Source organism: Rhinoderma darwinii, chromosome 2, assembly GCF_050947455.1.
Source record: "Rhinoderma darwinii isolate aRhiDar2 chromosome 2, aRhiDar2.hap1, whole genome shotgun sequence".
NCBI lineage: Eukaryota > Metazoa > Chordata > Amphibia > Anura > Rhinodermatidae > Rhinoderma > Rhinoderma darwinii.
In genome coordinates this window covers 241,633,971-241,703,240 of record NC_134688.1, presented here as the reverse complement: position 1 = coordinate 241,703,240, position 69,270 = coordinate 241,633,971, and the positions used below count along the sequence as shown (strand labels likewise).

Genomic DNA, 69,270 nt, shown 5'->3' with positions numbered 1-69,270 from the left:
AACTACAGCTCGTCCCGCAACAAACCAGCCCTCATACTGCTACGTCTATGAAAAATAAAATTAGTTATGGCTCCAATAAGTCAGGAAATCAAAAATATGCAGTTGTGCCCGAGGGGAATATTTCTTCTGTTTGAAGAGGCGATTTATCAAGGACCTAAAATTAGGGAACCAGGAAAGGGAGGGCCCAAACATATCCGCTGGAAGCGACGGTGCCCGTATTATACCAGGACAACACTTCCCAGCAAAATTCCCCAAACTGCAAAGGCGCGGAGTGTGGATCAAAAGGGGGATAATAAAGGACGCCATATATCAGTGCGACACTGGCCTGTGCAGAAAGGATTGCTTCACAGCGTAACACACATCTATGGATCATTTTATAGTTTTTTTTTACCCCATTATTATACCACCTGACTATGCCCCTTATATACTCCGCCCGGCTTACATATGCCCTACATTATAAACGGAAACACCAGTAAGACTCCAAACAAAACTACTACCAAGCAAAATCCACGCTCCAAAAGCCAAATGGCATTTCCTCCCATCTGAACCCTACAGCGTCTCCAAACAGCAGTTTCCTTCCACATATATGGCACCGTCATACCCGGGAGAACCCTTTTAGCAATTTTTGGGGTGTGTGTCTCCAGTGGCATAAGCTGGGCGCGACATATTTGCCACTGAATGGCATATCTAGGGAAAAATATAAATTTTTAATTTGCACCATCCGCAGCGCATTCATTTATGGAAAAGACCTGTGGGGTGAAAATGCTCACTACACCCCTTAATAAATGCTTTGAGGGGTGAAGTTTCCAAATGGGGTCACTTCTCAGGGGTTTCTTTTATTATTTCACATCAGAGCCTCTGCAATTGTGAACCAATACTTTGTAAATCGCCAAATTAGGCCTCAATTTTACATGGTACGCTTTCACTCCTGAGCCTGGTCGACTGTCCAGGCAAGAGATTAGGGCCACATGTGGGGTCTAAAACCAGGAAACCCAGCATAATAATTAGGGAGCTGTCTTGTTATGGTGGCACAAGCTGGGCACCACATATTGGCATATCTACGGGAAAAAAATCACATTTTCACTCTGCAACATCGAGTGAACACCAATTTCTGCCAATCACCTGCAGGGTTAAAATGCTCACTACACCCCTAGGTAAATGCATTGAGGGGTGTAGTTTCCAAAATTGGGTCACTTCTGGGGGGTTTCCACTGTTTTGGGCCCACAGGCGCCCAGAAACCAATCCAGAAACATCTGCACTCCAAATGGCGGTCCTTCCCTTCTGAGCCCTGCCGTGTGCCAAAACAGCAGTTTATGACCACATATGGGGTATTGCCGTACTCGGGAGAAATTGCTTTACAAATGTTGGGTTCTTTTTTTTCCTTTATTTGTTGCGAAAATGAAAAAATTTGAGCTAAAGCTACGTCTTATTGAAGAAAAGGGATTGTTTTTATTTTCACTGCCCAATTCTAATAAATTCTATGAAACATCTGTGGGGTCAAAATGCTCACTACACCCCTAGATGAATTCCTCAAGAGGTGTAGTTTCCTAAATGGTGTCACTTTTTGGGCGTTTTCATTGTTTTTTCCCCTCTGGGGCTTTGCAAATGTGACATGGCCTCCGCAAACCATTCCTGCTTAAAGAGGCTCTGTCACCAGATTTTGCAGCCCCTATCTGCTATTGCAGCAGATAGGCGCTGCAATGTAGATTACAGTAACGTTTTTATTTTTAAAAAACGAGCATTTTTGGTCAAGTTATGACCATTTTTGTATTTATGCAAATGAGGCTTGCAAAAGTCCAAGTGGGTGTGTTTAAAAGTAAAAGTCCAAGTGGGCGTGTATTATGTGCGTACATCGGGGCGTTTTTACTACTTCTACTAGCTGGGCATTCTGATGAGAAGTATTATCCACTTCTCTTCACAACGCCCAGCTTCTGGCAGTGCAGACACAGCATGTTCTCCAGAGATCACACTGTGACGTCACTCACAGGTCCTGCATCGTGTTGGACGAGCGAGGACACATCGGCACCAGAGGCTACAGTTGATTCTGCAGCAGCATCAGCGTTTGCAGGTAAGTCGATGTAGCTACTTACCTGCAAACGCTGATGCTGCTGCAGAATCAACTGTAGCCTCTGGTGCCGATGTGGCCGACACGATGCAGGACCTGTGAGTGACGTCACAGATCTGCACTGCCAGAAGCTGGGCGTTCTGAAGAGAAGTGGATGATACTTCGCGTCAGAACGCCCAGCTAGTAAAAGTAGTAAACACGCCCCGATGTACGCACATAATACACGCTCAGTTGGACTTTTACTTTAAACACGCCCACTTGTACTTTTGCAAGCCTAATTTGCATAAATACAAAAATGGTCATAACTTGGCCAAAAATGCTCGTTTTTTTAAAAATAAAAACGTTACTGTAATCTACATTGCAGCGCCTATCTGCTGCAATAGCAGATAGGGGTTGCAAAATCTGGTGACAGAGCCTCTTTAATGTGATCTCCAAAAGCCAAATAGCGCTCTTTCCCTTCTCAGCCTCGCCGTGTCTCCAAACAGCCGTTTATTACCACATGTGGGGTATTGTTTTACTCGGGAGAAATTGCTTTACAAATTTTACAGTGCTTTTTCTCCTTCAGTCTTTGTGGAAATGAGAAAAAATTAGCTAAACCTACATTTTCTTTGAAAAAATTTGGATTGTCATTTTCAGGGCCTACTTCCAATAATTTGTGCAAAAAACCTGTGGGGTCAAAACACTCACTATACCCCTAGATAATTTCCTCAATGGGTGTGGTTTCCGAAATGGGGTCACTTGTGGGGGGTTTACACTGTTTTGTCCCCTCAGGGGCTTTGTAAATGTGACATGGCCTCCGCAAACCATTCCTGCTAAATTTGAGCTCCAAAAGCCAAATAGCGCTCTTTCCTTTCTAAGCCCTGCCGTGTGTCCAAACAACCGTTTATTACCACATGTGGGGTATTGTTTTACTCGGGAGAAATTGCTTTACAAATTTTATGGTGCTTTTTCTCCTTTAGTCCTTGTGGAAATGAGAAAAAAATCGCTAAACCTAAATTTTCTTTGAAAAAATTTCGATTTTAATTTTCACGGCCTACTTCCAATAATTTCTGTAAAAAACTGCTCACTGTACCCCTAGATAATTTCCTTGAGGTGTGTAGTTTCCCAGATGGGGTCACTTTTGGGGGATTTTGACTGTTTTGGCACCGCAAGAGCCCTTCAAACCTGACATGATGACTAAAATTTATTCTAACAAAAATAAGGCCCCAAAATCCACTAGGTGCTCCTTTGCTTCTGAGGCCGGGGCTTCTTTCCAGTAGCACGCTACAGCCACATGTGGGATATTTCCTAAAACTGCAGAAACTGGGCAACAAATATTGAGTTGCATTTATCTGGTAAAACCTTCTGTGTTATAAAAAAAATTGTATTAAAAATTTATTTCTGCAAAAATATATGAAATTTCTAAATTCCTGTGAAATGTGTAAAGGGTTAAGACATTTTCTAAATGCTGTTTTGAATACTTTGAGGGGTGAAGTTTTTAAAATGGGGTAACCTTTTGAGGGTTTCTAATATATAAGGCCCTCAAAGCCACTTCACAACTGAACTGGCCCCTGTAAAAATGGCCTTTTGAAATTTTCTTGAAAATGTGAGAAATTGCTGCTAAAGTTCCAAGCCTTGTGATGTCATAGAAAAATAAAAGGATGTTCAAACAACGATGCCAATCTAAAGTAGACATATGGGGGATGTTAGTTAGCAACAATTTTGTGTGGTATAACTGCCTGTCTTACAAGCAGATACATTTAAATTGAGAAAAATGCAAATTTTTGCCATATTTCGCTAAATTTTGGTGTTTTTCACAATTAAATAATGAACATATCGAGCAAATTTTGACAGTAACTTAAAGTCCAATGTGTCACGAGAAAACAATCTCAGAATCGCTTGGATAGGTAAAAGCATTCCGGAGTTATTACCACATAAAGTGAAACATGTCAGATTTGAAAAATGAGGCTCGGTCAGGAAGGTCAAAAGTGGCTAAAGAGGGAAGGGGTTAATCCACCACTGGCATTGAGCCAGCACAGGCAGACCACTACAATACAGCAGGTAGAGCAAAGAAACCAGCCCAGGCTGGCCGCTTCAAAACAGGCCTTGAAGCTTCACCTGCCAAGATGATGTGTTAAACCATTTTCAGTGATAATGCTGCGATGTTGATCTATGATACTAAAGTAATACAGTAAGAAGAATTCTTTAAATCTTTTCTATACTTCAAACAGCACTTTAGCAAATAAACAACAAATGTTTTCCTATTTAAAAAATTGCATATATTGCGTGTTTGTTGTGTAAAGCTAGTAATGACAAAAACTCGGATAGATTTGGGGGGGGGGGCGTCTTTTTATAGTTCGCCTCAGGCAGCAGAGAATCTAGGTTCACCCCTGGCTGCGGCCAATCACTAGCCTCAGCGGTCCTGTGCCATATACCCACTACGACCAGTGATTGGTTGCAGCGATCATGTGGGTATACAAGCACATTATCACTACAACCATGTCAATAAACAGCAGCGGGGAAGACTAGAGCCTCGGTGCTGCAACGCCAGGGATATCTGAGGTGAGTAATGGCTTTTTTTTTTATATATTTCCCTTCTACCCCTGCCACTTTTTATGAATAAGTCAGAAAAGCCCTTCAACTCCTGGCTTTGGCTTAAAAAAAGCTACAATTAATTACAATACTGTTTGGCGCAGTTTTCAAATTGCTTGTTAATGGCCGCAACACCATATGGCAATGAACAAACAATTTGAAAACCGTGGCGGACAACATGCCGACACGGTTTTCGGACGCCCCGCGGCAGCGTTAATGCCGCCCCGTGGGGCTTTATCCTGAATAGGAATGAAAGCAGTTGCAAACCTTCCCGTTTACCGTTTTTGGAGTGCTACTCAAAACTGCACACCTCTGGTCACATAAAAGTTGTAATACACAATTTGGGTAACGTCACTTTTAAAGGGAATGTGTTGCCAGAAAAACATGTTTGGTTTTTTTAAATTAAACATTTAGTGTGTAGGTGATTAAACATTGTTCAAATTTTTTTTATTTTTTTCACGAGTCAGGAAATATTATAAATTAGATTCTAATTTATAATATTTCCCATTGCTGGCCACTAGATGGAGCTATTCCCAAAATTGCAGCATTGCAAAATTGGGTAAAAAGCCCTCGCTCTAGTGAGCTCTCAGCATCCCCCCCCCTCCTTTATCCTGGCTAGTGCCGGGATAAACGAGGGGTTTGAACGTTCTAACCTCCTACACTGTGTGTCGCCATTTTTTGAGCTAACACACAGTGCAAACGCTGATGCTGCTGCAGAATCAACTGTAGCCTCTGGTGCCGATGTGTCCGACACGATGCAGGACCTGTGAGTGACGTCACAGATCTGCACTGTCAGAAGCTGGGGGTTCTGAAGAGAAGTGGATGATATTTCTCTTCAGAGCACCCAGCTAGTAAAAGTATTAAAAACGCCCCGATGTACGCACATAATACACGCCCACTTGGACTTTTACTTTTAAACACACCCACTTGGACTTTTGCAAGCCTCATTTGCATAACTACAAAAATGGTCATAACTTGGCCAAAAATGCTCGTTTTTTAAAAATAAAAACGTTACTGTAATCTACATTGCAGCGCCTATCTGCTGCAATAGCAGATAGGGGTTGCAAAATCTGGTGACAGAGCCTCTTTAATAAAGCACTAACATCTTTAACATATTTAAAAAAAAATTGTGATGACACTGTTCCTTTAATAAACTGAATTGTTAGGGTATGTGCACACACACTAATTACGTCCGTATTTGACGAACGTATTTCGGCCGCAAGTCCCGGACCGAACTCAGTGCAGGGAGCCAGGCTCCTAGCATCATACATATGTACGATGCTAGGAGCCCCTGCCTCTCCGTGGAACTACTGTCCCGTACTGAAGACATGATTACAGTACGGGACAGTTGTCCTGCAGAGAGGCAGGGACTCCTAGCATCGTATATAACTATGATGCTAGGAGCCCGGCTCCCTGCACTATGTTCGGTCCGGTACTTGCGGCCGAAATACGTCCGTAAATTACGGACGTAATTAGTGTGTGTGCACATACCCTTATAGGGATGATGTGACCTATTACATTCGATGTCTTGCAATGCAATCTTGCATGAGATCACACTGCAAAATTGTATGTGAGAAGTAAACCCGATTTTGTGCACTATCGCATTGCAGAAGATTGCAGGCATGGTATCACATGCAATTTTAGAATCAGTTTTCTGAAATTTAGAGGTAGAGCCTTTTTTTTTTTTTAAAGGTAAAAAAAAATTAATTGCATTGCAGTATTACGTAAAATCAAGATTCATTTTACTGCGCTAGATTTTAACAGAACCCTATAGTAATAAATAAAATGCTAAGGCTCTGTTCACATCTGTGTTGGGGTCCCGTTCTGACGTTCCGTCTTTCCGTCAGAATGGGACCCTGACCAGACACAAACTGACACTTTCCATCACCATTGATTTCAATGGTGACAGAGCCGGTGCACGTGGTTTCTGTTTGTCTCTGTTGTGCACTGGACCCAATATCAATGGTGATGGAAATGGAAACCTCTGGTTTCCGTCTGCGTCAGTTTATGTCTGTTCAGGTTTCCGTTCTGGCGGAAAGCTCCGACGGAAAATCAGAACGGGACCCCAACGCAGATTTGAACAGAGCCTTAGGCCACATGAACGTACTTTTGCGGCCGCAATTCCCCTGAAAATCCACGGGAGAATTGTGGCCCCATTCATTTCTATGGGCCCAAGCACACGACCGTTGTTTCCACGGTCCGAGCATGGCCCAGGAGCCTGGATCGCAGAAAGAACGAACATGTCTTATTACGGCCGTGTTCTGCGGTCCAGGCTCATAGAAAATAATGGACGCGGCCATGTACACGGCCCGCGATTTGCGTGCGATACTCCGCGGCCGGCGGGCCGACCGACCCGAAAATTACGGCCGTGCCCATGGCTACAGTCGTGTGCATGAGGCCTTAGTTGGATTGTTTGAGATTGCATACAAATTAGGGATGCACGGTGCATTGAAACTTCGATACTGTTTCGATACTCTGCATCCCTAAACGGTTCGATACCGCTATTTCCTATATTTCGATACTGAGCTGCGCAGCCACAGCCCGGCTCCTGAGTCCTGACATGTGCGCGCCATCAGGATGATGCGATGCGGCCGACGCTGCACTAAAGAGCGGCGGCACTGGAGCACTACAAAACACCCCCATGTTCTGTCCTCAGTGCCTGAACCGCCGCATCACCTCATGCTGACCGCGCGCGCACTTCCTGTCAGGAGCGGGGCAATGGCTGTATTACACAGCCGCAGCCCCGCTCTATAACGGCGGAGATCAGAGAAACCTCTCATCTCCGCCGTTATTCCCCTGAATGCTGCGATCACAGCTGACTGCAGCATTCAGGGGAAAATGAGAAGGGGGGATGCCCCTGGATCGCGTCACAGGGAATTCCTGTGACGCGATCGAGGGCCATACCATATATGGGCAGACAGCCCAGGGTCTATTGACGGACCCCAGGGCTGTCTTACCATATTTCATGTTGTTAGGACATACCCAAGTATGTCCTAACAACTGCCTGTGTGCTATCTGTCCACAGGCTAATGTACTGGCACATATCTGATATATGTCAGTACATTAAAGTTTAAAAATAAAGTAAAAACAAAGTATTGTTAAATTTAAAAAAAAATACACATTCACCTTTTTTACAATAAACATTAAAATAAGTCTCAATACATAAAATACACACATTCAGTAATGGCGCGCACAAGAATTTTTTTGCATCATTTATGATGTGTACGCTGTAAAAAAATAAACACGGCTTTCATTCACTTATTAATGTGAGGCGCGAGGTGCGATGAATTTACCCTCCATGTTCCTCACATTAATAGTAATTAACCCCATCATGTACCTCGCACATTAACCCAATATGACTGAGAAACATGATGGGATTAATTACTATTAATGTGAGGCGCGTTCAAAATTCATCACACGTCGCGCCTCACCTCAGAAAACGGAAGAATTATTTTTTTTATTACTGTTGGCAAAAGTATCGAAATCGCAATACTAAACGAAGTATCGGTATCGAAGTCCAAATTCTGGTATCGTGACATCCCTAATACAAATAGATGTACAGACCTGATATCATGCGACCCCCATAAGAATACATTATAGGTGATATATCACTGGGATCTAATGCAAAACAGTAGAGCCATAATCACCTGTGATTTAGGTTTCGTCCACATCTGCGCTAGGGCTCCGTTCCGATGGAGCTTTCCGTCGGAACGGAGCCCTGACAGGCACAAAAGGAAACCATAGGTTTCCGTTTCCATCACCATTAATTTCCATTGCACAACTGAGAAACGGAAACCATTGGCGCCGGATCTGTCACCATTGAAATCAACATTACAATTATTTAATATTATATAACGTTCATTCTATAAGAAAAAACAAAAACAGTTGCCTAAATTCTCCCGAGGCGTCTCAGGTCCTTCTGTAGGTTAACACAATAATTTTAACCCCTTCCCGCCGGATCACGTATATATACGTCATTAAAATCGGTGGCTTACCGCATTTTCACGTAAATATACGTCATGGAGATGAAGCTGGCTCAGGAGCTGAGCCAGCGACATCACCACCGGGTGACAGCTGTATGTTACAGCTGGCACCCTAAGGTATCGGCCAGGACCGGAGCTAGCCTCCGATCGGACCGATTAACCCCTCACATGCTGCGTTCAATAGAGATCGCAGCATGTGAGGAGTTTATAGCCACCGGCACCCCAGCAACGTGATCGCTGGGTTGCCGGTGGCTGCAAAGGCGATCGGAGGGCTAATGCTTACCTCCCGATCAGCCTGTAACGGAATCCTCTTATGCCCCGTCGTCGGCGGGGCCCAGGAGGCTTCCGGTAACATCGGCAAGATGGCGCCGGCTCAGCTTCCGGCTCAGAAGCTGAGCCGGCGTCATCAGCAGTGGGTGTCCGCTGTATGTTACAGCGGACACCCCGATCTATCGCCAGGAACCGGAGCTAGCTCCGATTCCTGGCATTAACCCCTTCGATGCAGCGATCCATTGTGATCGCTGCATCCTAGAGGTTTGTAGAAAATCGGCAGCCTTGCCATGCGATGGCAAGGCTGGCGACTGCTACCATGGCAACAGGAGCCCTAACAATGGACTCCTGTCTGCCATTACGTAAGCTGATTAGGCCCCGCCCAGAGGCGGAGCCTGATCGGCTTGCTGTCAGTGAACAACTGACAGTTCCAATACATTGCACTACATAGGTAGTGCAATGTATTAGAACATCAAACAAATAGTTGGACATTCAAGTCCCCTAGTGGGACTAAAGAAAAGTGTAAAAAAAAGTGTAAAAAAAGTAAAAATAAAAGTTGGAAAACATACAATAAAAGTTTCAAATAATAACACAAAACACAATCGCCCTTTTTCCCTTATAAGTCATTTATTATTGAAAAAAATAATAAAGCCATACATATTTGGTATCGCAGCGACCGTAACGACCTGAACTATAAAATTATTATGTTATTTATCCAGCGCAGTGAACGCCGTAAAAAAAAACCTCAAAAACACTGCCATAATTACTGTTTTTTTGGTCACTGTCTTCCAAAAATTGAAATAAAAAGTGATCAAAAAGTCGCATGTATCCAAAAATGGTACCGATAAAATCTATACCTCGTCTCGCAAAAAAAAACAAGCCCTCACACAGCTCCATTGATGAGAAAATGTAAAAGTTATGGCTCTCACAACTTGGCGACAGAAAAAATACATTCTCTTTCCAAAAGTAATTTTATTGTGCAAAAAGTTATAAAAAAGTTCTATAAATTTGGTATCGCCGGAATCGTACTGACCCGCAGAATAAAGGTAACATGTAGTTTATAACGTACGGTGAACGGTGTATGTAAAAAAAAAAGTGGCACAAGCTAGGCATGACATTTGACACTGAATTGGCATATCTAGGGAAACTATTTAATTTGTACCTTCCGCAGCGCAATCATTTATGGAAAAGATACGTGGGGTGAAAATGCTCACTACACCTCTTAATAAATGCCTTGAGGGGTGCAGTTTCCAAAATGGGGTCACTTCTCAGGGGTTTCTTTTATTATTTCACATCAAAGCCTCTGCAATTGTGAACCAATACTTTATAAGTCGCCAAATTAGGCCTCAATTTTACATGGTACTCTTTCACTCCTGAGCCCTGTCGAATGTCCAGGCAAAAGATTAGGGCCACATGTAGGGTGATTCTAAAACAGGGAAACACCGCATAATAATTGAGAGCTGTCTTGTTATGGTGGCACAAGCTGGGCACCACATATTGGCGTATCTAAGGAAAAATTCCCATTTTCATTCTCCCACATCGTGTGCACACGAATTTCTGCAAAACACCTGTGGGGTTAACATGCTCACTACACCCCTAGGTGAATACCTTGAGGGTGTTGTTTCCAAAATGGGGTCACTTCTGGGGGGGATCCACTGTTTTGGTCCCACATGGACTTTGCAAATGCAACATAGCGACCAGAAACCAAATGCAGCAAAATCTGTACACCAAAAGCAAATGGCGCTCCTTCCCTTCTGAGCCCTGCCGTGTGCCCAAACAGCATTTTACGACCACGTGTGGGGTATTGCCGTACTCCAGAGAAGTTGCTTTACAAGCGTTGGGGTTCTTTTTTTCCTTTATTTGTTGAGAAAATTAAAAATTTGGAGCTAAAGCTACGTCTTATTGAAGAAAAAGGATTTTTTTTATTTTCACTGCCCAATTCTAATAAAATCTATGAAACACCTGTGGGGGCAAAATGCTCACTACACCCCTAGATGGATTCCTCAAGGGGTGTAGTTTTCTCAATGGAGTCACTTTTTTGGTGTTTTCACTGTTTTGGTCCCTCAGGGGCTTTGCAAATGCGACATGGCCGCCGCAAACCATTCCTGCTAAATTTGAGCTCCAAAAGCCAAATGGCGCTCTTTCCCTTCTAAGCTCCGCCGTGTGTCCAAACATCCGTTTATAACCACATATGGGGTATTGTTTTACTCGGGAGAAATTGCTTTACAAATGTTGTGGTGCTTTTTCTCCTTTAGTCCTCGTGGAAATTAGAAAAAATTAGCTAAACCTACATAATCTTTGAAAGAATGACGATTTTTATTTTCACGGCCTACTTCCAATAATTTCTGCAAAAAACCTGCGGGGTCAAAATGCTCACTATACCCCTAGATAATTTCCTCAAGGGGTGTAGTTTCCAAAATGGGGTCACTTTTGGTGGATTTCCACTGTTTTGGCACCGAAAGAGCCCTTGAAACCTGACATGGAGCCTAAAATATTTTCTAATAAAAAGGAGGCCCAAAATCCACTGGGTGCTCCTTTGCTTCTGAGGCCGGTGCTTCAGTCCATTACCACACTAGGACCACATGTGGGATATTTCTAAAAACTGCAGAATCTGGGCAATAAATATTGAGTTGCGTTTCTCTGGTAAAAACTTCTGTGTTACAAAAAAAATAGAATAAAAATGAATTTCTGCAAAAAAAAATGAAATTTGAAAATTTCACCTCTACGTTGCTTTAATTCCTGTGAAACGTTTAAAGGGTTAAGAAACTTTCTAAATGCTGTTTTGAATACTTTGAGGGGTGAAGATTTTAAAATGGGGTGACTTTTTGGCGGTTTCTAATATATAAGGCCCTAAAAGCCGCTTCACAACTGAACTGGCCCCTGTAAAAATAGCCTTTTGAAATTTTCTTGAAAATGTGAGAAATTGCTGCTAAAGTTCTAAGCCTTGTGATGTCATAGAACAATAAAAGGATGTTCAAAAAACGATGCCAATCTAAAGTAGACATATGGGGGATGTTAATTAGCAACAATTTTGTGTGGTATAACTGCCTGTCTTACAAGCAGATACATTTACATTTAGAAAAATGCAAATTTTTGCAATTTTTCACCAAATTTTGGTGTTTTTCACTGGTAAATATTGAATTTATCGACCACATTTTTCCACTATCATAAAGTCCAATGTGTCACGAGAAAACAATCTCAGAATCACTTTGATAGGTAAAAGCGTTCCGGAGTTATTACCACATAAAGTGAAATATGTCAGATTTGAAAAAATGGGTCTGGTCCTGAAGGCCAAAATGAGCTTGGTCCTGAAGGGGTTAAAAGAAATTTCAAAACGAATACAATAAACATAAACTAGTATAATTTCCTCCCCGGTCAACACTGTGTATTTTCCCACATTCAAAGATGGACGTTCGCTGCCTTTTCAGAAAGTTCGAGAGCCTCCCTGCTCAGAGCGCTCCCTCCCCACTTCTACCCGCCTTCTTCGTGTAGCTAGTCGCTTCCTTTCTGTAACCGCGCATGCGTAGCTCGCCGGGGCGGGTAGAGAACTGTTCGTGCGGCACAGCTGAGCGGTACATTCAGGGTCGTGACGTCACGGCGGCTGTAGGACAGGTCGGAGCAGCGTTGAACATAAACAATAAGAAGCGCGGGCGGGCGGTAGAAACAGGTTTTTTCACAATCTATTTACCACTAGCTCGCTGTAGCACCGAGTCGTAAGCGGGCGGTCGTGATAAAAATATTGTCAGTGGGACGATGGCGCCCACACCCGGGTCGAAACAACAGAGCGGGGGCATGGAGAATCATTTCACTCTACGGGTTAGCGTGTCTTCGGATCAAGGCGGCAGGAAATACATGGAGGATGTCACCCAGATATTAGTGGAGCCAGAGCCCGGAGAGGGCGAGTTGTCTTGGGAAGATGAAGAAGACGATGAAGCTGGCTCTGCAAGTCGGACTACTGCCCAGAACCGGGTGTTCCAAGTCAAAGCGGGCGTAAAAAGCGGGCAGTGTGTAGGCTTTTTCGCTGTGTTTGATGGGCACGGAGGACGGGAAGCCGCTCACTTTGCCAGGGATCATTTATGGGGCTTTATCAGGAAGCAGAAGGGCTTCATGTCCCGGGACCCGGAGGAAGTGTGTGCTGCCATCCGCAAGGGCTTCATGGGCTGTCACCATGCGATGTGGAAGAAACTCCGTGAGTATAGAGGGGTCTGGTGCTGCTTCTAATGCCCCCTTACGTGCATGCGCCCACATCGAATCCAGCAATACGTGTATACTGGAGCTGACTGGAAACTTGTGCTCGGCCAGTGCTGTAGGATGGCGCTGCGAGGAACAATGACTTTTGTTATGGCTGCATGTGTTATTGTTTTCTGAAGCCGTCCTCCAGGAGGGCGCGTGTTTCTTGTGAGGGGCCATCATCTAGTAGTCAATACGTGGGTGCATCTGTTCAGGGCGGTGGTGGAGCTCCCGGTAATCCTTGTAATTACACGGTGGCTGTCACATACAGTATCCATAGGAATTGTATCCCATTCTACTCCCGGTAATCCTTGTAATTACATGCTGGCTGTCACATACAGTATCCATAGGAATTGTATCCCATTCTAGTCACGATAATCCCTATAATTACACGATGGCTGTCACATACAGTATCCATAGGAATTGTATCCCATTCTACTCGCGATAATCCCGGTAATTACACGCTGGCCGTCACATACAGTATCCATAGGAGTTGTATCCCATTCTACTCAAGATAATCCCGGTAATTACACGCTGGCCGTCACATACAGTATCCATAGGAATTGTATCCCATTCTAGTCACGATAATTCCGATAATTACATGCTGGCTGTCACATACAGTATCCATAGGAATTGTATCCCATTCTACTCACGATAATCCCGATAATTACATGCTGGCCGTCACATACAGTATCCATAGGAGTTGTATCTCATTCTAGTCCCGATAATCCCGGTAATTACACGCTGGCTGTCACATACAGTATCCATAGGAATTGTATCCCATTCTAGTCACGATAATTCCGATAATTACATGCTGGCTGTCACATACAGTATCCATAGGAATTGTATCCCATTCTACTCACGATAATCCCGATAATTACATGCTGGCCGTCACATACAGTATCCATAGGAGTTGTATCTCATTTTAGTCACGATAATCCCGATAATTACATGCTGGCCGTCACATACAGTATCCATAGGAGTTGTATCCCATTCTACTCAAGATAATCCCGGTAATTACACGCTGGCCGTCACATACAGTATCCATAGGAATTGTATCCCATTCTAATCCCGGTAATTACACGCTGGCCGTCACATACAGTATCCATAGGAATTGTATCCCATTCTAATCCCGGTAATTACACGCTGGCCGTCACATACAGTATCCATAGGAGTTGTATCTCATTTTAGTCTCGATAATCCCGGTAATTACACGCTGGCCGTCACATACAGTATCCATAGGAATTGTATCCCATTCTTCTCGCGATAATCCCGGTAATTACACGCTGGCCGTCACATACAGTATCCATAGGAGTTGTATCTCATTCTAGTCACGATAATCCTGGTAATTACACGCTGGCTGTCACATACAGTATCCATAGGAGTTGTATCCCATTCTACTCCCGATAATTACACGCTGGCCGTCACATACAGTGTCCATAGGAATTGTATCCCATTCTACTCGCGATAATCCCGGTAATTACACGCTGGCCGTCACATACAGTATCCATAGGAGTTGTATCCCATTCTACTCCCGATAATTACACGCTGGCCGTCACATACAGTGTCCATAGGAATTGTATCCCATTTTACTCACGATAATTACATGCTGGCCGTCACATACAGTACCCATAGGAGTTGTATCTCATTCTAGTCACGATAATCCCGGTAATTACACGCTGGCTGCCACATACAGTATCCATAGGAATTGTATCTCATTCTAGTCACGATAATCCCGATAATTACATGCTGGCCGTCACATACAGTATCCATAGGAGTTGTATCCCATTCTACTCGCGATAATCCCGGTAATTACACGCTGGCCGTCACATACAGTATCCATAGGAGTTGTATCCCATTCTACTCGCGATAATCCCGGTAATTACACGCTGGCCGTCACATACAGTATCCATAGGAGTTGTATCCCATTCTACTCGCGATAATCCCGGTAATTACACGCTGGCCGTCACATACAGTATACATAGGAATTGTATCCCATTCTACTCACGATAATCCCGATAATTACATGCTGGCCGTCACATACAGTATCCATAGGAGTTGTATCCCATTCTACTCGCGATAATCCCGGTAATTACACGCTGGCCGTCACATACAGTATACATAGGAATTGTATCTCATTTTAGTCACGATAATCCCGGTAATTACACGCTGGCTGTCACATATTGTATCCCATTCTAATCCCGGTAATTACACGCTGGCCGTCACATACAGTATCCATAGGAATTGTATTCCATTCTAATCCTGGTAATTACACGCTGGCCGTCACATACAGTATACATAGGAATTGTATTCCATTCTAATCCCGGTAATTACACGCTGGCCGTCACATACAGTATCCATAGGAATTGTATTCCATTCTAATCCTGGTAATTACACGCTGGCCGTCACATACAGTATACATAGGAATTGTATTCCATTCTAATCCCGGTAATTACACGCTGGCCGTCACATACAGTATACATAGGAATTGTATCTCATTCTTCTCGCGATAATCCCGGTAATTACACGCTGGCCGTCACATACAGTATCCATAGGAGTTGTATCTCATTTTAGTCACGATAATCCCGATAATTACATGCTGGCTGTCACATACAGTATCCATAGGAATTGTATCGCATTTTATTCACGATAATCCCGATAATTACATGCTGGCTGTCACATACAGTATCCATAGGAGTTGTATCTCATTTTAGTCACGATAATCCTGATAATTACATGCTGGCCGTCACATACAGTATCCATAGGAATTGTATCCCATTCTACTCGCGATAATCCCGGTAATTACACGCTGGCCGTCACATACAGTATCCATAGGAGTTGTATCCCATTCTACTCAAGATAATCCCGGTAATTACACGCTGGCCGTCACATACAGTATCCATAGGAGTTGTATCCCATTCTAATCCCGGTAATTACACGCTGGCCGTCACATACAGTATCCATAGGAATTGTATCCCATTCTAATCCCGGTAATTACACGCTGGCCGTCACATACAGTATCCATAGGAGTTGTATCTCATTTTAGCCACGATAATCCCGGTAATTACACGCTGGCCGTCATATACAGTATCCATAGGAATTGTATCCCATTCTTCTCGCGATAATCCCGGTAATTACACGCTGGCCGTCACATACAGTATCCATAGGAGTTGGATCCTATTCTAGTCACGATAATCCTGATAATTACACGCTGGCTGTCACATACAGTAGCAATAGGAGTTGTATCCCATTCTACTCCCGATAATTACACGCTGGCTGTCACATACAGTAGCCATAGGAGTTGTATCCCATTCTACTCCCGATAATTACACGCTGGCCGTCACATAAAGTAACCATGGGAGTCGTATCCCAGTGTTTTATATGGCCAGTGCATGGTCCTCCACAATGGTTACATGACTGCTGGGATTTCTCCAGCCTTGTCAGTTTGATACCACTACATGTAGATAGATCTGGAAGGAGAATGTAATTGTTCCACTGCCATAGCCCGTTCTAATGTCGTTTTCTAGCTGTCATTGTTGACCATCCCCCATACTGACTGCAGTGTATTAATTGCTTTTGTTTATATGAAATATGCAGATCAGTGGTCTGGATCAGGATTTATCCAGTATTGTAGACCATAGAGTTGGTATTAAAATGTGTTGACGAAGAAGGTTTGATGTTAAGGAAAGCCGTTGATGATTCCTGTTTTAGGCCCCATGCACACGGCCGTAAAAAAAAGATCTAAGGCCCCATGCACACGACCGTACCCGCAATCACGGCCCGCGATTGTGGGCACGGCCGGCCGCTGACTGACAGCCGCATTTTCGGGCCGTGCTCCCATACAAAGTATGGCAGCACGGCTCGCAAAATGCGAAAGAACGGACATGTTCCATAATTCCCGGAACATTTCCACGGCACTGACACCCTTCCGTAGTGCTACGGAAAGGTGTCAGTGTTCAATGAAAGTGAATGGCTCCGTTTTTGTGGACCGCAATTGCGGTCCGCAAAATCGGAGGTTTTTTGCTGTCGTGTGCATGGGGCCTTAGTAATTGCGGACCGTGTTACGGTCCGCAATTACAGACCCATTCAGTTCTAGGGTATGTGCACACGATGAGAGGCTTTTACGGCTGAAATGACAGACTGTTTTCAGGAGAAAACAGCTGCCTCGTTTCAGCCGTAATTCCTCCTCGCGTTTTGCGAGGCTTCTCTGACAGCCGTAAATTTTGAGCTGTGCTTCATTGAGTTCAATGAAGAACGGCTCAAATTACGTCTGAAAGAAGTGTCCTGCACTTCTTTTGCCGAGGCTGTATTTTTACGTGTCGTCGTTTCACAGCTGTCAAACGACGACGCGTAAATGACAGGTCGTCTGCACAGTACGTCGGCAAACCCATTCAAATGAATGGGCAGATGTTTGCCGACGTATAATAGCCTTATTTTCAGACGTAAAACAAGGCATAATACGCCTCGTTTACGTCTGAAAATAGGTCGTGTGAAACCAGCCCTATTGGCCGCGGACACTTTTTTTCCGTATCGCTATGGATAGGTGTCCGTGCCGTAGAACTGTGCCGGGAATTATGGAGCATGTCCTATTTTTCATATTTTACGGGCCGTGCTCCCAATGACCAATCCGCGTCATACACTTCTCTCCATTCCAGCCCAGCATGATCCACAGCACAGTGTGATTGTGCAGTGAAAGAAGCTGGGCTGGAACAATGAGAAGTGTATGTCACTGATTGGTCACTGATTGGTCAGCCTCATACACTTCTTTACAACACCCACTTGGTAAAAAGTAAAAACACGCCCAGTTGGTCTTGAACGCTCAGTGACGTACTATTCCGTCATGGAAACCGCCCCGTTCGCGCTCCATGACGGAATAGTACGTCACGGGAGTCGTCCTCCCGACACATGCAGGAGCTGTGACAGCTGCTGTCTCGTACAGCAGCTGCCGCAGCTCCTAGAGCAGGGACCGATCGCTGTGTCCCCACTGAATAACCCCTTAAAAGCCGCGTTCAATAGTGATCGCGGCTTTTTAGGGGTTAAGCTACCATCGCCGGCCTGCTGCACGATAGCGGCTGGCGATGGTGACTATGGCAACCGGACACCAAACAATGGCGTCCGGCTATGCCATCGACGGAAGCCTAGTGGGTCCTGAAAAAGTCAGGACCCACTATGCTTGCTGTCAGTGAGTAGCTGACGGTTCTAATACACTGCACTACGCATGTAGTGCAGTGTATTCGAATAGCGATCAGGGCCTCCTGCCCTCAAGTCCCCCAATGAGTCAAAGTAATAAAGTAAAAAAAAGATGCGTAAAAATAAAAGTTTTAAAAGTGATCAAAGTAAAAATCCCCCTTTTTCCTTATCAGTCCTTTTATTATTAATAAAAATATATAAACAAACAAATAAACTATACATAATTGGTATCGCCGCGTCCGTAACAGCCTGAACGACAAAATGATTTTGTTATTTATCCCGCGCGATGAACGCCGTAAAAGAAAATAATAATAAACCGTACCAGAATCACAATTGTTTGGTCACTTCACCTCCCAAAAAATGGAATAAAAAGAGATCAAAAAGTCGCATGTACCTAAAAATGGTACTGATCGAAACTACAGTTTGTTACGCAAAAAATAATGGAGAGAAGTGTATGACGCCGATTGGTCAGCGTCATACACTTCTCTCCACAACGCCCACTTGGTCAAAAAGTAAAACACGCCCAGTTGTCCATTAAGAAACTCATTAGCATAAAGCTAAAATAGGTCATAACTCGGTCAAAAATAATCGTTTTTCTAAATAAAAAACACTGCTGTAATCTACAATACAGCGCCGATCACATCATGTAAAATATAGGCCACTTATAATGTGGTAACAGAGCCTCTTTAAGCTCCATGTGCCTCACTTTAATATTAATTAACCCCATCATGTACCTTGCACATTAACCCAATGTTGTCCCTTATGACTGAGAAACATGCTGGGGTTAATTAGCATTACTGTGAGGCACATTCAAAATTCACAATACTACACGAAGTATCGGTATCGAAGTCCAAATTCTGGTATCGTGACAACCTTATTGCATAGTTTTGGCATGGTCGTGGCAAAAAAACGCATTTTGAACGTGACGTAAACTCTACTTAACACACAGTGTCACCGTAATATCGATCACATCGAAGTTAAAGGGGTTATTCGTGGACCAAATATTGCTTTGCATTCATATATTTATGTAAAAAGATGTCACATGTTTGTGTTTTTTTTTAGTTAAACAATTAGTGTGTGGGTGATTAAACATTGTTCTAATTTTTTTTATTTTTTCCACGAGTCAGGAAATATTATAAATTGGATTCAATTTATAATATTTCCCAGCACTGGTCACTAGATGGAGCAATTCCCAAAATTGCAGCATTGCATGTGGTAAAGCAACCACATTGCTTTATGCTGCAAAATTGGGAAAAAATCCCTCGCTCTAGTGAGCTCTCAGAATCCCCCCCTCCTTTATCCTGGCTAGTGCCGGGAGAAACGAGGGGTTTGAACGGTCTAACCTCCTACACTGTGTGTCGCCATTTTTTGAGCTAACACACAGTGTAGAAGGTTTACATACAGTAGTAAACACACAGTAAAACACGAACATACATAGAAATCACTTACCTGCTCCAGTCTCCGCCGCTCCCTCCGGCCCGTCCGCTCCGTCTGCTGCCGCTGCTCCATGTGCACAAGTCCGGAAGCCGCGACCGGAAGTAGTAATCTTACTGTCCGGCCGCGACTTCCGGTCCACAGGAAAATGGCGCCGGACGGCGCGCATTTCAAATTGGACTGTGTGGGAGCGGCGCATGCGCCGTTCCCACACACACGGCGTACACCATAGTGGATGGAACGGGCCCCGTTCGCAGTCCCTATGGGACTGGAGCTGCCGTTTTCCATGACTGTATGTGTCGTTAATCGACACATACAGAAATGGAAAAAAAAATGGCAGCCCCCATAGGGAAGAAAAAGTGTAAAAATAGAAAAAAGTAACACACAAACACACAAATAAATATAAACGTTTTTAATAAAACCCTAACATAAAACTGATATAAAAAAAAATAATTTGGTGACACTGTTCCTTTAAGATCTGAAGTATTTTGCTTCTACAGGCTATCCGCATCTGTATCTGGTGATCTCACTTCTTGAACATGCTATAAGTTTTATGCAATGTGCTTTCTGTGCTCAGTGTTGTAGCAGTGGACTGACAGTCGGGTTTCCTGCCGGGACATGTCCATTGGAGAGTTTTCATAACACATTTACTATAGTCATACATAGCCCAGGCATGTCCTGCCTCATATAAAACAGCTGTTATTAGCTCTGCCTAGCTGTCACTTACGCTTTACTGCGCTGTGAATGCTAGAACACGTTTATTGGATCAAACCACTAAAACTTCATACAAGTTTTGTACTGTCTTCACTCTTCTCAACTTGTGTTCTTAGACGTTAGAGATGGTGAATTAGACTGGATTTATATATACAGTGTTTTTGCCAACACAGGAGTCGATACAGAAGAGCGTATAATTCATTCCTTTATACTGTGCTGTAGATTTTTTTTGCCTGTTTGTTACATTTAAATGTTTCAGATCGTCCAACTAATTTTAATATAAGATGAAGACAACACGAGTAAACACAAAATGCAGCTTTAGGCCTGTCGACTATGCTATTGTTTCCGGGGAAAAATGGAAACCCTACGGAAGAGAAACCAATTGCAAACGGTAGCTATAGTTTCCGTTTGGCTTTTCGTTCATCGGTTCCTCCAGCGGAAAGGTCAAACGGAACCCAAGAACGGAAGCTGGACGCTGATATGAGCACAGCCTTTCTAATGATCATTCCATTTATTGAGGATAAAGATTTATTCAAAACCTATATCACCCATGTGATAAAGTAAATGCACCCTAAGGCCGGATTCACACGAGCGTTGCGTTTTTGCGCGCGCAAACAACGCAGCGTTTTGCGCGCGCAAACACTATTTGACAGCTGCGTGTGTCATCCGTGTCTGATGCGCGGCTGCGTGATTTTCGCGCAGCCGGCATCATAGAGATGAGGCTTGTCAACGCCCGTCACTGTCCAAGGTGCTGAAAGAGCTAAATCTTTCAGCACCCTCGACAGTGAATGCCGAACACAACAGCGAAAAACCTGTTAAAAAAAAAGATAAAGTTCCTACTTACCGAGAACTTCCCGGCCGTTGCCTTGGTGACGCGTCCTTGGTGACGCGTCCTTGGTGACGCGCCTCTCTTGACATCGAGCCCACCTCCTTGGATGACGCGGCAGTCCAAGTGACCGCTGCAGCCTGTGATTGGCTGCAGCCTGTGCTTGGCCTGTGATTGGCTGGAGCTGTCACTTGAACTGAAGTGTCATCCCGGGAGGTCGGACTGCAGGAAGGAGACAGGAGTAATCGGTAAGTTAGAACTTCGGTTTTTTTTACAGGTTCGTGTATTTTGGGATCGCAAGTCACTGTCCATGGTGCTGAAACAGTTTAACTCTTTCAGCACCATGCACAGTGAATGTCTCCCGACGTCGCGGACCGGAATTTTTTTTGCCGAGTTCGGCCAAAACGAGTTTGGCCGAACCCGGTGAAGTTCGCTTCGGTTGTCGGGTTTCGCTAATCGCAAAGACACTCCGTTTGGATGTTCGGAAACAGAAAAGCACGTGGTGCTTTTCTGTTTACATTCATCCTTTTGACAGCTGTTGCGCAAACACGCAGTTCGCACGGAAGTGCTTCCGTGCGACATGCGTGGTTTTCACGCACCCATTGACTTCAATGGGTGCGTGATGCGTTGAAAACGCTGAATCAACGGACATGTCGTGAGTTTTTTGCAACGGAGCAACGCTGCGCAAAAAACGCTGCCATGTCTGCACGGCCCCATTGTCTAATATAGCTACGGGCAACGCACGTGAAAATCACGCGCGTTGCACGCGCGTATTTTACGTTCGTCTGAATAAGCCCTTAACCTAATAAGGGTATGTGCACACACACTAATTACGTCCGTAATTGACGGACGTATTTCGGCCGCAAGTAGTGGACCGAACACAGTGCAGGGAGCCGGGCTCCTAGCATCATACTTATGTACGATGCTAGGAGTCCCTGCCTCTCCGTGGAACTACTGTCCCGTACTGAAAACATGATTACAGTACGGGACAGTTGTCCTGCAGAGAGGCAGGGACTCCTAGCATCGTACATAAGTATGATGCTAGGAGCCCGGCTCCCTGCACTGTGTTCGGTCCGGTACTTGCAGCCGAAATACGTCCGTCAATTACGGACGTAATTAGTGTGTGTGCACATACCCTTACTGGTTGAGTCCCCTTTGGCAGGAACCACTGCAATAAAATGTTTGCAACAACTTGCAATGAGGCTTTTACATCACTGTGGAGGAATTATGGCCAACTCTTCTTTGCAGAATTGTTTTCATTTGGTTATGATGGAGGGTTTTTGAGCCTCATCCACTCCAAAATCTTAACCCTTTCCCGTCGCTAGTCTGCATCAATGAAGATTACAGTAACGTTTTTATTTTTAAAAAACGAGCATTTTTGGCCAAGTTATGACCATTTTTGTATTTATGCAAATGAGGCTTGCAAAAGTACAACTGGGCGTGTTTACCGTAAAAGTACAACTGGGCGTGTATTATGTGCGTACATCGGGGCGTGTTTACTACTTTTACTAGCTGCAGAATCAACTGTAGCCTCTGGTGCCGATGTGTCCTCGCTCGTCTGACACGATGCAGGACCTGTGAGTGACGTCACAGCGTGATCTCTGGAGAACACGGCTGTGACTGCACTGCCAGAAGCTGGGCGTTCTGAAGAGAAGTGGATGATACTTCTCGTCATAACGCCCAGCTAGTAAAAGTAGTAAACACGCCCCGATGTACGCACATAATACACGCCCACTTGGACTTTTACTTTAAACACGCCCAGTTGTACTTTTGCAAGCCTCATTTGCATAAATACAAAAATGGGCATAACTTGGCCAAAAATGCTCGTTTTTTAAAAATAAAAACGTTACTGTAATCTACATAGCAGCGCCGATCTGCTGCAATAGCAGATAGGGGTTGCAAAATCTGGTGACAGAGCCTCTTTAAAGCTGGTGCCCGTTGAGAAGCAGAGCGGGCGCCATAGCAGCTGGGTCTCTGCTGTTTTACACAGTAGTGACCCAGCGGCAATGCTTGCGATAAGAAACATTTCTGAGTGCAAGCATTTAACCCCTCAGATGCTGTTGTCCGATGTGACCACCGGCATCTGTGAGGTTTTTACTCCCCCTTTCACTTCGTGGCCGGTAACCGGCGAGATTGCGGGAGGCAGTATACTCATATAGAAGCTGGGAGTCTTGTGAATGCTCCCAGCCCTGCTATTGAGACCTGCCTGTGGCTGTAGGGGGGCTAAATAAAAGTAAAAAATAAGATTTTAAAATATTATTTTTAAAAAAAAAAATGCAAATCACCCCACTTTCCCTAGATCACATATAAAAATAAACAAACCCATTAGGTATCCCGGCATCCGAAAATGCCCTAACTATAAAAATACTAAAATATTTTGCCAATACGGTGGTAAAATAGATTAAATAGTACCATTAGAAAGTACAAATTGCTCCGTAATAATTAAGCCTTCATAAAGCTGTGCCAATGAAAAAATAAGAGTTATGACTTTCTGAAGGTGGGGACCAAAAAGCAAAAGCATAAAAAATTAGTCTGGTCCTGAAAGGTTTAATTTTGTTTGAGCCATTCAGAGGTAGACTTGCTTGCACGCTTCGGATTATTGTTATAATTAACCCAACTATGCTTGAGGTTTATGAACTGACGTGCGGAAGTTCAGGATTTTCTGATAAAGATCAGTATTCATGGTTCCATCAATTGTGACACGTTGTCCATGTCCTGATGAAATAAAGCAGCCCCAGACCATCACACTACCACCACCATGTTTGATGGTTGGTATAATGTTCTTAACGTGTAATGCGGTGTTAGCTTTACGTCAGATGTAGCAAGACCCATGTCTTCCAAAAAGTTTCATCTTTGACTCATCAGTCCACAGAATATTATCCCAAAAGTCTTGGTCATCTAGATGTTTTTATTTGGCAAATGTAAGACGAACCTCTTTTCTATTTGGTCAGCAGTGGTTTACATTGACCTTAACTGAGGCAAGTGTTGCCTTTAGTCCATTGGATGGTCGTGTGTGTTTTTTGTTACCTCCTGGATGAGTTGTTGATGTGCTCTTGGTGACATTTTGGTAGGCCACTCCTGGGAAGGCTCACCACTGTTCCAAGTTTTCTCAATTTGTGGATAATGGCTCTCACTGTTTGGAGTCCCGAGCCTTCACAATGGCTTTGTAACCCTTTCCAGACTGGTAGAATTCAATAACTTTGGCATCCGTATTTGAATCACTTTAGAATGCGGCATCATGTGCTGCTTTTTGAGACCTCCTAGTCGGCTTCACATGCCAGGCGGGTTCTATTTAAGTGATGTTTAAATTCAACAGGTCTGGCAGTAATCATGCCTGGCGTGGCTAGTGAAATTAAACCCAATAGTCAATTGGATTTGGTCAACTAGTTGATCTAGTAGTTAAGGGGGCAATTACTTTTTCACATAGGGCCAGAAAGGGCTGAACAGCATTTGTCCTTCATAAATGAAATCTTCATTTAAAAACAGCATTTTGTGATTACTTGGGTTATCTTTGTCTAATATTAAAAGTCGTTTGCTGATCGGAAACATTCAAGTGTGACAAATATGCAAAAATGGAAGAAATTGTAATGGGGGAAAATACTTTTTCACAGCACTGTACTTGCATTTGCTTTTGGATCCAGTCCTGGCTTTGGCTAAAAAAACTGCATCAAAAACTGCATGTATGATTTAAAGAGGCTCTGTCACCAGATTTTGCAACCCCTATCTGTTATTGCAGCAGATAGGCGCTGCAATGTAGATTACAGTAACGTTTTTATTTTTAAAAAACGAGCATTTTTGGCCAAGTTATGACCATTTTTGTAATTATGCAAATGAGGCTTGCAAAAGTCCAAGTGGGTGTGTTTAAAAGTAAAAGTCCAAGTGGGCGTGTATTATGTGCGTACATCGGGGCGTTTTTAATACTTTCACTAGCTGGGCGCTCTGAAGAGAAGTAACATCCTCTTCTCTTCAGAACGCCCAGCTTCTGACAGTGCAGATCTGTGACGTCACTCACAGGTCCTGCATCGTGACGGCCACATCGGCACCAGAGGCTACAGTTGATTCTGCAGCAGCATCAGCGTTTGCAGGTAAGTCGATCTTACCTGCAAACGCTGATGCTGCTGCAGAATCAACTGTAGCCTCTGGTGCCGATGTGGCCGTCACGATGCAGGACCTGTGAGTGACGTCACAGATCTGCACTGTCAGAAGCTGGGCGTTCTGAAGAGAAGAGGATGTTACTTCTCTTCAGAGCACCCAGCTAGTGAAAGTATTAAAAACGCCCCGATGTACGCACATAATACACGCCCACTTGGACTTTTACTTTTAAACACACCCACTTGGACTTTTGCAAGCCTCATTTGCATAATTACAAAAATGGTCATAACTTGGCCAAAAATGCTCGTTTTTTAAAAATAAAAACGTTACTGTAATCTACATTGCAGCGCCTATCTGCTGCAATAGCAGATAGGGGTTGCAAAATCTGGTGACAGAGCCTCTTTAAGCCTGAGTCAGTTCACAATAAAAAGTGGGACAGGTAGATTAGAAACAAAAATGGTTGTGGCCAGACAGACGCAATGAAGCCACATTGCACCAGTTGGTTCCTACTCATACAACGTCTAATAAAATAAGATGTCTTCAAATGGCACTTTTAGTTGTTAGCTGAAACGTTCTACAGCATGATCGAATGTTAATCTTAAGGGGGTTGTTCAGGCCTAGAAAAACATGGCTGCTTCCTTCCAAAAACAGTGTCACGCCTGTCCATGGGAGTCTGGTATTGCAACTGCTCCATTGAAGTGAATGAGGCCGGGTGGCAATACCACACATAACCTGTGGACAGGTGTGTGCGTTTTTGTCGACGGCTGGCTGTGCACCAATCCTCTCCACTTGGCAAACAAACTATTGAAAGTTGGAGTAAACTGTGACAATACAGTTGCCTATTTCTCAAGGGGCAGGAATTTTGGTTGCCCAGTTATTAAATTGTGTGTATGTATTAAATATTTACATTTTATAACCAGTAACTCTTCTTTCTTTAGCTGAATGGCCAAAAACTATGACTGGTCTCCCCAGCACCTCAGGAACTACCGCTAGCGTGGTTATTATTCGTGGGAATAAGCTGTATGTGGCCCATGTTGGAGATTCTGGCGTTGTATTTGGCTTGCAGAACAGTCCTAAAGAGATGAAGACTGTAGAAGTAACACAAGATCACAAACCTGAACTACCCAGAGAAAGGGAGAGAATTGAAGGTCTTGGTGGCAGGTAACGTTTACTGGTCCGGATTGTGCTATACTCAAACGGAGACACATTATCGTAATGTTACAGTTGTCAGCAAATTATACTTGTTGGTTTTTTGATTTTGTACATTCACTCAGGATGTTAACCCCTTAAAGACGCAGCCTAGTTTTGGCCTTAAAGGGAACCTGTCACTTGCATTTCACCTATTGAACTTTACTTCTCCCTCACTGGCCGCTGCTATAAAAAGTTAATTGCCGTTATCCCCGCTCCTAAACTCCTCTTCCGACTGTAAATATCGGTCTGCAAACGTTTTGCGCCTTTTATCGTAATTATGCGGTTTCCCTTTGTGCGCACACACCAAAAGAGGACATCAATGCACAAGCGCAGGATTTTGTGTGCTGGGGGAAGGCGAGGAGCTGTCAATCAAAAGTAAGGAGGCGAAGTAAACTTGGAAAGACTTGAGGAATGAAGATATGACTCTTTCCAAACGAAGATTTGACTCTTTTCAAATGAAGATCTGACTCTTTTCTGCTCATTAGCATACGGTGTGGGAACACTAAAACGCTAAATACTAAAGCTACAGAGCCGACTAAGAAGACAATTATAGGTTATATAGAAATGATTTTTCACCCACTTCTCCCAGGTATTGCTGGTTTAATAGGTGAAATGCTGGTGACAGGTTCCCTTTAAAGAGGCTCTCTCACCAGATTATAACTTCGCTATCTTGTACATAATGTGATCGGCGCTGTAATGTAGATTACAGCAGTGTTTTTTATTTAGAAAAATGATCATTTTTGACGGAGTTATGACCTATTTTAGCTTTATGCTAATGAGTTTCTTAATGGACAACTGTGCGTGTTTTACTTTTTGACCAAGTGGGCGTTGTGGAGAGAACTATATGACGCTGACCAATCAGCATCATACACTTCTCCCCATTCATTTACACAGCACATAGTGATCTTACTAGATCACTATGTTCAGCCACATACACACACATTAACGTTATTGAAGTGTCCTGACAGTGAATAGCGATCACTACCAGCCAGGACGGGATGTCTATTCAGAACCCTGACACTTCGGTAACGTTTGTGTGAGATTTACAGCAAGGCAAGCGTAATCTTGTTTTGAACAACAGTTTACAGCGTAATCTCGCGAGATTACGCTTGACTTGCTGTAAATATCACACAAACGTTACCGAAGTGTCAGGATTCTGAGTAGACATCCCGTCCTGGCTGGTAGTGATCTCTATTCACTCTCAGGACACTTCAGTAACGTTAAAGAGACTCTGTCACCAGATTATAAGTGCTCTATCTCCTACATAATCTGATTGGCGCTGTAATGTAGATTACAACAGTGGTTTTTATTTTGAAAAACAATCATTTTTGACAAAGTTATAAACCATTTTAGATTTATGCTAATTCGTTTCTTAATAGACAACTGGGCGTGTTTTTACTTTTTACCAACTGGGCGTTGTACAGAGGAGTGTATGACGCTGACCAATCAGTGACCAATCAGCATCATACACTTCTCATTGTTCCAGCCCAGCTTCTTTCACTGCACAATTACACTGTAACAATGGGCTGGAACAATGAGAAGTGTATGACGCTGATTGGTCAGCGTCCTACACTTCTCTCCACAACGCCCAGTTGGTAAAAATACGCCCAGTTGTCTATTAAGAAACTAATTGGCATAAATCTAAACTTACTCATAACTTGCTCAAAAATTATCGTTTTTCAAAATAAAAACCACTGCTGTTATCTACATTACAGCGCCGATCAGATTTTGTAGGAGATAGGGCACTTATAATCTGGTGACAGAGCCTCTTTAATGTGTGTGTATGTGGCTGAACATAGTGATCTAGTAAGATCACTATGTGCTGTGTAAATGAATGGGGAGAAGTGTATGACGCTGATTGGTCAGTGTCATACACTTCTCTCCACAACGTCCACTTGGTCAAAAAGTAAAATACGCCCAGTTGTCTATTAAGAAAGTAATTTGCATAAAGCTAATATAGGTCATAACTCCGTCAAAAATGATAGTTTTTCTAAATAAAAAACACTGTAATCTACATTACAGCGCCGATCACAGTATGTACTAATAGTACGTCCTCCCGTGACGTACGATTAGGTCATGGAGCGAGAACGATGCACTTGCCATGACCTAATAGTACGTCCAGGAGTAAGGAGGGGTTAATTTACCCTTATTGTTTCTCGCAGTAGTGAATAAGGTGGTGGGTATACTGCATATCTGACTGCTACCTACACAGTACAATTCCTATGGACAGGTATTGCTCAGAAATGGTATTATGAAATGTTTCCATCATAGTTTTGCTTTTGCATTTTTTTTAATGAAGGGGAAAACGGCATGGCAAGAAAAAAAATAAATATATGCATGTGGTAACAAATGAACAAATTTTTTCATATTTTTGGAAATACTAATTAGGCCCCATGCACAAGAATGCCCGTAGTCACGGATGGCTGCGTACAGTCATCCGTATTTGTGGACTGTGCTCGTATTATAAAGTATGTGAGCATGGCCCGTAAATTTTAAAAAAAATGGCGACCGCACACTGCAAACACCAATGTAACCTAAACCACTTAATATAAGTAAGTATGCATTACTGCTAAATCTACTTATAATAGGGAGGTTCTTAGTGCACATTTTGATCAAAAAGTGTTCGCCCACCTGCCACGACAAGGCGACCTCTGTAAGGTGGGGACCTACTCTGCACATACACCCAGAACTGGGACTAAGCCTACATATATACCTGGGGATGTAGGATCCAGCAGTAATCGAATTAAAATCACCCAGGGCAGAATGGGAAGAGTGCAAGAACAAAAATGGAGGCCGTGACTAACCCCACATATGAGACCAAATCTACGGTCGTGTGCATGGGGCCTTAGGCAGGGAAAGAGCAAGCACTCAAAAAACAAACCTATGTCCAAATAAATGCAAGCACCATAGCCTTAAAGAGGCTCTGTCACCAGATTTTGCAACCCCTATCTCCTATTGCAGCAGATCGGCGCTGCAATGTAGATAAGAGTAACGTTTTTTTTTCAAAAACTAGCATTTTTGGCCAAGTTATGAGCATTTTTATATTTATGCAAATGAGCCTTTCTTAAGTCCAAGTGGGCGTGTTTTGTGTGTGTACTTCTGGGCGTTTTTACTTGTTTTACTAGCTGGGCGTTGTGAATAGATGTGTATGATGCTGACAAATCAGCATCATCCACTTCTCTTCGTTACCACCCAGCTTCTGGCAGTGCAGACACAGCGTGTTCTCGAGAGATCACGCTGTGACGTCACTCACTTCCTGCCCCAGGTCCTGCATCGTGTCGGACGAGCGAGGACACATCGGCACCAGAGGCTACAGTTGATTCTGCAGTAGCATCGGCGTTTGCAGGTAAGTCGATGTAGCCTCTGGTGCCGATGTGTCCTCGCTCGTCCGACACGATGCAGGACCTGGGGCAGGAAGTGGCGACACAGCGTGATCTCTGGAGAACACGCTGTGTGTCTGCACTGCCAGAAGCTGGGTGTTAACGAACAGAAGAGGATGATGCTGATTCGTCAGGATCATACACTTCTATTCACAATGCCCAGCTAGTAAAACAAGTAAAATCGCCCAGATGTTACACACAATACACACCCAGTTGGACATAACTTAAACACGCCCAGTTGTACTTAAGAAAGGCTCATTTGCATAAATATAAAAATGCTCATTTTTGAAAAAAACAAAACGTGACTGTGCAGCGCCGATCTGCTGCAGCGCCGATCTGCTGCAATACGAGATAGGGGTTTGAAAATCTGGTGACAAAGCCTCTTTAAGGGCGTATTCTGGTTTCAGCAAATAGGGTATTCTTTGTATTATGAAAAGGTATACCGTTTTCCAAAATACTTTCTGGATCAATTCCTCTCTGCTTGCAGTCATTTAACCCCTTAATGACCGGGCCATTTTGCACGTTAATGACCAAGGATTATTTTTTGTTTTTCCACGGTCGCATTGCAAGAGTCGTAACTCTTTTTTTATTCCGTCGACATAGCCGTATAAGGGCTTGTTTTTTCCGGGACGAGTTGTATTTTGTAATTGTACCATTTTTAGATGCTTATAACATATTGATTAACTTTTATTAACTTTATTTTAGGAGAGAATTGAAAATAAGCAGCTATTCCAGCATTCATTTTCACGTTATAAATTTACGCCGTTTACTATGCAGCGTAAATAACATGTTAACTTTATTCTATGGGTCGGCACGATTACAGGGATACCAAATGTGTAAAGGTTTTATATGTTTTTTCTACGTTTGCACAATAAAAACCCTTTTAGAAAAAAATTACTTGTTTTTGCATCGCCGCGTTCCAAGAGGCGTAATTTTTTTATTTTTCCGTCGATGTGGCCGTACGTGGGATTGATTTTTTGCGGGACAATGTGTAGTTTTCATTAGTACTATTTTGGGGTACATAGGACTTATAGATGAACTTTTATTTTATTTTTTATGGGGGGAATGGGAGAAAAGAGAGAATTTTGCCGTGGTTTTTTGCGTTTTCTTTGGACGCCGTTCATCCGGCGGTTTAATTAATGTGTTCATTTTATTGGTCAAGTTGTTACGATCGCGGGGATACCATATATGTGTATGTGTGATTTGTTTTGACCGTTTTATTAAATAAAACCACTTTTTGGGGCAAAAAAGTAGTTTTATTTGACTTTGACTGTAATTTTTTTTATTTTTTTTTTCACAAACTTTATTTAACGGTTTTACTTTTTTTTTCTAAGTCCCATCAGGACACTTCACTATGCGATGTGCCGATCGCATATATAATGCTTTGGTATACTTCGTATACCAAAGCATTATTGCCTGTCAGTGTAAAACTGACAGGCAACCTGTTAGGTCATGCCTCTGGCATCGCCTAACAGGCAGATGCTGAAGACAGACCTGGGGGTCTTTGTTAGACCCCCGGCTGTCATGGAAACCCGACGGCGACCCGCGATTTGTTTGCGGGGGCGCCGATCGGGAGACAGAGGGAGTTCCCCCCTCTGTCAAACACATTAAATGCCGCTGTTACTGTTGACAGCGGCATTTAATGGGTTAAACTGCCGGAATCGGCGCGTGCTTCGATTCCGGCAGTTGCAGCAGGAGCCAGGCTGTGTATAACAGCCGTGCTCCTGCCGCTGATCGCGTGGGTAAACTGTCAGTACCCGCGCGATCACAGGACGGATATATCCGTCCTCCTGCGCGAACTAGCAGCTGCTGAGGACGGATATATCCGTCCTTCGGCGTTAAGGGGTTAATAGGAGCCTTAATTGTTTATTTACAGTATTAAGTTACTGTATTGTAACCAGTCGCAATATTGCCTCTACAGGCGTGATTGACGCCTGTACAGACGTTTTACCCTATTTCTTTGCATTAGACTGAGTGCCATACATGAAGAGGGAGAGGTGTATCATGGCACTATACTTGCATGCAGCAGAGCTAATGGGTGAGCTCCTTACTTGGAGCCAGCTGCAAGGACATTTCTCATTTACAAGCAGCCGATTAGTTCGTTTAGGTGGGCTGTGGGAGTGAGCACAGCGCTGCCTCCTTCGTGAGACTGGTTAGTGAAGGCTACAGCAACTGGACAGTTGGCGGAGTTCACATGTTGTGGATTTGACGCAGGTTTTCAGCGCAGATTTTTACCCTTTGCAATACAAAAGGGTGAGATCTGCATCAAAACCGCGACAAACCTGAGATGTGTGAACTCAGCCTAAGTGTCCGGTAGTGGGGTCCATGTGGAAGAGCAAGCACTGAGTCACTCTTTAGCTGTTGCTATGGGTAAGGTTAGGGTTACTTACTATGGATTGATGCACTGACACTTTATCCTAATTTCCCCTCCCCCTTCTTTGTACCATAGAATCCAATGTGTATGGGGATCATGGACTAGGAAAAGGGAACCTACCCTTTATTAACATATCCATCTAATTACTCACTCTAGCCCACAGCATTCATATATAGAACTCAGTATTTTTGACCATTTGCTCCATCTATCTTACTGGAGTCTTGTCCTTATGTATGTATTTAATACATTGTCTGTCATATGTGTTCAATAAAATATTTAAATTTTTATAAATTTGGCTATGAGCTCTTCTCTTGTGTATGGTTTATGATATGGAGCTGCCTTTGTGGTAAATGATGGGGGGATGTTTTCGTTGCAAACAGTGTCCAGCCCGCATTATAACTTTTGGAGTTTATATAGTGATTATAAGTGTCCGGTAGTGTGGATTTGGTCCGGACTCCAGGAGATATGAGTTAAGCAGTAATTTTTTTTTTATTGAACAGCAGCACCAGCTTTGTTCAATTGGAAGGAATTATACTTTGACTGTGATCTTGTAGCCTTCAAGAACAATGGTCCAATTTGGACAATTTTTTATTTCTTTTTAACAAGATTGTGGTGGTAAAAATTCTTTCCCTTTATTTCTCTCAGACCGTGGCTGTGCCCTAAATAGAAAAATAAATAGAATGTGCCTGCCCTTAGACATCCATTTTATTTGGACTGCGCAATCTTTCATTTCATTTTTTTTTCTCCCCCCCCCCCACCCCATATATCCCCAGTACAATATATGGTAGGCTAAATGGTGCTATTAAAAACTACAACTTGTCCTGCAAAAAACAAGCCCTTATACAGGTGGAATGCGACAATGGAAGAATGAAAATTGCCTGTCCCCATGGGGTTAAGCTTGTTTGACGCTGATCAACAGAAAAGATTCCTTTTTTTTTTTTTTTTTGAGCAATTGTCAGAATGAGATGTCAATCTAATCAGTTTAGATCCGTAGCAGAGCAAAGCCTAGTTTTAAGGCCATTTTATAAAGGCCAGTGATTCGGCAGACAAGTGTGTAAACAGGCAATGATAAGCCGAGAAAATGCTCGATTGACTGATTAGATCTTTTATGCGTCCATTAAAATGGTCGCTGGTCGGCAGCACATCTCCCTTTGTAAACTGGGAGATGTGCTGCCGACGTGATGCAAATGTATGGGGACGTAGTAACGATCGTTCATCTCCATACGTTACCGATTATTGCTCCTTGTTAAAGGAGCAAAGGTTCGACGTTCAGCTCTCGTTTTCGTGGCCCGTATCGGGCCGTATAAAAGGAGCTTTACTGAAAAGTGCCGGTCAGGGGTGGATACAAAGAAATTCCAAGTCAACCGTTATCTCTTGCAGTATTAAAGGGGTTTGCCCATCAGGGACATTTATGGCATATCCACAGAATATGCCGAAATGTCAGATGCGGGTCCCACCTCTGGGACCCGCACCCATCTCTAGAACGGGGCCTCCTAAACCCTGTTCTACCTTTCTCGGTTCCCGCTGCCTCCCAGCCAGTTCCCGACTACATGGTAGGAAATTAAGAAAACCGCGTAGCTCGCTGAGGTATGCTGGTTTCATAAGTCCCAGAGAAGTGAATTTCAGTTACGGAAACCGCGCAGCTCGCCTGCTACGTTGCTCCCGTAACTGACATTCACTTCTGTTTTCTGAATTTCCGACAGTGTTATTGGGAAGTGGCCGGGAGGAAGCTGGAACCGAGAAAGGTAGAACTGGTTTTATGGGGCCCCATTCTAGAGATAGGTGCGGGTTCCAGAGCTGGGACACACATCTGTCTGACATTTATGGCATATCCCGTGGATATGCCATAAATGCCCCTGATGGGCAAACCCCTTTAAAGCCAGTTATTGAAAATGCGAAGAATATGGCAGGCTGTCTTCACAAAACGAAGTGGTTGAAGAAGGTTAAAAGTTTCAGCAGATGTGGTGGGTGAGACTCTATACAAAAATTGTTTTCTCAATCTTATATCAGTTATGCAAATTAGAAACTGTTTTTAAGTGCCAGATGTGACAAATATGATGTCAGAATCTTTGTATGCTTTATGGACTGTAAATGAAAGTGTTTGTTTGGTTTTTTGCTTTTAAATGAAAAAACATTTAACCCCTTAATGACCGGGCCATTTTGCGCGTTAATGACCAAGGATTATTTATTGCTTTTTCACGGTCGCATTCCAAGAGTCGTAACTTTTTTTTTAGTCGACATAGCCGTATAAGGGCTTGTTTTTTGCGGGACGAGTTGTATTTTGTAATTGTACCATTTTTAGATGCTTATAATATATTGATTAACTTTTATTAACTTTATTTTAGGAGAGAATTGAAAATAAGCAGCTATTCCAGCATTGATTTTCACGTTCTAAATTTACGCCGTTTACTATGCAGCATAAATAACATGTTAACTTTATTCTATGGGTCGGCACGATTAAGGGGATATCAAATATGTAAAGGTTTTATATGTTTTCCTACGTTTGCACAATAAAAAGCCTTTTAGAAAAAAATTACTTGTTTTTGCATCACCGCATTCCAAGAGACGTAATTTTTTTATTTTTCCGTCGATGTTGCTGTATGTGGGCTTGATTTTTGCGGGCCAATGTGTAGTTTTCATTCGTACTATTTTGGGGTATATAGGACTTATAGATTAACTTTTATTTTATTTTTTATGGGGGGGAATGGGAGAAAAGAGAATTTTGCCGTTGTTTTTTTTGGACGCCGTTCATCCAGTGGTTTAATATGTTCATTTTATTGTTCAAGTTGTTACGATTGCGGGGATACCATATATGTTTTGACACTTTTACTAAATAAAACCACTTTTTGGGCAAAAAAAGTTTTATTTGATTTTGACAAATTTTATTTATTTTTATTTTGTTTTCACAAACTTTAACTGATTTTACATTTTTATTTTTTATTTTTTTTAGTCCCACCAGGGGACTTCACTATGCGATCTGTTGATCGCATATATAATGCTTTGGTATACTTAGGCAATAATGCTTTGGTATACTGTCAGTGTAAAACTGACAGGCAATCTATTAGGTCATGCCTCCGGCATTGTCTAACAGGCAGATGCTGAAGGCAGACCTGGAGGTCTATGTTCTATGTTAGGCCCCCGGCTGCCATAGAAACCCAACGGCGACCCGCGATTTCTTTGTGGGGGCGCCGATGGGGTGACAGAGGGAGCTCCCTCCCTCTGTCAAACACATTAGATGTCGCTGTCACTATTGACAGCGGCATTTAATGGGTTAAACTGCCGGAATCGGAGCGCACTTCGATTCCGGCAGTTGCAGCAGGAGCCAGGCGGTGTATAACAGCCGTGCTCCTGCCGCTGATCGCGTGGGTACAGTGGCAGTACCCGCGCCATCACAGGACGGATATATCCGTCCTCCTGCGCGAACTAGCAGCTGCAGAGGACGGATATATCCGTCCTTCGGCGTTAAGGGGTTATCCGGGGACCAAAAATTGCGTTGCGTTATTTTTACGTAAAATGAAGTCACTAATGTACTTTCATTTAAAATTCGGTACTAAATGGTGCAGTTCAAACCCGGTAAATTGTTCCCGGAAGTTCTGGAGCTTTTCTAATATTCATGACGCGCCAACACGGCCCCTCGATATTAGAAAAGCTATAGGACTTCCGGGAACAATTCCCTGGGTTTGAACTGCACGATTTAGTACCAAGTTTTAAATTAAAGCACATTAGTAAGGGACTTCTTTTACATAAAATTGAATTGCAATAATATTTTTTGGTCCCCGGATAACTCCTTTTAATAAAGAGGATGTTTTTAAAAAAAAATATAACTTGTTTTCTTGGACAAAATCAAACACAACCTGAAATCACATGAGAAAAGCTTCCAATGAAAACAAAACTAAGCTGATATGGGCACAAAGAAGATGTGTGTGCCAAAAACTTCTAACAATTCATACCATAAAGAATAGTGGCTGCAGCATCATGCTGTGGAGATGTAGCAGGCCAAGCCTTTTAAAAGGAGGTTTATATAAATGTAGCAAAATTCAGAGAAATGTTGGACTAAGGCCGGATTTACACGAGCGTGTGCGTTTTGCGCGTGCAAAAAACGCGGCGTTTTGCGTGCGCAAAAGGCACTTAACAGCTCCGTGTGTCATCACCATATGATGCGTGGCTGTGTGATTTTCGCGCAGCCGCCATCATTATGACACTCCGTTTGGATGTTTGTAAACAGAAAAGCACGTGGTGCTTTTCTGTTTTCATTCATCCTTTCACTGCTGTTGCGCGAATCACGCGCGTCACACGGAAGTGCTTCCGTGTGACATGGGTGGTTTTCACACACCCATTGACTTCAATGGGTGCGTGATGCGTGAACAGCGCACAAATATAGAACAGGTCATGAGTTTTTCGCAGCGGACTCACGCTGCGTGAAAACCACGCACCTGTCTGCACGGCCCCATAGACTATTATAGGTTCGTACGACGCGCGTATAACACACTCATGTAACCGAGCCCTAAGTGTGTGTTCACATCAGCATTGGTTTCCGTTAAAGGGTTCAGTCTAAACTTTCCGTTGGAGGAACCCCTGAACGTATAGGCAAACGGAAACCATAGGTTCCGTTTGCATTACCATTGATTTCAATGGTAATGTTTCCATTTGTCACTGTTGTGTAAGGTTTCAGTTTTATGACGGAATCGATAGCGCAGTTGACTACGGAATGGTTAGACGGAACCCCTCAACGGAAACCAATACTGATGTGAACAGGCCTTAAAACCCACTGCACTCTGCTAAAGTGTATCTTGGGAGAAATTCTTCCCATGCAAGGCAATGACACTAATTAGCCAAAGCTACAGAAGAATTTCTTAAAGCGAGCCTGTCCCCTTAGAAATTCTATCCAATCTACTGGTAGCAGGAGGAATTGAGCAGATTGATAAGGTGGCTATATACAGTGGATATAAAAAGTCTACATGCTGGGTTTTGTCATGTCAAAAAATCTGTACAAGATGAATCATTTCAGAACTTTGTCCACCTTTTAATATGACCCATAATCCGTACAATTCCGTTGAAAAACAAACTGAAATTATTTAGAGGGGAAAAATAACAAAACTACAACAATGTGGTTGCATAAGTGTGAACACCCTCTTATAATTGGGGATGTGGTAGTGTTCAGAATTAGCCAATCACATTTAAACTCATGTTAAATAGTAGTCAATATTTAAAGTGTTCTGAGTAACCCCACATAAAGTTCAGCTGTTCTATTAGGATTTTTCTGACATTTTCTTTGTTGCATGTGACATAAAAAGCCATGGTCCGTAAAGCGCTTACAACACATCAAAGCGATCTGGTTGTTGAAAGGCGTCAGTCAGGAGAAGGGTACCAAGGCATTAGAAATACCATGCAACACAGTGAAGACAGTCATCAAGAAGTGGATTACATTTTTCACAACAGTTACATTACCAAGAACTGGACGTCCCTCAAAACTTGATGAAAAGACGAGATGAAAATTGGTCCGGGAGGCTACCAAGAGGCCTACAGCAAAACTAAAGGAGCTGCAGGACTTTCTGGCAGGTAGTGGTTGTGTAGTGCATGTGACAACAATCTCCCGTATTCTTCAAATGTCTGGGCTATGGGGTAGGGTGGCGATGGGCGGGAGACTTTTCTAACAAAAAAAAAAAACAACCAACCCCGGCTATGTTTTGCAAAGACCTACATCAAGTCTGCCAAATGCATGTGGCAAAACGGGTCCTGGTCTGATGAGACCAAGGTTGAACTTTTTGGCCATAATTACAAAAGGTATATTTGTGGGAGAGCCAACACTGCACATCACCAAAAGAACACCATACCCACAGTGAAGCATGGTGGAGGAAGCATTATTCTTTGGGGCTGTTTTTCTGGAACTCGGGCTTTAGTCAAGGGGGAGGGAATTATGAGCAGTTCCAAATATCAGGCAATAATGGCACAAAACCTGCAGGTCTCTGCTAAAAAGCTGAAGATAAAGAGGAATTTCATGTTTCAGCACGACAACGACCTAAAGCATACCTCCAAATCAACAAAAGAATGGCTTCACCAGAAGAACATCAACGTTTTGGAATGGCCCAGCCAGAGCCCAGACCTTTAATTGCACTGAAAATCTGTGGGGTGACCTGAAGAGGGCAGTACACAGGAGATACCCTCGCAATCTGTCTGTATTTCAATACAATTTACAAATTCTTGGACTGATTTTTTTGACATGACAAAAGCGTGGCATTTTAACAGGGGTGTGTAGACTTTTATATCCACTGTACGTTAAATTACTGGTGGCCGAACTCTGGTAACTGCTTTTCTCTTGTGAGAACAGGAAACCCATCATTCCCGATCCTTCTTTTTGGGGGAGTCAGGATAGGGTTTTGTTTAATGTGTATGGACACCTATATTGTTTAGTGGGAAAAGATTCAGTATAACTTTGTTTTATTCACCTACACCTCTACGGATCCTGGATCTAGGAGTCCATGATTGACTGCCTTTTCCGTTTTGAGCTTCCATACAGAGTTTTAAAATGCCAGTTTACCCCCCCCCCCCACTCCCCCTCACACACACACACACACACACTGCAGACTAGTCTACTATTAAAATGACAAGTAAATTTGTCTGTTTCCTGCAATTTGATATTGTGCAGCCTTTAACTAAATACTCTCATGCTGCTCTAGTGGCTTACTTTCCATAGTTGGGCATCTAAAACTTTTGCAACAGACTAAGGTCCTGTCCACCGTAATGTTTTTGCCATACATTTAGTGTGTACATCGGGAAAGCTCCCCGCTATTGGGGGCAGCTATGGGGGACTTTATGCTGTGTGGGGTGCATATATGGGGGCAGCTATGGGGCATTATACTGTGTAGGAGGCACTATGAAGGCAATATATTTTGTGGGGAGAACTATGGGGGCAATATACTGTGTGGGGGCAGGGTCAGGGGGCATATACAGTACTATACAGCAGGCTCGGGGGATAAATATTTAAATGGCATAGCATGCAAAAAGGTGTGTGGCCTTAATAATCGCAATCGAGGTTACATGTTCTATTAATTGTAATTTTGACTTGGGTCATAATTGCCCAGCCCTACTTTAATACCACTTAGTCACAGCCGACATTGAACATATATGTGAAATGTAGGCACAAAACGTGATTTAAACATAGGCTAAAATCGATACAGCAAAAGTTGATCTCTGAGATGGATGCTTCTGTGACATAAATATATACTTTCGGATAGCTTGAGAAAGGTTCCTGTTGAACCGAAACGTTGCTGGTTTGAGGTGAATAAATCCACTTTGCTTTCATCTACTTTGAAGTCCTGGTGCCGTCACTGCGTTCTATGTTTTTCTCTATCTAAAAAAAGGGGAATTGATTCATCCCCTGGTGACGAACACATGGCCTGATTTTCTGGATCCGTGGAGTGCTGTGTTTATCTGCCCTTGGATTGTGTGTGTGTAGGTGTATAATATATATATATTATAATAATTTTTTTTTTTTTTTTATGCAGTGTAATTAATAAATCTGGAGTAAACAGAGTTGTTTGGAAAAGACCACGTTTGACACACAATGGTCCTGTGAGGAGAAGTACAGTGATAGACCAGATTCCTTTCCTTGCGGTTGCTCGGGCGCTTGGTAAGTCTTTAACCTGCGTGGATTTTGTGTCCAGTGTTTTTTGGCATTTATTTTTTTATTCGTTTATCCTGTACAAACTGGTACACTGATCCAACCAGGAGCTCATTTAAAGAGGCGCTGTCACCAGATTCTCAAATCCCTATCTCCTATTGCATGGGATCGGCGCTGCAATGTAGATAACCGTAACGTGTGTTTTTTTTATTTTTAAAACGTTCATTTTTTAGTTATATATTTTATTTATATATATATATATATATATATATATATATATATATATATATATATATATATGCAAATGAGCTTTGAAATGGACAATTGGGCGTTTTTTTTTTCGTTATGTCCAACTGGGCATGTATTGTGTTTTTAACTGGGCGTGTTTACGTCTATGACGCTGACCAGTCAGCATCATACACATCTACATTGATTTACACAGCAGCGATGTGCAGCCACATAAACAGAGATTAACGTTAATCAAGTGTCCTGATAATGAATACACATGATCATCCAGCCTGGACGTCATGTGTATTCAGGATCCTGACACTTCTGAATCTTTTCTGAGATTCCAGCAAGCCACGCGTAATCTCGCGAGATTACGGAGGTAAACGAGATTTCGTTTCACTTGCTGGAAATCTCAAAGAAAAGATTCAGAAGTGTCAGGATTCTGAGTACACATGACGTCCAGGCTGGATGTCATGTGTACATTATCAGGACACTTGTGTATCTGGCTGCACATCGTTCTAGTAAGAACGCTGTGCTGCTGTGTAAATCAATGTAGAGGAGTGTATGATGCTGACTGGTCACTGATTGGTCAGCGTCATACACGTAAACTCGCCCAGTTAAAAACACAATACACGCCCAGTTGGACATAACGGAAAAAAACGCCCAATTGTCCATTTCAAAGCTCATTTGCATATATATATATATATATATATATATATATATATATATATATATATATATATATATATATATATATATATAAAATGGCGCATAACTTGGCCAAAAATGAACGTTTTTAAAAAAAAAAAAAAAAACGTTACTGTTATCTACATTGCAGCGCTGATCACATGCAATAGGGGTTAGAGAATCTGGTGACAGAGCCTCTTTAAGTTACTGTATTGTAACCAGTCGCAATATTGCCTCTACGGGCGTGATTGACGCCTGTACAATCGTTTTACCCTATTTCTTTGCATTAGACTGAGTGCCATACATGAAGAGGGAGAGGTGTATCATGGCACTATACTTGCATGCAGCAGAGCTAATGGGTGAGCTCCTTACTTGGAGCCAGCTGCAAGGACATTTCTCATTTACAAGCAGCCGATTAGTTAGTTTAGGTGGGCTGTGGGAGTGAGCACAGCGCTGCCTCCTTCGTGGATTTGAGAATCTGGTGACAGAGCCTCTTTAAATGGTGCCTACTCGCAGCTGTGATTCCTGAGATCACCACTTGTGCACTACATTTTAACACCATCCTTGTTGGCAAGGCTATGTTTACATCTGTGTTAAAATGCTATATGGCATTTTGGCACTAAAAGGCATAACTGATGTCTTCTATCCCCCATAGAGAACAGTGGTTGGTCCTGACGGTAGCTATTTTAATTAACCTAATGATTACCCCCCCTAGACCAGACTGGCGATAGAACTAATTAAAGGTATTTAGGACTTTATTTATAGTAACGCATTTTGTAGTAATTATTATTGGTTTTTTTTTATGGAGAACCCCTTTCAAAAGAGGACCTATATGTTCTGGGAAATACACAAATCTGCAGATTTTCCGCAGTATCATAGAACACGGGTTTTACTTTGATTTTCACATCGTGGGGTCCAAATCTCATGAGATTCTCTTCTCTGGGAGGTACCAACTGTGAGGGGAAGGAGCTGATTCTATACAGCATTTAAATGGTAAGGTGGAGCATTGTACTCCAACTTGGGCAGAATTAGGGGTGAGCAACTTATCTTAAACCCCTTTAAAGGGAATGTGTCGCTAGAATTATTTTTTTCAGTTAAACAGTTAGTATAATAAGTGATTAAACATTGTTTTAATTTTTTTAATTTCTTCACAAGTCAGGACATATTATAAATTAGATTCTAATTTATAACATTTCCATGTGCTGGTCACTAGAGGGAGCAATTCCCAAAATTGCAGCATTGTGATGTGGTAAAGCAACCTCATTGCTTTATGCTGCAAATTTGGTGTACACACACGCTCTAGTGAGCTCACAGAATCCCCTCTCCCTTATTCTGGCTAGTGCCAGGAGAAGGAGGTGGTTGAATCTTCTAATCCTCCTACACTGTGCATTCGCTCAGAAAATGGCGGCACACAGTGTAGGAGGATTAGATAGTGGTAATCAGACAGTTTAACATGAACATAATACACACATCACATACACAAACATCACTTACTTGCCCCTGCCGCCGCTCCTACTCCTCGCGTCTTCGCTGCCTGGAACATACGTCCGGAAGCCGCGACCGGAAGTAGTCCTCTTACTGTCCGGCCGTGGCTTCCGGTCCACATGAAAATGGCGCCGGATTTCGCTCTGCCGAAGACCTTCCTTTTGGTCTGTGTTCCCACACAGACGGCGTACGCTATAGTGAACGGAACGGCTCCCGTTTGCATTCTCTATGGGGATGTATGTGCCGTATTCCTTCTCTGTATGTGTCGTTAATCGACACATACAGAGATGAAAAAGAAAATGGCAGCCCCCATAGTGAAGTTAAAAGTAAGAAAAATGTACAACACAAAAACACAAAATGTATTTTAATAACCTACTAAAAGCAAATTTATATAAAAAAAAAAAATAATTCTGCGACACCTTCCCTTTAAGTACATGGCCTATTTCCATTTTTCCTTCCTGGCCTTCCAAGAGCCATATTTTTATTTTTTTCCCTTCGACATAGCTATATGATGGCCTTTTTGTGGGACGAGTTGTATTTTGTAATGCTACCATATAATGTACTGAGATACTTCTAAAAAATTATATCACTGTGTGCTAAAAATGACCTGTTAACTTTATTCTACAGGTCAATACGATTACAGTTATAAGTTTATATAGTTATTTTATCTGTTACTACTTTTATAAAAATAAAAACAATTTGTTAAAAAAAAAAATATATAGGATGACTGATCCCCATCCTCTTTTTAACGGCCTAGATGCCGCGGTCGGTATTGGCTGACATCTTAGTGGTTAAACTGCCTGGATCAGAGTTTTCTTCGATCTAGGCTGTTAGAGCAGGGTGTCGGCTATAACATACAACGGACACCCACAGCATATGGAGCTCCATACTTCTCAGCCATCGTCACCTACAGTTGCGTCATGATGGGTTAATCAGTGACAAATCAGGGAAACGCAAATCAAGTGAGAAATTTCCTTACTTCCAGCCAGGAGGCTGAACTTTACTTCATAGAAAATATTATTTTACCAGCCATGTGATAAGATTTCCCTGTGTATCATGCAGCCCAGCTAGAGGAGGATCCAGGTTCTTATAAAGTTATTCTGAGTATCACTACATACACACAGAACCAACAGTAGACACTGAGGAGAAAGCGGTGACAGGTTTGACCTTTGCTGCTGCTTCAAGCCTCCTTCTCCATAATACACAAGGATTCTCCTACATTACTGCTATATTACTTCATGCTGGATGTTCTATTAGCAGCCGAGATCTTCACCGTGTATACAAGCTACACAATCCGTCTTTCCCACACCGTAGACTCTTCCCCGTTCAGAAGCAGAAAATCTCAGAGCAGTCAAAATCTAGTGAGACTTCTAATGCTAACTGCTGCCAACTTCAGCTGAAGTCGTCTCCCAATCATTAAGTGCTCATGTTATCAAATCCTTTTTGGTTTTTTCGGATAGCGCACTGAACTATTTCTATGGGGACATGCACACATCCGTTTTTGTATTTTTTGAGGATCCATGTATCCGCTCCACAAATTATAAGACCGGTTCTATTCTTGTCCCTATTTGCGTATGTGTTTGCAAAAAGCCTGATTCCTAAGAGTCCCAGCTTTTATCACTACATTAGAGGACATTTTTGCATTTTCTATATATATATCTATATCTCTATCGTAAACTCTGCGGAATTTCCGAAACCGAATTCTGTGTGGAAAAGAAAGTTTCTCATAGTGAAAAAAAATTTAATTGAAAGTTCAAAAAACCCCTTTTCACAGTTTTTCCCTAAATTAATGTAAAAAATAAAAAAAAAAGTAAACAAAATTAGTATCGCTGCATCCGTAAAAGTTACACTGTATAAGGCCTCATGCACACGACCGTATTTTTTCCCACCTGTAAATACTGGCGTAAATACGGGTCCGGTGTCACACGTATTCGACCCGTTTTGCACCAGTATTTACGGACCCGTGCCCGTAAATATGGGTCCGGTGTCACCCGTATTCCACCCGTATTTACTGGCACGTTTTTGGCGGCAAAATAGCACTGCACTAATCGGCAGCCCCTTCTCTCTATCAGTGCAGGATAGAGAGAAGGGACAGCCCTTTCTGTAATAAAAGTTAAAGAAATTCATACTTACCCGGCCGTTGTCTTGGTGACGCGTCCCTCTCTTCACATCCAGCCCGACATCCCTGGATGACGCGGCAGTCCATGTGACCGCTGCGCCTGTGATTGGCTGCAGCGGTCACATGGGCTGAAACGTCATCCAGGACGTCGGGCCGGATGTAGAGAGGGACGCGTCACCAAGGCAACGGCCGGGAGACCGGACTGGAGGAAGCAGGAAGTTCTCGGTAAGTATGAACGTATTTTATTTTTATTTTTTACAGGTTTATTCTGATCGGTTGTCACTGTCCAGGGTGCTGAAAGAGTTACTGCCGATCAGTTAACTCTTTCAGCTCCCTGGACAGTGACTATTTACTGACGTCGCTTAGCAACGCTGCCGTAATGATGGGTGCACACATGTAGCCACCCGTCATTACGAGAGCTCCATAGACTTCTATGGACTGTCCGTGCCGTTATTACGGCCTGAAATAGGACATGTTCTATCTTTTTCAACGGCACGGGCACCTTCCCATGAGAAAACGGGAAGGCACCCGTCGCCAATAGAAGTCTATGAGCCCGTTATTACGGGTCGTATTTACGACCCGTAATAACGGGAGTTTTTACGGTCGTGTGCATGAGGCCTTACACTGTAGCGTTATTTAACGTGAACTCTGTAAAAAATGTAAACCTCCAAAATCGCTGTTTTTGTTTTTTTTTGTGTGAACGTAGCTCTAAAAAAAATTTTTTTTTCAAGAAATGATACCGATTAAAAATGACAGCTCGTCCCACAAAAAATAAGCCCTTACATAGCTCAATCGGTAAAAAAATAACGTTATGGCTATCAATAAAAGTAGTGAAATATAAAAAAATAACTATATAAATTTGCTATCACCGTAATCGTATTGAGCCACAGAATAAATATAAGTTGACTTTTTACCACGTTGTGACAGCCGTAAAAACGAAACCCAAATAACTATTGAGGAATCTTCGTTTTTTCCAACTTAAGCCCACAAATAATTTTTTTTTGGTTTCTCAGTTCATTATATGGAACTATAAATGATACCAAAAACTACAACTCTTCCCGCAGAAAATAAGCCCTCACATCACTCTATTGACGAAAAAATCAAAAAGTTATGGCTCTTGGAATGCAGGGAGTGAAAAACGAAAATCAAAAAATGGCTCAGTCCCTGAAGGGGTTCAAGACACTATCCGCTTGATTTCCTAGAGGAGGGGGAGAAAATACAAAAACTGGTGCAAAGGAAAAGTGGAGTAGTTGCCCATCAATCCGGTCTCTGCTTTCCTTTTCCGGAAGGCCTCTGAAAAATAAGGTGTAATCTGATGATTGCCATGGGCAACTACTCCACTTATCCTTTGCCCCAGTTTCTAGATATATTCTCCAGTACCTTCCAAGAATTCAGCCCTTGTGGTCCATGTTCATCATCGAGGCTTTTACCCATTGCGTTTAACCAGATCTTTTTAGTTTTTGACATGTAATTATTTTTAGTGGTTTTCTTTGTACTTAAATGTACACATTTTGGCAATATTCCCTTTTCAGGTGACCTATGGAGTTATGATTTCTATAGTGGAGAGTTTGTCGTGTCACCAGTGCCGGATACAAGTGTGCACACAATTGATCCACTGAAACATAAGTTTATCATTGTTGGCAGTGATGGTCTTTGGAACATGGTATCGGCACAGGACGCGGTTTCACTCTGCCAGGAGCAGGAGAAGCCCTATGTTAATGTGAGTATATTTATAAAGACTTGTGGTCAATGTTTAGGTCATGTTAAAAACGAGGATTCTTTAAAGTAGTTGTCTAGTTTACCTAATTCACTAATAGGGTATATGAGAAAAATGTTTTTCTGATCGATTGGGTCCCCTGTTCAGGATCCTCATCTCTTGGTCAGTGGTAAGCTGTTACAATGAGCGTCTATTGCTCTGGATGTCCTGTCTTTTCCTGCATTGCACAAACGACCCATTGATTTGAATGGGCACTGTGTAATTCTTAATTTCCCTGTGGTGGCGCTGTAGGGAAATTCAGCTTATTGTCAAGGCACCTTTCTAACAAGTAGAGATTGTCTCCTTTAATTAGTCAAGCTATTTATTTGTGTTTATGTAATATATACTCTTTAGTAATTTCATGTCTTTCAACATCTACCTTAAAGGGGTTGACCACTACCGGACAACTGATGACCTATCCACCGTATAGGTAATCAGTACATGATCTGTGGGGGTCAGACACCAGACCCCACACAATTAAGCTGCTCTGGCTGCCTCCGGGGACCAGACGTACATGCCGGAAGCAGATGGCTCTGGTCATAGAATAGCGGCCGAGCTGCAGTACTGCAACTCTGCCCCTATGCAATGTACGGAGCTGACTGCTACCAACTCCATAGATTGCATAATGTGTCATAACATTCAGTGCCCGCAGGCCACCGGAGCAGCTGATCAGTGCGGGGTTCGGGTGTCGGACCCGCGCCGATGATATACTGATGACCTATCGAGTGGATAGGTCCTCAGTTGTCCGGTAGTGGACAATCCCTTTAAAAATTGAGGTCTATTTATTTGATGGCAGGTTCTAATGAAATGAGGTTGACAAAATAAATGTTCATATTCATTTAGGCCAGTTATTTTAAACTATACATTATTTTTTTTTCTTTCCTAAATGAAATCTTATAAAATACTTTACTACTTTTGTATTTTAGGGCGAGTGCAGCCAGTCTTTTGCAAAAATGCTTGTGAGTCGTGCACTGACCCAGTGGAGATATCGTATGCTACGAGCAGACAACACTAGTGCCATTGTCATTCGCATCTCCCCTCAGACAGAAAAGCAGAGATGTTGTTCTAACGAAGAACTATTTATTAACTTATCTGACAGTACACACTACAACAGCCAGGACGTTCACCTCCTGTCAACATCACCGTGTTCCACACCACCAATCAAGGTAAAAAGAAAAACGTTAACATTATCATCACTCTTTCATTGCAGAATTATTTGATTTGAAAGATGAAAACCTATAAGAGCTTCCTCCTAACTTGAAATATTTTTTTTCTTGTGTTTTTATTAAAATAGAAGTAAAAAAACAACAAACTAACATTTATGTAGTTTCAGTATGAGATTAACCCCTTAATGGCTGCCCATATGCCTTTTTACAGCAGTCATTAAGGGTACTTATGCCACAGCGCCATGAACAGGTAGCTCTGTGATGTAAGCACGATGCGGGTGTGCCGTTTAGATTCTAAAGATAGCCAGGCTCCTGCTCTTAACAGGCGGAATTGCAGTTCGTTCCGACACCGTTCATTAGATGCCGCGGTCAATAGCGACCGCGGCATCTAAGTGGTTTCAGTGCTGGCTGCCTTTCTGCATACGGGAGCCACAGAGACGATCAGATTGCTAGGGCTCCTACCATAGAGTTAAGAGCTGTCGGTAGCATGGACTATAGACGGTCCGCGCTGTAGTTAGATGCAGAAACGGTAATAGGAAAATGTAAGTCAATTAGAAAAACTATTATTGGGCATACTCCTGCACTATAAGTTCCAGTGACAGTGAAGGTGCGATTTTAGAACATTTTCTCAGGTCAGACAACCCCTTTTAAAAATTATGTTTATCATAAAGCCATTCCACAAATCAGTCTTCTGCATAAAATGTTTGTCACAGATAAAGTCCTTTCACCCCCTTAGAACAGGTTCGTGCAGGGTGATTGCGTGGTTGACCACTACAGTTGTGTTTGGGTTTTCATGTTTTCCACACTTTGGCACAAAACGGAAAAAAAATGAAGACCGCTGCAGGTTATAAAGGGATTGTGAAGGCCTCTAGGTCTGCCTTTTGTGTATCACTATTAAAGGGTTATCCAGGGACCAAAAATTGCTTGGGTTTTTTATTTTTATGTGAAAAGTCACTTACTAACGTACTTTCATTTTTAATTCTGTCCTGAATCGTGCAGTTCATACCCGGTGAATTGGTGCCGGAAGTCCTGTAGTTTTTCTAATATTGATGGCGCACCGACACAGCTTGTTTCCTGTGCCGTTTGTATCGGCATGTTCAAGCTTGACCGCAAGGGGCTGGCCAATTGCTGGAGTCCCTGAGCAGAACACTGCTCCCGACATCATTGTCCATATACATATGGACATGTTCCAATGGTGGACGGCACTCCGATTGGCGTGGTGCATGTGGAAGGGTGATCCCAAAATATTGAGGCACTCACTGAATGTTGCTTATTCTTTCTTTTTATTAAGACTCGTTTCGGCTTATATGGACAGTGACCGTGGCGATTGGAGCAGTACTGGAGTCCCCGGGCAGAGCACAGATTATGCTCTGCTCGGGGACTCATGCGATAGGCAATGTGACAGCCCCTTGCGGTCATGTGCTTGATAACACGCCGACACAAACCGCACAGGAAGCAAGCCCTCAGTCACGTGGAGTTGTCGGCAAGTCATCAATATTAGGAAAACTACAGGACTTCCGCCACCGATTCACTGGGTATGAACTGCACAATTCAATACAGAATTAAAAATTAAAGTACATTAGTAAGTGACTTGTATGTAAGTTGTATGTATCCCGAATTGATACCAATAAAAACGACAGCTTGCCCTACAAACTAACAACCCCTTACACAGGAACAAAACTAAAACCAGACAAAGAAAATTGTTCACTATTTATGGAATGGATTTTTCAGTCAACAAATCTGCTACATGTGAACGTCCTCTTTAAAGCGCTGTTCACTATAGCAGTCTGAATGAGATTTCATTCACTCGGGTACAAAATCTCTCTGCTGTAGTTTATTTAAAACATATGCAAAATGCCCGACAAGCCATATATAAATTCTCGTCTTGGGTAATATTGAAATGTGGTTACCGTTTCTACTTCAGTCACATCAAGAGGTCATAGATAAGGGAATAAGGCATATACCACAAGATTGCTGTCAAGACACTGCTATGAATAATTTTTTTTTTTTAAATAAAGTACTGCTTTTCCCATACAATCCACAGCTCGGTTTTTGAAATATTTTAAAAATCACTTGTCTGATGTGAAATAAAGCAGAAAATAAGTGTTTTTAACAAGGAGTTCTTCTGCCAGCATCTTTATTGGTAGTAAATTCCATGTTCTTCTAATATTTTTTTGCATTTATTTTAGGTACTGGAAGATGAACCATGGTGGAGACTTTCTTTTTCAGAGCCGCTTCCATCTCTTATACGCCGCAATGCCTTCTCTGATGGTTATAGCAAGTGGGGGTCTGACTCGGGCAAAACCAAACCACTTCTTGCATCCTCCATCCATTCTCTAGAGGATTCTGAACAACCTGAAGAGAATGGCAGCAATTCTCAATGGGCCAGTGGCTCTTCCAGCATCTCCCCCATATGTCTTTTTCCTGTGACCTCTTCAGGTATTGGTGTAAAGGGTTCTAAAACACCAGGTACACCAAAAACTGAAATGGAAAAACTGTCTTTAAAGCGGACACTGGAGGAGTCTAACAGTGGACCTGCTGTGAAAAAGCTGAGGAGGACCTTTACCAGAAGTAGGGTGGTGGCGGAGAGCAACTCTGCTACCCCAAAGCGGAAGGGTGCAGAGCGGGTAATAATGAGACGCAGTCTTCGAGGCCAGAAGAAGCTCGGCCATCCTTTGTTACACCAGTCCAGAAAAAGTATATGTGTCTGTTAAATGCTTTCCTGTCCTGTCTGTTTTTATAGCTAATTATTGACGCCTACTTAATTTAAGGAGCTGTGTAGCTTTTTTTTAATTTTTTTTATTTTTTTTTGGGTTGTCAACCAGCGCTTCACATTCAAGACTTTGTCTGATGAGTTAGAGGCTCTGTCGCCAGATTTTCAAACCCCTATCTCCTATTGCAGCAGATCGGCGCTGCAATGTAGATAAGAGTAACGTGTTTTTTTTTTCAAAAACGAGCATTTTTGGCCAAGTTATGACCATTTTTATATTTATGCAAATGAGCCTTTCTTAAGTACAAGTGGGCGTGTATTGTGTGTGTACATCTGGGCGTGTTTACTTCTTTTACTAGCTGGGCGTTGTGAATGGGAGTGTATGATGCTGACGAATCAGCATCATCCACTTCTCTTCGTTACCACCCAGCTTCTGGCAGTGCACAGACACACAGCGTGTTCTCGAGAGATCACGCTGTGACGTCACTCACTTCCTCCCACAGGAACTTCATCGCGTCGGATGAGCGAGGACACACTGTGTGTCTGTGCACTGCCAGAAGCTGGGTGGTAACGAAGAGAAGTGGATGATGCTGATTCGTCAGCATCATACACTCCCATTCACAACGTCCAGCTAGTGTAAAAAGTAAAAACGCCCAGATGTACGCACATAATGCACGCCCAGTTGGACATAACTTTAAACACGCCCAGTTGTACTTTTGCAAGCCTCATTTGCCTAAATATAAAAATGGTCATAACTTGGCCAAAAATGCTCGTTTTTGAAAAAAACAACACGTTACTCTTATCTCCATTGTAGCGCCGATCTGCTGCAATAGGAGATAGGGGTTGCAAAATCTGGTGACAGAGCCTCTTTAATTCTGCACAATAAGACCTACTCCCTCTACTTCCAGCTGCAGGCTTATGGACCTCCGAACCTGTAGATAGGTGCTATGATTACGGTGTTATTTTACTTTTTTATTTTATATATGTATTTAAATATTCCATTTTAGGATAACTTGCGTAATTTGGCAGCATACAATTAAGTATATAAATGAATGTGTTCCATTATATCTTACTGTATAAATTAATTTTATAGTAATTTCTATCATTTTAAAGTCCACTATCAGTCTATTTAAATATTAACCCATTATTGAAACACTGTTGCATTTTATTAGACCTGTCTGCTCTTTGCTGAATTATGTTTAATGGTAATTCATTACACAACCATAATATGTGCAAAATATGGAAATAGATGAGCTTGCCAAATTTTAGTGGACTTCTTAAAATAATGTAGATAAGCTTTTTTGTTTTTTTTGTTTTCTGTTTTCTTTTTTAAAATGACCCTTTTATATAAAAAGGTATTATTTTATTCAATATTTCCAAAAGAAGCCTTTGTCCATATTTACATTTGTTTTATCCCCAAGAGCTGGTACTTGAATAAATGTAGATGGCCAGTAACTTAGGGCCTGTTCACATCAGCATTTGGTTTTTGTTCAACCTTTCCGTCGGAGGATCCGATGAACGGAAACCATAGCTTCCGTTTTCATTACCATTGATTTCAATAGTAATGCTTCCGTTGCAGTTGGTTTGCAATCTGTAAAGTTTCAGCTTTTTATCACGGAAACAATAGCGTAGTCTACTACAATATTGTACCTGTGAAAAAAGAAAACTTTACGGAACGGAAACCAACTGTCATCGGTTCCTCCGACGGAAAGGTTGAATGTAACAGATAAACGGAAACCAAACGCTGATGTGAACCCAGTATTTCACCGATCACTTTTTAGAAGTGATAAACATAAAAAATTGGCTATACCAGTTGTTAACTATCCATGCGGATCTATGTTGTACATTATGCTGGTGTTTGCTAATGTTCATGGCGTTTTTGTTCATTCGGCGTGTGCAATGAGGGCATACGTATGGTCAATGGGACCCTTTGGATGCAAAGTGTGTCCTTCGGTATATATTTCTTTTAAGCATCCCACTACTAAAAAGCGTTGTCTACTATGCTTTTCAGTACAAGAGCTGAATGTATTTTTTTTTCTTCTTGCACTGAAGTAGGCTATACTTTTTTAGTACAGAGAGATCCTTCAAAGAAGCTTATACAGTGTGGTATATAGTTGCAAACATCAGATTTTTCCCGGCATATGCGCCAAACGTAAACGCGATGTGATCAGTATATAACAAAGACCCTTTTTTAGCTGCAATTGCAGTACCTTTATGTATGGTAATCTATTTTCTGATTGATCAGACTTTTAACATTCATTTTACTGTTGTAGATTCGGTCAAATGTCACAGATTTGCAGACTGGATAGCTGTAGTTTAGCACGTACAGAGATATATATATATATATCTCTATGGGTAATATTTTATAGGCTTGTATAGAACAGAAACACATGATCAGCTGTAAAACAACAATTTTGCCAACCATGCGAGCATCTAACTTTTGTACCAGGTACAGAACACGCCTAATAAATATATTGCCATAAATATAATATTTAATTCTATAGGATGTGCCTAGAAATCAATCTTGGATATCTTTTTGGAGTAGTCATTTGTGCAGCAATATGAATTTCGTTCTGTTCTATATATTCATTGCCACTGGTTGGTAGATATTGGTTACATGTTAAAAATAAACATTACAATTTAAATTTCCCATGTGCCGGATACGATGCATAAAACTATCCGACCTAAAACCTGCAGCACATTCCATCTGAAGAGTTGCACCACGTTGTGGTGCAGTTTTTCAGGCGAAATTTTTTTCTTCGGAAGGTAGTGATAGGAAAAAAAAAAAGTTTTGACACGTACCCCGGCCGTAGTCATGGCGATGCATCCCTCTGTTTTCCGTGCAGTCCGGCCTCCTGGGAATTTTTTTTCCCCTGAATTCCAATTTTTGCAGTGGAATTGCAGCATTTCTGCTGCAAAAGTCGCAATACTTGCTATGCATTGTGGGTTTTACATCTCTATTGAATTCAATCAGGAAAACCTGCAATGAGAACACAGCATAAATTGACATGCTGGGGACTTAAAATCCGCACCGCAGGTCAATTTATGAATGTTTTCACTGTGGTTTTTTTTCGCAGCATGAGCGTGAGATTTTCTAAATCTCATTCACTTTACTGCTACTGTAAACTCTGCGCAATTTCCACAAAATTCTGTTGCAGAAATTCTGCAGCAGTTACACGACATGGTAACCCAGCGTTGGGGCTCATTCAGACTAATGTAATAATCGTCTGTGTTGCTGTAAGTTGAAATCACTCTCAGCACACGGACCCATGCAATTCAATGGGGCCATTCACACGTGCATTTTTTCAAGCAGCGTGTGTCCGTTGCGTGAAACTCACTACATGTCCTATATTGGTGCATTTTGTGACATCCGTGTGCTGTCTGTGTTTCACACATCAAATAGATGTGAAAAGCAGAGAAGCAAATTTTTTTTACAAAGAAATGTTGGGAAAAAAACGCTGCGTATTTTACACGCCCACATCTGACACGCCCACATCTGACACGCCCACATCTGACACGCCCACATCTGACACGCCCACATCTGACACGCCCAAATCTGACACTCGTCTGAATGTAGCCTTCGTTTTTCAGGTGTTAAAAAAAAAACTCAATGAAAAGAATTACAATGAATTTGATGTTTTGAAGGCGGTACGTACAAACTGGATTTACTAATTTATTTTACATTGCAGTGGAGGATCCTAAAACCGGTATTGCATACAATAAATATTTGTACCAAATCTCTCCAATAAAATCACTGAACCATTTCCACTTTTTCTCTCTCTAGAATTTAAATAATCAGAACTGGTATTCTCACTTGTTCTTTCACTTACATCTGCTTTTTGAAGGTCAGAATAGCAGATCATGCTGTTATATTCTATCCAGTAATTTTTTTTAAATCATGACTTCTGTCCAGAATTATATATGATTTCAGATCGTATAAATAATGGCGAGCAGCACCTACTAGTGATGCAATGTGAGGTGCTGGTGTACAATTTCCCTGTAGACTATAAAATGAGCCTGATCTCCCCCCCCCTCCCCCCCCCTCCCCCAACTGGATTGTATTCTGTTTTGTCACTTGTTCTCAGTACATGTTAAAATTCCAATTTTTTTTTATTATTTGCTTAGGCACAACAACAAAAAAAAAAGTATATATGATGTTGTATATTTGAAATAAAATTGTTAAAGGACTTTTTTTTTTGTTTTTTTTAATTTTCTTTTACAGCTTTTTTTAAATTTTTTCTCTCTCTACGAGTCTTTGGATAAAGTGTACATTTGGTATCTATGCAAAAGAGAATAAACTTTGTGGTTTTTTTTTGTTTTTTTTTTTAATACACTATATAATACAAATGGAAATAATTGCCTGCATTTTCCCCCTATACAAGACTGGTGCATTAAAAAAATATTGCTCGTAATTTGGTATGCTAAAGCTCTGTTCACACTGCTGTCTGAGCCTCCTTTCCGTTAAATATGCCCAAACAGCAGACTAATACATCATGCAGCGCTATTCCTGCCTAAATACCGGAATCAATTATAAGTCAATGGGGTCCCTCATGTAACGGATCTGGCACGCTGTCATTGTCACAAATCTTGATGGTAGTGATAACTCAGCCTAGAGTCCAACAGATCCTTGCACAGCTACCAGGCTTCCGTTGTGCAGGGCGCTATTAGGCCTAATTTACACAAACGTGTTATATGGCTGTTAAAACAACGTCTGTCGCACGGACCTATGTAATTAAATGGGGCGGTTTGCACGCCTGCCCTTGTTTCAACAGACCGTGTGAAGGGTCTGTGAGAAAATGGGTCATGTCCTGTTTTTTCACGCATTCATCCATAGACGCTAGTGATAACGCGTCTCGCAGAGCACGGATTCAACTCGGACGTGAAAAACTGCAGTTTTTCACGTCCGAGATGCGCAACGCTCGTGTGAATCCGGCCTAAGGCCGAGTTCACACGGGGCGAATATGCTGCGTAATAGCACTCAGCAAATCCACCATGGGTGCTGCAGGGAATTCCGTGTGAAAAACCACACCAAACTGGTGCAGGAAAGCTGCAGCTCTTAGCCGTCTGGCTTCCTGGGATGACATTTCATCCAAGGAGACTGCTGCAGCCTGTGAAATATAAAAAAAAAAAAAAAAAGCAACAACTGCTATTTGTTGCGGGTTTTACCTCCCCATTGGATTTAATAGGGAAAAGCAGCAACAAATAAGCAGCGTTTATGCAAAATACAATTGACATGCTGCGGAATAAAATTCTGCATCCCAGGTCAACTTCTGGGTGTTTTTTTCGCTCAGTATTTACGCAGCATGTGGATGACATTTGTTTTATCTCATCCACTTCGCTGCTACTGTATTTGCTGCAGATTTTCCTCAACTAATTCTGTTGTAGAAAATCTGCAGTATTTACGCAATGTGTGAACTGTCCCGAACAGAGCCCCATTTACTGCAAAGCCATTGGCAGAAAACACGCTGTGCAGGAGAAATGACAATGTACCACTCTCTTCCCAGCCTAGCAATATGCCATGACCTTATTAAATGATAGTAATAGCCCTGAGAGATTTCCTTTCAACTGTATTCCAGTGGCAAACAAGCGATAATTTAAAAAAAAAAAAAAAAAAACACAATCTTCAAGATGCCTGAATGTCCACAGCAAAATTTCACCTTTTAGAATAACATTCCGAAAGTGCATTTTTTTGTTTTTTTTGTTTTTCTCTACTTTAGCTAAAAAAAAAAAAACTTTTTCTGCAGCACAGGTTGGGCTTTGTGGTTCTGTATCTGCCAATATCTATTATTTATTTTTATAGGGCAAAAATAGAAAAGTCAGTTTTTAGATTTGGAGTAACATTTTGCATGATTTGGAAGCATTATTAAAAGGGTGCAAGACACCCATGAAATATGCATCCATGTCATAGAGTATGCTGCTGATGATACGATATGGGTGAGTTAAGGGGATATATTTAAATGTATTTTTAATGGTATACTTTTTTTTTTGTATACTGGATTTGTTTATTTCACTGTTGCCCTGATACTGGAGTAAGCTGCGATGCCATGCTCTGTTTCCGCCCAGCGTTCCTTAGATCACATATAATAAGGATCTAATGGCTGCTGGGCATTAGATCACAATTAGGGTATGTTCACACGGCTTGGCAAAATACGGAGCCGTTTTCAGGCGAAAACAGCTCCTGTTTTTCAGAAGTTTTTGTAGCCACTCGTGTTTTTCACGGACGTTATTGGAGCTGTTTTTCAATGGAGTCAATGAAAAACTGCTCCAAAAAACGTCCCAAGAAGTGACATGTACTACTTTTTCACGGGCGTCTTGTTACACGCCGTATTTTGACAGCGACGCGTAAAATAACCTCGTGGGAAGAGAACACCATAAAACCCATTGAAAGCAATGGGCAGATGTTTGTAGGCGTAATGGAGACGTTTTTTCAGGTGTAAAACTCCCGAATTACGTCTGAAAACAGTGCGTGTGAACATACACATAGCGTTGATCTGTGCACAGTGGCATTCTGAGAGGACACAGATCATGTACTCCCAGCATGCTCCTCTCCTCCATGTCACAGTTTGAAGCTTGTGACATCACGTGTTTACATGGCAATGGCCAAATACAGGAAGGTAGTTTCCTGCATTTGGCTATGTTCACACGGGGTATTTTGCCGAGTTTTTTGACGCGGAAACCGCGTCGCAAAACTCCGCAAAAACGGCCCGAGAACGTCTCCCATTGATTTCAATGGGAGGCGTCGGCGTCTTTTTCCCGCGAGCAGTAAAACTGCCTCGCGGGAAAAAGAAGCGACATGCCCTATCTTCGGGCGCTTCCGCCTCTGACCTCCCATTGACTTAAATGGGAGGCAGGAGAAAGGGTATTTCTCGCTGTTTTATGCCCGCGGCGCTCAATGGCCGCAAGCGAAAAATGGCGCGAAAATCGGCGTGCAGGGAGAGGAATATCTGCCTCAAAGTTCCAAACGGAATTTTGAGGCAGATATTCCTCCCCCAAAATACTCCGTGTGAACATAGCCTTTTTAAGTTCCAGTATTAAAGAGGCTCTGTCACCAGATTTTGCAGCCCCTATCTGCTATTGCAGCAGATAGGCGCTGCAATGTAGATTACAGTAACGTTTTTATTTTTAAAAAACGAGCATTTTGGCCAAGTTATGACCATTTTTGTAGTTATGCAAATGAGGCTTGCAAAAGTCCAAGTGGGTGTGTATTATGTGCGTACATCGGGGCGTTTTTAATACTTTTACTAGCTGGGCGCTCTGACGAGAAGTATCATCCACTTCTCTATAGAACGCCCAGCTTCTGGCAGTGCAGATCTGTGACGTCACTCACAGGTCCTGCATCGTGTCGGACACATCGGCACCAGAGGCTTCAGTTGATTCTGCAGCAGCATCGGCGTTAGCAGGTAAGTCGATGTAGCTACTTACCTGCAATCGCCGATGCTGCTGCAGAATCATCTGGTGCCGATGTGTCCCCGCTCGTCTGACACGATGCAGGACCTGTGAGTGACGACACAGCGTGATCTCTCGAGAACACGCTGTGTCTGCACTGCCAGAAGCTGGGCGTTCTGAAGAGAAGTGGATGATACTTCTCATCAGAACGGCCAGCTAGTAAAAGTATTAAAAACGCCCCGATGTACACACACAATACACGCCCACTTGGACTTTTACTTTTAAACACACCCACTTGGACTTTTGCAAGCCTCATTTGCATAACTACAAAAATGGTCATAACTTGGCCAAAAATGCTCGTTTTTTTTAAAAATAAAAACGTTACTGTAATCTACATTGCAGCGCCTATCTGCTGCAATAGCAGATAGGGGCTGCAAAATCTGGTGACAGAGCCTCTTTAAGCACAGTGCTCACTTTGAAGGTTTTAAGTGGTTTATTTTTTACATTTTGTGAGGTTTTTTTCAGCACCCTGCACCTCAGGAGTGTCAGGCTGACACTGTCAGCCCGATCGCTTTAATGGCAGAGTGCTATACAGCACAATCGTCCATTAGCCCCTTAATGACCGGGCCTGAAAAGACCTTAATGACCAAGCCAGATTTGTTAAATCTGGTATGTCTGACTTTATCAGAGAATAGCACTGATTTTTTTGGAGCAATTTAGAAGACTTACAAATGTTGTCATAATTTTATACATTTTGAAGTACATTTGGTTTTCCTGCACCAAGCCAGGTTTTCAGAGGCTCATAGGTGTCAGAATGGTGGAAACCTCCACAAGTGACCTCATTTTTAAAACTACACCCCTTAAGGTATTTATTAAGGGGTGTTGTAAGTATTTTTACCCCACAGGTTTTTTTTTTAAGAATTCATGCAAAGCAGGCGTAAAAAAAATATATAATTTCACTTTTTTCATAAAAGTATCACTTTGAAGACTGATTTCTTTGTAAAGCGACCATGAGAAAGAAGAAACACACCCCAAAATCTATCACCCTGTTTCTCCTGTTTTCAAAAATGCCCACATTGTGACTCTAATGCGTTGCCTGGACACACGGCAGGGCCCGAAAGGAAGGGAGCAACCGGAGGCATTCATGTCTCATATTTTGCTTGAAAATGTTTTAGGCCCCACTGTAGAGTTGGAGAGGTTTTGAACTACCAGAACGATAGAAACTCCCCATAAACGACCCCATTTAGAAAACTAGACCCCTTCAGGTATTCATCTAGGTGTGTACTAAGTATTTTGACCCCACAGTTTTCGCAGGAATTAATGCAAAGCAGGTGGAAAGAAAATTTAATTTTACTTTTTTTCACAAATGTGTCATTTTAAGGTCAGATTTTTTGTACAGAGGACATGAGAATAAAGAAATGCACCAGAAAATGTATCACCCTGTTTCTCCTGTGTTCAAAAATATCCCCATTGTGGCCCTAATGTGTTTCCTGGACACATGGCAGGACCCAAAAGGAAGGGAGCACCCGGTGGCTTTCAGGACACACATTTTGCTTGAAAATGTTTCAGGCCCCATTACACATTTATTTTTTTCCTCAAATAGTTCATTTTTATCACATATTTATCACAAAGTGCATGCAACTGGTGAAGTACGCCTTAAAGGTATTACTATTGTATGCCTTAGTATAGAAATATCCGAATACTCATCATTGGGGGACAAACAGAAGGAGAAGTGAAGTGGATTTCATGTTTTTATAACTTTTTGTTGAAAAGGAGAGGATTCTACTTTTCTAGATTGAGAAATATATGTCCCTAACAGTTTCTACACCCTATGACTATGTCGTGCTAAGAAAGCAGCTGTCCTGAAATCATGTCAGTCCATAGACATTATGTATATCAACCCGCTCTGATATATAGTAAGTTAGAGTGGGAAAATTTATTAAACTGTTGGCGGAAAAAGGCAATATATCCAAAAAAAAGGAGGAAGAATATATCCAGCTATGTGGAAAACTAGAGCATGTTCACAGGATGAAAGAAAATGTGTAGGGCTGTAATGACTTTATTATTCAAAGTGACTGGTCATACAACGTCTCTTTAGCTCCATCAATCCCTATATAAGGGACGAATGTGCCAAGTGACACGTTACACCATAACAAGCCCCTGCCCGGCAATGTAGGAACCGCCATGTGCACAAAACAACCAATCACCTGTATAATATATAAAGGGGCAGTGTCCCACACCGTATGTATAGATACAGTAAAGGACCACTACTCCCCAAATTAATGTCGCTATTTCTAGAAGTATTGTCGGGTGTAAGACGTCCACCAAAATCCCGAACAAAACTGTAATAAAGCCCATAGTGTATTGATAAGGAGCAGCTCGCTTATTAGAAATCCTCAGAATAAAAAGTAAAAATTAATCCGTATCCCCAGTCAGTAACAGCTATTTATGACAGGACATAGTCATAAAGGAAAAGGAAATAAAAAGCTTTCAGGGCACAATTTTAACTTGAATGAATTTCAGGGCCTTATTCCACTTTATATAACTGGGTTATATCCCAAAATGACTCAATCTGGAAAAGTATATTTCCCTCCCTCCCAAAAAAAGTGATAAAAAAAGAAATCTCTAATGAACCCTTAATTTTGGCATCCACTAAATATACAGCGAAGCTGCTTCCCTTAAAAAAAAAAAAAAAGAAAGGTGTACAGAAAAATTAAATCCTAAATAAATCCTGCATTTTAACTTTTATAGCTCACAAAAGAAAATTAGTAATGTGCGACGGTATGATAGATTTCAAAACAGGGACTTAATGCATAGACCAGGGTTGGAAGGACAAGCGGAACAATAATATTGTGACTCACTTCACTGTCCTAGTTTGCTGCAGACCCGACACCGTTTTTTGGGGTATTTTTGGTTAGATGTTGAAGGGATGGGGTGTAAAAAATGTTTTTCAACAAGTCGGCGTACATCCTCTGACTCATGGACTACTCTCTGGTCTGCCGATTGAAATAGGAGATCTTCAATCACTTTCTCCTGAAATTCAAAGAATGTTGCCCTGCCCGCTGATTTTTTTGTACAGGACAAATGCATTGTGCATTGCAACCTGGATGAGGTATATTGCCACTTTCTTATACCATGTTCTGGTTTTCCTTTTAACCAGATAAGGTTGTAACATCTGGTCGCACAAATCTACCCCACCCATGAATTTGTTATAGTTGATGACACACACAGGCTTTTGTCTCTCTGCAGAGGCCCCACGTTCTTTAACAGTTGCTGTTGCACTTGGATGGATAGTTCTGATCATGTAGACGGCCTTGCAGTCACGAAATTTTAAAGTCAGCATCTTCTCAATTTGAAAAGTGCATGGCTCCCCCTTTCGTAGTTTTTTATCCACAAGTTGACGTGGGAAACCTTTGCGATTCCTGCGTATTGTCCCACAGGCTCCGGTGTTGGCACAATGAAAGGCCACACAATCTTACCAGTGGTACCAATATTTGGAGGGCACCCTGGTGGATTGAATTCACTGTCTTTACCCTCGTAGATCTTAAACGCACATGTGTAGCCAGTAGTGCTTTCACATAATTTGTAGATCTTTACCCCGTATTTTGCACTTTTTGAGGGTATGAATTGGCAGAAAGAGAGACGCCCTTTGAAATTCATTAGCGATTCATCCACTGCTAAATTTTGTTCAGAGGTATATGCTCCTAAAAAGGAGGAATTATGAAAATTTAGCAAAGGGCTTAATTTATACAGCCGGTCTCTGCTTCTGTTGCTGGAAGGGGGGGGGGCTGTAGGTTGTCACTAAAGTAGAGAAATCGCATAAGTTTTTCGTACCTGCTGCGTGACATAATGGCAGAAAAAATGGGGGTGGCATGTATAGGGCTTGATGCCCAATATGACCTGATAGAGGTTTTTTTTATAATTCCCATGTTATGGGTGAGGCCTAGAATTTGTTTTATTTCCATTGCATTTGTGGTATTCCACAACCTGGCATAAGGTGACGAAGGCTTATTTGCAATGTACTGCCTGGCATACAAATTTGTTTTCTGCACAAAATGTTCCAAAACTTGGTCCGTAATAAAAATATTAAAATAATTTAGTGGTGAAAAATTACTGACATTGGGATTTATGCCAGGAGTAGCAATAAAGTCATTTATGGTGGGAGAAAATAAACTTGTGGGTTCCCACACTAAATCTGTTTGGTGGGGTTGTGCAATTTCAGGGGCTGCACTTTGAACGGACGTTGTGGCAACTGCACCGTCTCCCATATCACTGGTGCTGGGTCTCATATCCATAGAATCCCTTGAAGCGACACTTTCACTGTCGCTTTCAAGTAAAAGGTCAACTTTAGATGCAGAATCCGTATCTGAACATAGCATCTGATAGGCTTCCTCAACGCTGTATCTTCTGGCAGCCATAATTATTATACAGTCTAAACCGCAAATAATAAATGTAACTAGCGGTTTAATTTTTTTTATCAACTAAGAACACTAAAGGAATTAAACTTTTATTTTTTAATTTTTTTTAGAATTATTATATATTTTTTTTTTCTTCAAACCTAAACCTAAACCCTACGCCTAACACAAACAGTAAACCCAAGCCCAGAACAGCACCCTACGCCGTCTAACAGCGTACCCTAAAAAGAAAGTAGTTTATAGTACGATTCTTAGTATATACAGTAAATATACTTATATAAATATATTTTTTTTTTAAACCGTGTGTGAGGAACAAGTGATTTTGTGTGGGGACACTGACACACTTGTATCTGTTTCTCGCCACAGCTAGAACAGAGTGAGGAGAAACAGATACATGTTTTTACTTTTATTTTACAGTAGTGATCACTATGATTGGATCTCATAGTGAACACAAAAGATCAGGAACCAATACTATTGGCTCCTGATCACTGCTCTAAGAACAGAGCTGCTAGCAACAGCTCGTTCTTAGAGCAGGAGCTGTCATTTAGACACTCCCTGCCGGCTCTGTACACAGTAACAGTGACCGCTGTGATTGGCTGTCACAGCGGTCACATGATGTTACGACGAAATCGGCAGGTCCTGATGGCTGCACTAAGAACCGGACCTGATACTTACAGCCGGTTTTTAGTGCAGACTTCATCAGGGTGCCGATAAAAACCCCCTCTACTACAACGACGCCAAAAGGTGTCGTAGACTGAGTACCTGCACCGCCTGACGTCAAAAGACGGTGGGCGGTCGTTAAGGGGTTAGAGTTGGAACTGTAGATAAACGCCAGTGGCTAGGACGTACACTACCATTCAAAAGTTTGGGGTCACCCAGACAATTTTGTGTTTTCCATGAAAACTCACACTTAGGCCTCGTTTACACGAGCGTGATATACGTCCGTGCGACGCGTGTGCTTTTCACGCGTGTCGTACAGACCTATGTAAGTCTATGGGGACATGCAGACAGTCCGTGAGTTTTGCTCAGCGTGAGTCCGCTGAAAAAAACTCACGACATGTCCTATATTTGTGCGCTGTTCGCGCATCACGCAACCATTGAAGTCAATGGGTGCGTGAAAATCACGCAGGTCACACGGAAGCGCTTCCATGCGAACAGCGTGATTCGCGCAACAGCTGTCAAACTCTGAATGTAAACAGAAAAGCACCACGTGCTTTTCTGTTTACAAACATCCAAACGGAGTGTCATAATGATGGCGGCTGCGCATCATATGCTGCTGACACACGGAGCTGTTAAGTGCCTTTTGCGCACGCAAAACACCCCATTTTTTGCGTGCGCAAAACGCACACGCTCGTGTAAACCAGGCCTAATATTTATCAAATGAGTTGCAAAATGACTAGAAAATATAGTCATGACATTGACAAGGTTAGAAATAATGATTTTTATTTCAAATAATAATTTTCTCCTTCAAACTTTGCTTTCGTCAAAGAATGCTCCATTTTCAGCAATTACAGCATTGCAGACCTTTGGCATTCTAGCTGTTGATTTGCTGAGGTAATCGGGAGAAATTTTACCCCATGCTTCCAGAAGGCCCTCCCACAATTTGGATTGGCTTGATGGGCACTTCTTGCGTACCATACGGTCAAGCTGCTCCCACAACAGCTCTATGGGGTTGAGATCTGGTGGGTGACTGCGCTGGCCACTCCATTACAGATAGAATACCAGCTGCCTGCTTCTTCGCTAAATAGTTCTTGCATAATTTGGAGGTGTGCTTTGGGTCATTGTCCTGTTGTAGGATGAAATTGGCTCCAATCAAGTGCTGTCCACAGGGTATGGCATGGCGTTGCAAAATTGAGTGATAGCCTTCCTTATTCAAAATCCCTTTTACCTTGTACAAATCTCCCACTTTACCAGCACCAAAGCAACCCCAGACCATCACATTACCTCCACCATGCTTGACAGATGGCATCAGGCACTCTTCCAGCATCTTTTCAGTTGTTCTGCGTCTCACAAATATTCTTCTGTGTGATCCAAACACCTCAAACTTCGATTCGTCTGTCCATAACACTTTTTTCCAATCTTCCTCTGTCCAATGTCTGTGTGCTTTTGCCCATATTAATCTTTTCTTTTTATTAGCAAGTCTCAGATATGGCTTTTTCTTTGCCACTCTGCCCTGAAGGCCAGCATCCCGGAGTCGCCTCTTCACTGTAGATGTTGACACTGGCGTTTTGCGGGTACTATTTAATGAAGCTGCCAGTTGAGGACCTGTGAGGCGTCTATTTCTCAAACTAGAGACTCTAATGTACTTGTCTTGTTGCTCAGTTGTGCAGCGGGGCCTCCCACTTTTTTTTCTACTCTGGTTAGAGCCTGTTTGTGCTGTCCTCTGAAGGGAGTAGTACACACCGTTGTAGGAAATCTTCAGTTTCTTGGCAATTTCTCGCATGAAATAGCCTTCATTTCTAAGAACAAGAATAGACTGTCGAGTTTCACATGAAAGCTCTCTTTTTCTAGCCATTTGGAGAGTTTAATCGAACCCACAAATGTAATGCTCCAGATTCTTAACTAGCTCTTTCCCTGAGGGAGCAAAGACACTTGTTTGGAGGAGTCTAAGATGATCCCAAAAAAAATGCACCCTTTGGACGGCATTAAATTTGACTTCTTTATGTTTATGTTCCAACCTAGGTCTATCAGAGTTGAAAGTACTGACTATAGATGGAGTGTTAATGTCTGGGCAGAGTCTGCCAGTATCAAAAAGTTGTCTTGGTAGGGAATTATAAGAATGTCTTTCGTTCTTATGTATGAGGTCATTTCTGCGATCAGTTTGGTGAAAATTCTCGGAGCGTGTGAGGTGCCAAATGGGAGGGCCCTGTATTGGAGGTGGGTTAGGGAGTTGTTTAGAACTACCACCACCCTCAAAAACTTATGGTGAGTGCTGAAGATTGGGACATGGTAATAAGCATCCTCCAGATCTATTGATGCCATCATACAATCTTTGAAGAGGAGATTTACTGTAGGGGAGATAGACTCCATATGAAACTTTTTGTAAACCAGGAAGGAGTTCAGCTGCTTTAAGTTTATTATATCCCTGAATTTGCCTTCTGTTTTGTTTTACCAGAAAAAGGGGGTAATAGTAGCCCTTCCCCATCTCTACTGTCGCAATGGGAACTAGAACACCCTTCCTGATAAGGGAAAGAACCTCTGACTTTAGAGCAAGTTGTTTCTCTTTGTTTTTCTGAACTTTTGTTGGGAGGAATCTGTCTGGAGGAGGGGTCCTGAATTCTAAGTTGTAGCCTGTTTTTGTAATTTTTCGAACCCATTGATTTGACGAGATCTTTTCCCATTCTTGGAAGAATAGGGATAAGCGAGCTCTGACCCCGCTCCTTCTGAAGTCATTTCTGATGATCTTTATTCTTGGGATCATTCTGAGGCCTAGCAGGAAGCCCTTATTTTTCATAGGGAATTTAGAGGATCTAAATTCCTGTCCGTTGGGATTAGGTTTCTTGTTAAATTTCCTAGGACTAAAGGAATCTGGTGGTTTGTTTTGAGTAGGAAACCTTTTTCTCCTGTCAGATACTTTCTCCAGGTCATCCAGTGGAGGACCAAACAAAATATGTCCTGAACGAGGGATAGATCAGAGCTTTCCTTTTGAGCCCGCATCTCCCTTCCATGTTTTCAGCTAAAAAACCTGCAGCTTTAGGCTACATTCACATGAGCGTGTCTGATTTGCGTGCGTAATAAATACGACATGGAACGCACGTGAGTGTCTCCGTTGTGTTTCAATATTTCCGTTCTTTACACATGTATGACACATGTTTAACATGCGTGCAGAAAAAACGGAAGGACTTTTGTCACAATTTTGGTGCCAACCCTCTGAGAATACCCACAGGGTGGTCACATGGTCGCAAAATGCCATTTTCTATTGCTTTTACAGCATAGAGAGATTTGTCGGAATCCTATGCTATTTGACTTGGATTTTGACTACTTTTTAGCTTTGGAACATGACATCAAAAGCCATGGACCATGTTCTTATGATGTGGCTGATCTCTCGCACCTATGGAGAGCGACGCCAGATGTTGGAGGAAGAACAGAGGCGAAGGAGGCTTTGGGTACATCCCATTGTCTCCCAACGTGTTTCCAAAGGGCAATTCCACACCCTGTATGAGGACCTGCGGCTGCATCCGGCGAAACGTCATTCTCTTTGTCGGATGTCAGTCGCAACACTTGATCGGCTGCTGGAGGAGCTGTTTTCTGGACTAACTTTCCGGAACAGGAACATGCGACGCAGAATTTTACCCTGAGGTAAGAATACATACTAATTTGCTCTGTCAGTTTAATAAATATTAATGTAATTTGTGAAAGTGAAATTGCACTGGTGATAATCTCACAGAGGATAGTTTGAGTAATTAATCAATTTTTTAAACTTTTTTTCTTCAGAAATTCGTTTGCGTCCCTTTAGTTTGAATTCCTATTGGGGATGTCGACCATTTCCGGTATTATCAGGTCCACTTCTGAGCTCATCTGGATGAGTATAGTGGATGGGTTCATGGAGAACGCACACTATCCTAATTACATTGGTGCGCTGGACCAAAAACATATCCGGGTGAAGAAGCCGCCACACTTAGGATCCCGATTCTACAATTACAAACAGTATTTCTCGGTAGTGCTGTTGGCCTTGGCTGACAGTCAATACCGGTTTGTAATTGTAAACATCAGTTCCTATGGTAGCACTGCAGTTGCTGGCATCTTCAGGGCTTCCAAAATGAGTCAGCGGCTTCTAAAACAACCAGCTAGCTCTTCCTGAACCCTGTCTACTGCATGGATCTTCAGGACACACTGCACCATTTGTGATGGTGGCAGATGACGCCTTTGGACTCTCCACCCATGTTATGCGCCCCCTTCCTAGATGTGGTTTTGACAACCGGTGGCGCATTTACAATTATCGGCTTACCAGGGCTCCTCGGTATGTGGAGTGCGCCTTTGGTATTCTGGCAAATAAATGGAGGGTGTTCATGTCTACAATCCAAATGGATGCAGACATTGTCAACCACGTAATCAAAGCCTGTGTAATCCTGCACAACTTCACCAGGATATACGATTCTGCAGGTGATGGTGACGTGGAACATCACATGGCCACTGGAGCATTGTATTCGGACGAGGCAGCCCAAGGAAGACCAGGAACATCTGGACTTAGAATCCGGGAATTATTTGCAGATTATTTGGTCAGCACTGAGGCAGCACGACTCTATCCGCTAGAAATGCCATGTGTAAAGTTATTTTAGTTAGTTCTGATATTACATTGTTTATAGTTTTGTTAGGTTAGTGTAGGAACTCGCAATACAATGAGGACCCTTGATGCGGGTTGCAGGCTTTCGTACTCAGGTCAAAAAATGTATATGTTACTTTATTTTAAAATACTTTTTTATAATTAATTATACAGAAATGTAACATTAATATTTTGACCTGAATATAAACTAATACCGCATAAAACTTGTATCACTGAGGCTTTACATAAATCAAACATAAACAAACTAATATATTAACTCCTTAACGACCCACACATTTTTCGTTTTTACATTTTAGTTTTTCACTCCGCCTTCCAAGAGCCATAAAGTTTTTATTTTTCCATCAATTGAGTGCTGTAAAGGCTTATTTTTTGCGGGAGGAGTTGTAGTCTCTACTGGAACGATTTAAAGCATCTTATAATGTACTGGGAAAAGGAAAAAAATCTTTGTGGGGTGGAATTGGGAAAAAACAAAATTCCTCCGTTGTTTTTTGGGTTTTGTTTTTACGGCTTTCACCGTGCGGTACAAACTACAACTTAACTTTATTCTGCGTCTCAATATGATTACAGTGATATCAAATTGATATACTTTTTTTTATATTTTACTACTTTTACAAAGAAAAAAATATTTGTTAAAAAAACAAAAAATGCTGTTTCACCACATTCTGAGAGCCATAACTTTTATATTTTTCCGTCGATGGAGTGGTGTGAGAGCTTATTTTTTGCGGGACGAGCTGTAAATTTTATTGGTACCATTTTTGGTACATACGATTTTTTGATCACTTATTTAATTTTTTTTTGTGCTAAAGTGACCAAAAAAACAGAGATTTCTGTGTTCTAAATGTGTTTTTTTTACGCCGTTCAACGTGTGAGTTAAACAATGCTATATTGTAACAGTTCAGACTTTTTCGGATGCGGTGATACCAATTTTTTTTAGAGGCTTCTGCTAAGCCCTGCTGGAGGCAGACAGAAGGCAGACCTGTGGGCCTTTATTAGGCCCCCGGTCTGCCATGACAACCAGAGGCACCCCTCGGTCGCATTGCGAGTGGGCCGCTGGGCTGTCGGAGGGGGCGGTCCCCTCCTAACGGTTTAAATACTGCCGCGGTATTTAACTAAATGCTGCCACTGCCATTAGAAAAGAATGTCAGCTTTGATACACAGTTGACACCTGCAGTGTATGGAGTGGGCTCAGCCTGTTCCAAACACCCACCCCCCCCCCCTGCTCCATGATGTTCATTTTCGCCATGGGTCGGGAAGGGGTTAAATAAGAAGACATTATAAGCTAAAAAGATCCGGAGATGATGGTGGGGCACTTGGAGGAGTGGACTTCATTCTCTCAGAGGCAGATTGGGATGAAGGTTGCCATGGCGGCGGATAGCCATAATAAGGCTCCTGTGGGTTGTAGTAAGCCCCATATAACCACTTATGTGGTCTTGAGCCAGTTGCCTCGGAAAATATTGCCGTTGATGTGGCATTGGAGGAGGTGGAGTGCTAAAGCTCTGTAATGCAGAGCATGAGGCATAATGTGCCCAAACAAGCGCCAGTGCTCTAGTGCTGTAAAGCACTCACTGGGATTGTTAGGTGGTGTAGCAGATTGCAGAAAATAAAAATGTATGATTGTGTGCGCAGGCGATGCTCTGCTGGTACAAGCCGCAAATATGGAGCCAGGCTAAAGGTAAAAGTGTCCACCTCATCTTGTGGTTGACTTCTATTAAGATATTCCAGAACCCAAGTGTCCACCTGGCTTGCCGTAGAGGGTTCAATTTTTCTCCTCTTGGTTGCCGCACGGGAGCGAAATTTGTGGAGGAGTAGGGCTGCATGCACTGGGTCCAGAAGATGTACCAGGGTCCAGTTCTGGGGTTGGAAGAGGGGTGTCTTGCTCTTCTCTACTCTCCTCCATCTGTCTACACTCCTCTCCTCAATCTCCTCCAGGTTGTCTTCGGAGCTAAATGGAAATTAATGACATATCTACATGTTACATGTGGTTTCCACCTCTGTAACACAGAACGGTAGAAGGTGGTTTCGTGTGTGTCCCAGAGGTGGAAACCGCATGTCTCTACCATTTTTAAGATATCTTGTGGATATGTCATACATTT

At 42.3% G+C, this 69,270-nt stretch overlaps 1 protein-coding gene across 1 annotated transcript; it reads left to right on the top strand.

Annotated features, from left to right (window-relative positions):
- Positions 1 to 12,409: 12,409 nt before the first annotated feature.
- On the top strand, positions 12,410 to 50,477 carry PPM1D (protein phosphatase, Mg2+/Mn2+ dependent 1D). The gene is made up of 6 exons (XM_075850429.1): positions 12,410 to 13,078; positions 26,314 to 26,536; positions 39,826 to 39,950; positions 45,993 to 46,180; positions 47,143 to 47,382; positions 49,572 to 50,477. Exons 1-6 carry the CDS (start codon positions 12,643 to 12,645, stop codon positions 50,094 to 50,096), a joined length of 1,737 nt encoding a protein of 578 aa, XP_075706544.1. The 5' UTR covers positions 12,410 to 12,642; the 3' UTR covers positions 50,097 to 50,477.
- The last annotated feature ends 18,793 nt before the right edge of the window (positions 50,478 to 69,270 follow it).

Bases quoted from the DNA above. Each gene is read 5' to 3' on its own strand.
- PPM1D (XM_075850429.1), top strand. From the start codon at position 12,643: ATGGCGCCCACACCCGGGTCGAAACAACAGAGCGGGGGCATGGAGAAT. The intron at 13,079-26,313 runs GTGAGTATAGAG...TTCTTTCTTTAG, and splicing joins TGCGATGTGGAAGAAACTCC to CTGAATGGCCAAAAACTATG. The intron at 26,537-39,825 runs GTAACGTTTACT...TTTTTTATGCAG, and splicing joins ATTGAAGGTCTTGGTGGCAG to TGTAATTAATAAATCTGGAG.